We start from the raw sequence: 72089 nt of genomic DNA, 5'->3' as shown, positions 1-72089 counted from the left end.
AATTGACAACCGGGGGGGAGTTGGTCACTTGTGCAAAGACCTCTCCCTTCATTGGACGGTCCACATCTTCTCGTAGTCCTGTCTTTGTGCAGCACTCTGATGCCTGAGGCACAAAATTAAAGAAATCCTGCCACCTTTTTATCCCTTATCAAGCGTTCCCGTGTATAGGTGGGATGTTGGTGATTTAGATAAGAGACTATTGCACTCTGTAGGTTTCTTTTCATCTTAAAATGTTTTTTTTTTTTTGGTAAATGTGACTGTAACTGTGTGGAAAAACAAGGTACCGGTAAGTGTTAGACATACCGGTACTTCATTACATGCTAGCTGCGTCCTTTGAGACACAGTTTGAGTCACAATCATCTCCGAGGCTCGGCGACAGGGAGCCACAGATTAATGCTTCTCCAGCGGTGTCGAGAGGGGGAATATTGTTTTGAATCTATTTTTCTAATCCATTGTTGGTAGATGGAAAGGATTCTGGCGTAGCAGGTCGATGATGTGATGTCGTTTCAGAAGCAGAGGGGAAGCCTTCGCTGATCTCTTGAAGCAGGTGGAACGATGGTTTTGCTACCCCTAATACATCAATGAGCTCAAAGAAACCCTCGTCTCAGCTCACACCGGAGCCTTTTACTAGTAGAGTTTGATGCTTTCAATTTTCAAGACAAGGTTTTATTTGGATTTGAGGTCATTTGAGCGCACAGGTGTGATGGAATAAATAGCCGGCACGGTTAATGAAACTACGCAGGAGAGAAGACGTGTTTGAAACATCTGGCAGGGGGATAAAGTGCATGGCGTGTCTTTCACTGGTGAAGACAGATGACGGGAACTGTGGGAGAAACGTGCTGGCTGGGCCGAATGAAGCTCGTCTTTGCGTTGAATAAGAGTGGTTTGGTGTCAAGATACTTGATTCGAGTTGGGTTTTGGTATGTGTGTTTTAGGTCTCTTAATATGGTGTTTAATGGCCCATGTCTTTGACTTGTTAATATAGGTTCGCTAGAATGTAGAGAAGCACAGATATAGTTATCAGTTACAGCTTAAAAAGCAAAGTTAAAATGGTTTATACTGCATATTAGTACATTGGCTAGAGGAAGCCTTGGTTTAGACAGCTTTATACCGTTTCATCATCTTACACTGTTTTATTTTACGGCTTGATTTGTATCTAATCTGCTGTAACAATTTATAGCGTAATATCTGTCGATGTTCAAAGATGAATCTAATCCCAGATTTGTGCATTCTTTATAAACTCTGTGGTGGGATTTGGTGGGCGCTTGTAGTTTTTCGGTTATTTATCTCCCTCATTGTCAATCAAACGTCTGTTGAGATTCCACGTTGAAACCTGAAAAGTGCCATTCAGCTGTCTTTTTGTTTCTGCTTTTTCTCTCCCCTCGCTCCTTTTTCAATTGCAATTTCAATCCACTTCACGAACTGGAGAACATTTCATTCTGAAAGTGCGATGAGATGCAAATACTTTGGGTGACCTCAGACACTTTAGCCGCACTCAGCCAATCACACTGTCATCTCAGCTCTGATAAGCTTTTAAAGGTGATGATACAGATGCATTTTTACAGTGTGTTGTATGATTTGCGGAAATAAAAGTTATATTGACCAACGTTTGCTTGACTGCACAGTCGTGAGTGTTATATATGACTGCACATGCCAACCCCCCCCCCCCCCCCCCCCCTCCATGTGCTCATGTAGAGATAAAGGTGGAAGCTGAGCGCTTGTTCGGCTGATGGTGGTCGGGAATGACACGCTACCTGTTTCAAGGCAATGTTCTCAATGTAGGAAAGTTGCTGCATTATGCAGGTGAATATTATATCAACCCACACTGTGCATGCATGTATGCACATGCAAACGCACACACACACACACACACACAATATAAAATAGCACAGGATAAAGGCATGTTCATTGACCTGAAAAAGTCTTACTTCCCTTTTCTTTAGACATCCAGCCAGAATAAGCAATGTGATAGGAAATGAAACAATATCCAAATCTTGATCTGTGTGTGTGTGTCAGCTTCTTCAGACAGGGAAGTGAATCTTGTTTTTATTTTCACACACCACTTCCCTCCATGTGCTGACCATAGAAATGTGCAGATGTACCAGCTCATTTCCACACAGCTCTCTCCGTTTGAAAGTGTCCCACCATAAAAGGTGATCTGCCAGCGCTTAGGGAGACGCTATGGCTTCACACTAATGGGAAATGCCTCGGCTTGCAGGAAGCACTTATGATGTGCAGAAAGCAGGTTTCCTGGATAAGAAACATTCTGTGACGTGGGTTTACTTTATCGCTTCCCCTGTTCTGCTGTGCAATGAGCAGTCGTGCAAGTCAGACATCACCTGCTACATTTGTGTGATTGTTTCTGGCATTTTCAATTTCAGTCCAGTCCAGTACTCAATAAAAAGATGCCCACACTGATTTAATTCTCCTGTATTTAATATATATATATATATATATAAAACTCTTTGAGTTTGCAACACTATGCATTTAGTAAAAATTCTTAAAGGGGCCATAACTGCATTAAAATTAGATTTTTGGTAGTTACTTTCTTATTCAGTTAGTATAAGCTCTTCACAAAATGTTTACCACAGGGATTTTAAGAAATCTTCTTCAGTGTCTCTCCCTCACACACACACACAGATCAATGGAACTGATTGCTGTATCCCAACCCACTATTTGTCAGCAGGGCTTGATATTGATATTCAATACCTTGAAGGCATCTCTAGAAAGTAGGATTAAAACTCCTTCAGCCGCCCTGGAAGGGTTTGCTTCCAATTAGTCGCCTTAAACATTCATCAATTGATTCTGACTTGTCTGTGTTTCAAGCTCAAGAAATGAAGAGGATTTTATGTATATTTGCCAGCATACTGCATTTCCACCAAACCACCAGCCTGACAACAAAACACATAAGGCAGGTGTGATAATTGCCGGCATCAGGCTCATGAACCTGAAGGCGTGTGTTCCTCTCCTTCATTATTATTATCCGTCATCCCCATCAAACATTTTCATTTCTGCTTACATGTCTGTGTCTCTTTGTGCTCTAAATGAAAGCAGCATTGTAAAAGGCCTGAGCTGAGCTCTTGGGGCAAGATGCTGAGGAAGCAGAATGGTTGACCTTAATGGTTCAGTCACTGGTGGTCAATACTCTGACACACACACACACACACACAGTTAGTGGGCTCATGGAACTGCATCTGAGTCAGCTCAAACACTCGACATCAGGTTGTGAAATCTCAGTTGAAGCAGAGCTTCTAAAACGAGGCGGGTGATTGTTTCATACAGTTGAACACTAATAAAATGTACAGATATTTCACACAGAGGTTTTAAAATGTAAATTGTAAAAAAAAAAAAAAATACACATGGTATTTGTTTAAAATTCATTCTAAGAAACTTCAATAAATGCACCAGCAGTTATTTTGCAGTATGTGTGTTAAATCCGCTCCGTTTCCAAACAGAGCAGAATTAAAGGCGTCTGTGTGCCGTGGTACTTTTTTCCACTGTCTTTGTTAAGAGTAAAAAGTGATTGGCAACACACTGCAGCCGTCGACCCGCAAACAAGCGCTCACTGCAATAACCAATATTAACGTTTCCTTCCGGGCTCAACACTTGCTGCTTCCGGCCGAGGCAGCCTCCAGCACAACGTGTTTTCCTCTCTTTCTATCCTGAACAAAAAGCCTTCCAGGAATGGTCAGTATTCCATCAGAACTCTGTGCCAGACAGGAAGCTGTCGTCGTCCCCCCCCCTCCTGGATTCCAGTGTTTTATGGAGGCAGCCAGCAGTGCACAGAGGTTTCTCATCAATAAGCCCAAACTGTTCAGAGGCTTGATTGCTGTCAGGTCAATGCTGGATTGGAAAGACACTGGTGGGGATGAGGCAGCGGTCATACGTCAGTAGATTGATTGCAGTCTGACTGGGCCATCCACCTCTGACGAAAACACACACCCTGTTCTCAGTTTGATAGAACATTCCGCGGTTCATGGAGATAGCATTTATCTAAAATGTGTGGTGAGAAATTCATCATCTGCAAATGAAATCAGTGTTTGACATGTCATACAAGTTCTCCACAGATGCTTCTAACCAAATGTAAATCAGGCTTTGAAATGTGGATAAGAAATATTGGTGCAACGATTCATCCCCCGTGCGCATGTCGCGGGAGCAGGCTTGGCAGGCCTCAGAATTGGATTTTGTCGGGTAAACGGTAAGCGGGGGAAGCAGAGTCGTCATTGCTTTTGCAGCAGCTGCTGCCCTCAGGTGGTTAAAGTTACACTCAGCTGAACACTTTTTGTTCACTCCAGGGCTTCGGGTTAAGGACAGAGATACGATCTGATAGGAATGGAATGCACGTTGTACATTCCTTAACCGACAAGCACACCCAATTCTTCTTCTTTCGGAGGCCAGACGCAGGCAGACATCGCTGAAAATGCTTTTCGTGACAGTGTGTTACTGGAATTGATAAATATAATTTCTGTCACCTAATGAAAATCGGTACATTTGTTTTGGAGAACATCCTTAACAAATATTTCATGTGTGTTAATTCGTTTCCTATTGCAAGGCATAAATTATTTGTTCTGATCCTAAGACTTTCATTGCTGACATTTCACTTTATTTGCTGCCATCTACTGACTAGAAGGGGAGTGGAAGTTCACAATCTGACGCACGCAGACCCGTCGGCCATGTGACAAAGACAGAAGGAAGTCATGTGACCATGAAACAAACTGTTTTAATTCATTTAATTATAAAACAACTGTAACAACGCAGACAAACCACAGTTAGCTATCCATTTCCTACAGTGAACAAGGGAAAATAAAAAACATTTTAAACCATTCATATTACAGACTTGAACACAAAAATGGTTATAAAGACAAAAACAGAACGAGTTCTTTTTTTTGACATGTCACATCTATTAAGTGTTAAATCTTATCTTTCAAAACTACAGAACCAAATCCAGTGTATTTTAAGTGGAAGACATAAATAGCCCCTGGATGGATGCAGTTGTCTTACTGACTTCTTTGGAGAGAACTGCTGGTAAAGGCCGAGTTAAGTCCGTGTATTCTTTAGTGGTTTTAACAGTTTTTATGAACTTTGTTCAAGAATTTGCCTGCAATGGAAAATAAAAATAGAAATTAGTAACTTCTGGACACAGTAATAGAATTCAACACAATTGATTCACTGATTTACACAACGGAACAGTCAGGATCCAGTTTGAAGAAGAATGCAAAGATTTTCCAGCTCACCATGGACCTCAACTCTCCTCCATCTCCATCACCTGGCTTGTAACGATCCATTTTCCTACTGTTCTCGACGTATTCCTGGGAACAGAAAGAGATGAGTCGGTCACATTGGCACAGTGTTGGTTCTTTTATTGGGGTAATACATTTTCAAGAAACGAAGAGTATGGCAATATTGATGGAACGTTTGGACAACAAATACTGAACGGAACGCAAAATCCGGTCCAGACATGTACACTAACCGCACCAGAGACTCCGTTTCAAATATTTTTAATCTCCAAAACACAAAATGTGCACTTTAAATGCTCTATTCTCTTTTAATCGCTCACCATTAAAGCCTTGTCCATGTAGTACTCTCGTCCAGGACTGCCATCGTTATACTTTGAGTCCACAGCAAAACAGAGGAAGAGAACGTCGACCACAATCTCAAAGACCGAAAGGAAGCAGTGAGCCACCAGGAAGGCAAAGACACTGACGATGAGGATGGGCAAGACCCAAACGGTGTAGTCCCTCTGGTAGTTTAGAGCCAGGACACCAGCGAAAGCCGTGCAGGAGACGATAATGATCTGAGACAATCGCGTAAAGAAAAAAAAAACGCATTAGAATAGTATCACACATAAGCAAAAACCAGAATATGTCTATGCGTGGTACCTTCCCCAAGAAGAGGACAAAGTCCCCGACGGTGTTAATGGCGGCGACTCGGAGGGCATTCTCCACCAGGATGAGGAAAGCGTCTCGGGCTGAGGTGCAGAAGCTCGTACTGTTGATGGCTGTCGCAGTATAAGCATTCTGACAACATAAGAAGTGGGCACAAGTACTGTAAACACTTGGGACCTGGTTTCCACGGTGTACTACCATGTACTTCATCAGCCTCAAATGACTTACTTGATTTAAATATGCGAGACACTTCTCAAGACACCACAAACAGCAGACACAAGCCTTCAACATGCAACGAGCGCAGGCGTTCTCCTGTTTAAAAAAAGAAAGAAGACGACATTCAGTTAGAAAGCCTGTATTTTAAAGTGCAGATAATTGACACTTGCAGGGTAAATATTTGTAGCAAAATAACGGAGACGTGACTTTGCAGCTCACCTTTCCTTTGAGCTGGCTGTGGATGTAGGTGAGGATGAGGCGAGGGATTTTAACCAGGGTGATGATGAAGGAGCCTTTGGCCAGAGTGCCCAGATGGTAGCGGACGGTACGCACCATGGAGGACAGGATGGGGGTAGTCGGCAGCTGAGACTTATTCCTAACACACACAAAAAACAGAAGGCAGAAGTAAAAACGTGTAACCTAAAACTGAAACGATCCTATAAATTAACAGCGAGGGGGAACTTCAGCCATTTGTGCGATGAAAAACAAACGATTGTCCCCGACCTTGTGAAGTAATAGGTCACCACGGCTCCAGCAATGGTCATCTGCTGGAAGGCGAGTATGAACTCCGTGATCCAGATGAGACCCACAGCGTGATACCAGACCAGGTACTGAAGAGGCCCCTGCATTTCATACTCAACAATGCCTGTGGAGTTGTTTTTCATTGGCGCTCCTGTGAAAGCAAACGATAACTAGGAACGACTAAAAGCAAGAGACGTTGATGCTTCTAACTTTAAAAATACTCATTTACAGAATAAATAAAAAGCTGTAGGAAAGCACTGTGGGAGCTGAAAAGAGACGCTGTTCTTTTGACTCCACGCTCTCATGTCATGTGATTGGCACAAGATTCCCTGTGTGGGCGCCCAGTCATTTCACGAAACAGTGAGAAACTGTCCGCAAGGAACAAACTCAATACTCCACTTGTTTGCACTGATAATAGAAAATATTATGAATCGTGTACAGCACATAGCAACACGTCTAAAATTCAACGCATCAGACAAACATCCGCTGCCACTGCAAGTCCCGTCCTTACCTGAAGTCCCGAGGAAGAGAAGTACCATGATCCAGTACATCCAGAAGAGCATGAGGGAGATGAAGGTCCAGAGGGGCTGCAGGACCAGCAGGGGAAGGTGGATGAAGACTTTACCAGCAACGTGGAACAGGGAGATGGTGAGAGCCACGCGCTTCCTCATGAAGAACATCACAATCAGGAGGACTACCTGGTTGGGTCAGACAGAGAGATGTGAACCAAGACATCAGCGAATTGAACTTTAGAGATGGAATTACGACCAGGAATAAAAAGCTCGACTCTCAGAAGAAAAGACTGGCGGTGTCTCGTCTATTTCCCGAGCTTTTAAAGCTCTAAAAACGTGCTCCAATCCCTAAAGATATAAGAAATGATCCATACATGCAAACATACCGTGAAAATTGTGGCACCAATTGCATAGATAAGCAAGGCTTTGACATTGTCTGAGGCTACTTCCTTCCCAAACACCGATAAGGTGTTATTAGCAACAGCGTTCCTGTGGTCCGCGTAGAGCCACCAGAGGACGCCTGTCCCTCCTGCAAAAGGACAGAGTTCAGCATCATCCCTCGCACAGTCGCCAACGCGAGTAATCGTGCGCTGCCTTTAAACGCTACCTATGGAGCCAACGATGACCAGGATGGTTAGAATCCACACCAGCACTTTAGAGATGTAGCGAATTACAACCATCATGATCAGGGACAGAACTGAGGGAGACGGCAGAGCGACACATGAGAACAGGAAACACTCAGGAGAATGTATGTCTAATTACTGTGAGAGAGGTGTGACCCTGTGCTATACCTAAAGCCAGCAAACAAAGGCCCATAATAATCTCCTTGCTGGCCATCACCCCGGCGATGACCCGCCGCAGCACGTTGTTGTCGCTAACAAACGTGACAAACGCCTGTGCAAATTCAGCATAGCAACTGATATCCACAGGAATACAGCGGTGGAACACTGGGACGGGCTCACTGGAGACGATGGAGAAAATACATTATACATTATAGTTGTTCCTCTTTAAACCTGGAATATCTACAAGTAGATGAGTCCGAACTGCATATTTGTGCAAAAAGTTCATTCGTTGAAATTTCAATGAAACCTATGACGATATTCTAGATTACCTTGGTGGGACGGGGAGTTTAGGACATTTGGTGGCTCTCTCTGAATGGCTTACGTATCGGGTAGGAGAGACATCATAGGAGCAGAGATGAGATCCTGCCGACAACAAACAATGGTTTACTTTCAAATATCTGACGTTTGCATGCAATTCTAAAGATTTCCAGTGCATATAAATTTGTGTTATACATTTATCATAGATAGATCCATAGCAATACTATAAATAATATGAAATAGGTCAACTGGGTCCACTCCAAAGACATTCTCTCACCATTATTCAGGGCAAACTGCTTTAGATCACTGTACGTCTTCAGTTCATCGGCGGGACATTTGGAGACGCACAGTGCGATGGATTTGACCCTCCTATTGATAATGTCGAGGTTGCAAGGATCTAGAAAGAAAACATACCTGGCAGAACGAAAAATGGGAATTTCGGTTTAGCTGTTAAATAAAAAAGTCAGTCGTAAACAAAGATCAGTATTTGGGTGCTACGAGACCAGCTGGAACTTTTTTGTTCGGGCAGAAATGAAAGACGGTGACATTTGCTTTTCTGTCGCACAGATCCTCCTTTGTAGCAGAAACGCCTTTTATTCAAAGCCTCCATGGGCAATTGGCCCATCAATAAAGCATGAGCCATTGTTTCAGGATAACTGGGCCTACAGGCTGCATGCTGATGCAAGGCTTCAGCCCAAGAGGAGGAATATCATCACAAACGTCTCCTACGAATTAGAACAGGAGGACAATCTGTGGCAATTATTACTATTATTATTACAGACTTTTAGAGAAATATAAAAACTAACAATCTCTATTTACCCTCTGATTTATTCTCTTAATATACAAATCGGCACATTAAACATCAGACCATCCTGATTGGAGAAAAGTCTACCGGCGCCTCGTGAATCTATTGTTGCATCAGGGGAAAGAAGAGAAAATACATCCCGTACAGCCGGGCTGTAACGTATTTAAGGAAATAAAAACATGGATTTGAGGGAGAGGAGCCACAGTGTGTAACCAACTTGTTTTCTCTCATGTCCCGGCCACTGAGAGCCACGCCCTCGATCTTGGTGTTATTATGCCCACAGGTGTTGCCATAACTGTCGTATCCTGAGATGAGCCTGGAGGCGGCTCCTGTGGCGATGGGATAGCCACAGATACAGACCTGCAGGTGACACAGAGTAGAGTCGATCAGATAGCTGAAGGACAAGACAAGTGGTGAATATATATTACTCAGCATACAGCTCCATTTGCTCATCTGTAATGGATGCTGCACGAGATGAAGGACATGATTTACAAACACGTCTTTACTTTACTGTAATTTCTACTACATGCAGAAGATCTACAAACAAACGTTCTCATGGTTAGGGGCGTTGAATTGTACATGTCGGTAACAAATCTGATCTGCAGTCTGGTGGGGCGGACTCGCAGGCTCCGTTGTCTTTTCCTAGACAGAAACTAATGGGAGTACAGACTGCAGACATTAATTTATTGCATTGCAAATTATCCCGCAATCGGCACTTTTGGAAATCTTAGATCTGTCTTGTTTTAAAAGTTATTTGCTCACTCGGTTTTAATCAAGCCTTCTTGTACTTTTGGACTGAAACCATCTTATTTTAATATTTTGTGACATGCAAAGTACTTTTTAAAAAAAAAACTTTACTCTACTGGTTATTTTTTCCCCCTTAGAAACATCCCGAACTTATATTAACGCTGACCTTTTATTACACATTTAAGACAGCTTGAACAGAAACTCACCATCCCGACGCAGAACACGCCGAAGACGACGAGCCACGGGACGTCCGTGCAGCTGCGCTGCTCCAGCGGCTTCCAGTCGCGTTTGCTCTGCCGAGGCATAAATAAGAGCTTTAAAAGCAGGTGGAACGCAGATATCTGCGAACTACAAGGCTGCTCCGAGAACTACAAATAACTGCGTGGTTGTCTACTCTACGCAGCAGCAGCCGCGTCTCACGCGTAAAGCAGCCAGACCCCCCCCCCACCATGTTTCTTTTTGCTGAGCTTACCTCTGCGCTGCTACAACAACCCATTGCGGACCAGAGCGCATTCAAACTTTACGCGCCTTTCTCTTTGGTGAAATGTTTTTCACCTCATTTTCTCTCCCCCTCCTCCGTCTTTTCTCTTCTCTCTCCAACTAGAACCCGGACAAAAACACGAGCCCGCACAACTTTGCGCAACGACGGCCACTTTTTTCCCGTGACACGCCCCTGTCTGCGCCGAGGTGAGCCAAACGCGGAAGAAGTCAAGTTTCATATGCTGCCTTCGTGGGCTGTCGGACATGTCACTACCTGTGGAACGCATCCATTCATCTTCTTGTAGACTTTCCGAGAAGGTAGGCGTTCAAAACGTTAGATGGAGGGCCTCTAATAAATTATTAGAGTTCAAGGGTGGGCAAAAAATATCAGAATCGAGAATTAAGATTAATTTACTAAACTTAATGTTCAATTTGCCAACATCACTGAAATAAGTAAGTGGGCATCTTGCTGAAAATATAAACAAAACAAAACGTTTGCATTCTACGCGATTACGTTTCTATTGCACACACGGTTCCCCTTATAATAACCGTAATATGAGGTTTTGTCGCCCCCCGCAGTTTGCATGGTGTTATTGCATGGCAACGTGCCGGGGCGCTGCAGGACCTGACTGGTTCATCAAATCTTCAGCAGAGACGACTGTGGAAGATGAGACCGCTGCAGCTCCTCCTCCTCCAGCATGATCAGCATCTTTAAGGATGACCGTTCCTTCTGGTGAAGGCTGCTTTATGCTCCCCAAGTAGGATGGAATTCCAGAAAGCCTTCTGAAGAAGTGATTTTATTCTGCTTTTGCTTTTATTGTGCTGCCTCTTGTAGAGTAGAGAAGCAAGCCAATGTTGATATTTAAATGTGCCAATCTCTTGATTTGTTCTGAGCGAGTGAAAACTCCCTGCAGCCTTAGATTAATGGTCATCAGATTCAACCGTCAAGAATTGCCATGACCTGGATGAATGAGAATCACCATTAACATATTTCAAGTAATTGCTTTGTAATTGGTGAGCATGTAATAAAAGCAAAAAGAAGGAGGAATGCAAGTGATATCTCTGAACCAAACGCAGCAATCCGATGTGAATATTTGTGAGAGAACGTGGTCAAATACTGGGATTTTATATTTGGAGCCAAAATTCAAACTAACATGGAGAAGCAACAACTGTTCAAATGATGAAACGGCTCCTGGACTATTGTCTCCTGGCTCTCCGTCTCAACTATTTCCTGCTGATGATGATGCTGTGGCAACAGTGTCTAAGGATAACACTTTTTCTTGGATCTCTACCGGAGGAGTCGATGCCAGCACAGCATATGTTTCGCAGAATCTGGGGTGGGGGGGTGCAGTACGTCACTATTTTGGCCTTCACTGGGACGAGTCCAAGTTCAACAATTGTTATTCATAAACAACCAGTCAGGAGGTTAAACACATCTCAGCAGTCGGATAGTTTCAACATTCAAGCTGTTGTAAAATGGCAAACCGGCAAAGCAATACTGAGCATCTGGTTAGAAAACCAATTTAAATGTGTCAGATGGCCCCATGTTTACGATACCAACCTATGAAATATTCAGGCTATTTAACGCTCATGCACGTCTGAGTGTTATTTGAATCTTACGGTATGGCGCTGCACATTCCTTCACACATTTTAAGGCTATAGGCGTGTGAGAACGTTCTCAGGTGCATGTGTTTATAGTATTCTGGGGAATTGGTTGGGGTCACAGATTAAATCCAGCTGGTGTTGTCAGAGTCTCGTTCCATATGGAGCAGTCTGAGCAGAAGAGAAACTACATCTGCTTGAAAAGTGTGTGCCTGATTTTTTATTAATTACAGGCAACATATTTTTGCTCTTTTGTGGATGTCAAGCAGCTGTCATATCCTGTGAAGATGGTTTAGAGACAAGGCATAATTTAAAGATTTGCAAAGAGGACACTTTTATCATATTATTCATAAATGCACAGAAAGACAAGGATGAATATCCAGGATTTCTGCACAAACAGCCAAAGGAGAGAGAGCTGCCTTCCTTCATGGTTTATATCTGTAATATATTAATTGGACATTCCAGGATATTGATATCAGTGATATGGAAAAACTAACGATTGCCTTAACAATGCTGTTCGTCTCCACATAATAGTGGCAATGGGTTTGCATTTGAAAAAAAAATGCTTTCATCCCTAATAGGTTTGATTGAATCTCAATCAATCAGGAGGGAATAAAACATAATTGTTTATTACAGCAGAAAGTACGTGATTATTAAATTTGTTGTAAAATATTTTATAGTTTGTCTCTTTAAAAACATTAAAACAGAAGGTCATCTGCCCTGAGCAGGATTAAATTAAGTTAAGAGTCCAGACACTGGGGATGATGGTGGTGGTGGCTGATGACTCTACGGAGATTGGCTGAGGCTGATGAAATAAAGAGATTGGTGGTTATGTGGCTCGGCCTGTATAATGGCAGTAGCAAGATGTCACTGGACTTTTGACAGATGCGACCAGTTTGTGGGAAAAGCTCATGGCTCAAAATGACAGCAGCTTGTAAAGAAAACTGAACTAAGGTCTTTGTTCATCACATATTGACTGTGATGCCGGATGTTTCTTTTCTAGAAAGAGCAGTGATGCTCTAAAAGGGCAATGACCCCATCACTGGGAGACTGCTGGTCCTCAAGGCCTGTTAACTGCACCAGAGAACGTAATAAACAAAGAACAGATGGCACAAAGTAAACACTAATGGGACTTTCTCAGTGCGCAGAGCAATATTTTCCATTGTCGTCATGAAAATGACGACGCGGTTTGACCTGACGCACCAAATAACTTGCTACAGAGTACAAGCACACATACATAAACACAGCCACCCACACAATGATGCTATATATCTGCCTTTCTTGCTCTTGCATATACACAAACACACAAGAAGATTAGATTGATTATTTTAGCCTCCAGAATGTTATGGTCTGTATCCTCAATAACTTGTACTTCCTGTTCTCACGGTGAACAGTCACATTATAACCCGTGATCAGCAGCCAAGGCGCCCTCGGTCTCTCTCACGATAACTTCTTCTTGCATTTAGATCCGCACAAGCGAGGCGAGTTAAATCCAGATATGATTAAAGTTTTCTTTTTATACACGACAGCGATGGATCCCTCAGTGGGTTTAAGCTGCATCTTCTGCATTTGGATCTTGTTGCATTCAGCAATTTTGCAAATGCGCAAGAATTCCCACCCGGGCCTGAAGCTGACATGACTGTAGGCTTTTGAAAATGAGTTGTTAACCGCAGGGCACAGCAATTGACAGGAAAGAATTGCAAATATCCTGGCATCGGTTTAGTTTTCTTTTTTTAGTGTAAATCAATCCAAACAGCCACCCCAGAACTCCACATAACTTTCAGACAAGGACAGTAGAATATGGCAATTTTAAAGAATCCTTATAAAGGGTGTAAGAAAACATCTCAAAGCAGGCTGTATGTGGGCCAGAACTCAAAATGACTCATTTATAGCAGGGCCAGGGTTTTTTTTTCCTTCACAAACGTCACCTCCATTTTCCTACATGGGCAAATGCTGTGTTCTTCAATGCCCATGAGTTAGACTGGCTTATTTTTTCAATAATAAACTATATCAGAGAGGAATGTGAGGCTATTTCCTTTGGGCCCTCACTGCTCCACTTAAGCAGTTCAGGGTTTGAACAGTGGAGGAAGATAGGGTGAAACATGAATAGGTCTTTCTTAACAATAAATGCAACCGATGATGCTGCAATCCTAAAGGGCAAATGCATATTCTCAAAATTAAATACAAGATTGATCCCAATACCAACTGCACACACACACACACACACATTCACATGAATTACCACAAAACAGAGAACATTTCAGTTCACATTATCTCGGCCTTTTTCATGAGGTCATCGTCAATGAGTGGAAACTTATTCTGAGAGTGACTCATTTTTAGCCAGACCAGTGTTATGACTCGATTGGAACTCTGTCTGTTGGTCTGTCTGCTGCTTGGTTGGTTGATCCACCGCTTTGGTTAAGACTAAAAAAACCCCATAAAGATGAACTGTAAGATGTGTGACCGCTTTGCCTCTTATGTGCTGCCATCGTCACACATTTCTCTTCTCCAGTATCGTGATTTGTAACTGAATATTTGCTAAATTATAATATAATCTCAAATATCACCACCTATAACAGATGGCATTTACTTTCTAAAGTACTTTGGTGCCATTTGCTGATAGAAGAACAATTGTCCTCTAAACTTGCAATTGCAATGCGTCCGTATAATACAGCTGACACACAAACAGGCATTGCACACACACACACACACACACACCTGTCTAGTATTGCGCAAGTTGTTGATTTCCTGTGTATTTGCACAGTTTAACTGATGGATCACATTGTGATGAAGGCCAGTCGCCCCGCGGCTGTGGAGGATGCTTGGATTGGCAGGGGGGGGGACTGCCTGGCCTTTTAAATTATAGGTCCATGTTGTATATCCACAGAGGGTAATGAGTGGATAGCCTAAGTCATGCTCTCTGTCAGCCTTTGCACTTCAATCGCCAGCCGTGTCCACGTGGAGGCTACTGCGACCGAAAATATCTGCATTTTGTTGCAGTGCACTCGGGGCATAACCACAGGGTGCATCATGTGACAAGCTGGAAGGGAGTCTTGTTGAACTTGGCCGCCTCCCCTTGAGTGCAAACATCTGTGTCCCTTGAGAGCCAACCTTGACGGCAGTATACTGTTTCCCAGCGAGGCCCCTAAGAAAAGACTCATCCACGAGCTCGCCTCACATCTGGATGACCCAGAGGTTAGAGGCCACCATTCCACGGGCAGTAGCAGGGGGATTCATTCCAATTCTCCCTTGTCCTTGCGTTGTCCCCAGCGCTTTGACACACTGCTCCTTTCATGCAAACTGACCAAACTGAGAATGTAAACTTGATAAATGAATCGCAAGGTGAGACTGTAATATAAGGACCGCTGGAAACGAGGCTCGTTTGTTAGATGTTTCTTGTGCTACTGTAAATCCTAATGTTTTGGGGGCCTTGATGTTTTTGACTGAGGATAGAATCTACAAAGCGAAGCCTGTGAAATATTCTAATTTGTTTTACGACCTCTGCCTCAATCAAAATTCAAAGACAGATGAGCTTTTCTCTTAAATGGCAGTGACATCAAGTGTAAACATCGCTGTGCTTTGCCTTTCTTCTTGGTCCCTCTGACAAATGACTATATTAGGAAATGAATTACCAGCATTTTGGTGCTTGGATATTTTTTTTCCATTAGATCTGCTATAAAACAAACATATCTGTTTAACAGAGCTTTTAACATTGTCGCCATGCATGCCCTCCAGATATTCTTACATTTTGGAAAATGTTTTTTCAAATGACATCTGTAAAGATATCCGATTTCACTTTTTGAATGTTTGTTTTAAGAATGCTTGTAGGATTACAAGGCAACAGATTTTTTTTGTATACGCTTCAGAAATAACTGCCAAAACATCTCTCTGCAATCTCTCGTGGACCACAGCCGGAGTTCTTAGGAGGCAGCCTTGTCTGTTAATAATCAAAACCAACCTGTGGAAGCCTCGCTCAGGTTTGTAAAAAAATTAAAAAAAGCAGAATTAAAATAAGAGAAAATAATTTTAAGAGAAGAAGCGGAGGGGATGTTTCTCTGCGCACAAAGTACATTCAAGGAGGGTGGAGTGAATAAATAAATGTGTGTAGTGTGCTGGATGATCTGTGAGACGGGGGATGGGGCTCCTAGGATGTGACTGTCAAAACCAGTGGGGAGGGAACCAGATGAGAAAAGGGATAGACTGGAGGAGAGCATGGGTGGAGTGGGGGAAAGAAAATCCAGCCCCTCTTACAACACCCCGACTCCTCTGCATTCAGCGTCAGCAGAAACTAATGTGATCAAGATGTCAACTGTCTTTGGACTTATCGCTGCCGCCCGGCTTTTTGCCCGCTTTTGGGGGCTTCGGTGTCTTTCTGACAGTTTAACTTTGGAGATACTGACCGCTATCCGGGACATGGCTCGCTGAAACCGAGATCCTTACAAAACAAAAACACATGTCAAGTCACATGGAAGGGGATGGATTCACATTTTCCAAGTGTGGAAAGCGTTGCCTTTGCGGATGAATGAAAAGGAAACTTGCGAGACATTTGCCCTCAAAGCAGTTAATGGATATATTTAACGCATTTGTTGGATTGTGGCATGATGTTTCATTAGAATATATCTGCAGCTGCTGGATTATATTTTTTAAATTACTGTTTGATCCTTGGAGAATTTACAGCAAGGAAACGTTGTTACTCAATCCTGAGAAACGATGAGGCATCAGTTTCACCGCTGGTCCGACAACAAGCAGAGAAGCAACAGCTTTGGGACATTTTCTGTAACTTCCTGTGCTTAAATAATAATCAGGCACAGGTTCCCACCAGAGGTTGCAGATGGCAGTTGGCACCATCCAGCTCGACTTGTGAGGAAATCAAAGGTGAAAAAGTTGGGGCATACTTCTTAAAAGTTGTTTGATGTGTTGGGCAACAAGCATCTCCGGTTTTTAGTCACTTACTGCACAATACAGTGAGCATATCCAGGATTCTCTATTGGCTGTATGTCTTTGTTCTTAATCTTCTGTTTATTGGGATATCTTTGTATATACTGTATAACAGCTTGAATAGAGGTTGCCCTGCTTGTGGAATCTTTCTGTTCCTTTCCTCCTGTTAATTGTAACCTGGAACCGCAGAAGAAAAGCAGATTGCTGTACGGCTCGGTTTGATTTGTGTGATGGGACTGACGATATGAAATATAGCAGCTTGTTTTAGTGCTTGTACAGGCACTATAAAATGTCCAGAGCAATTTTAGAGTCAGGGTTATTGCCTATTGTATTGTGTTGATAGCTTTGCAGTGTAAATCCGGAATGCTGGTTCTACAGTTCGCTGTGTAAAGATGTTATATTTATTCCTATTGATTAACATCTCGATGTTGTAATTGTTCCTCCTGGAAGCCTCTCTTCATGCATAAAACCGACATTCCTGATGACATATATTCCTGTGGGATAAAATTCACGACTTCAGAATTGACCATTTCCCCGTATTTGATTGATATAACTGGGAATCCTTTCGTCTTTTACAGATCCGGTAAAGTTAATGCTTCCCTGGAAACTGTAATATTACGTCCCCTGACTGCCTTAGCCGATCAATTTAAAAGTGAAATCCTTCTCGACTTGTTTCTTAACCATATTTATTATCATATTTGCAGCAACGTTTGTCGTCTCAAAAAGCAGCTCTGCCTGGGATAGGACTCGCATTTCGCCATGCCAGTGGCCATGCGGAAAAGGAGTTGGGAGGAGCATGTGACTCATGCTTCAGGGTTACAGTACAGCTACGACGATCTGGATTTAATCTGCTGTCACGGCGTGGACAGCGAGGGGCCTTGGATTGGGGCAGGTGCTTCCAAACAAGGTCGACGAACACGATGCTCCTCTATGCCCGAGGGCCGTCGCCAACTGTCCACAGAGGAACTCGCTCGGACATGTGAGACGCCCGCTTCGATTGTGAATTATGTCCCTGATTCCGAAGCATTGGGGTTAAAAGAACGCAACGCAAGTGTCCCTCTGGATTTGCAGGAGGAGTCAGTTGACGGCCGTCGTGACTTGGCGGATGTTGACATTCCCCAGAGGGCCTCTGAATCTGAGCATCTCCAAATCGCAAACATTGTAAATTCTGGCGAGTCTCACTGTACCTCAATTAGTGGGACATCTGCTTCTAATATTTCTTGTGGAATGGATAATGCCGGTCACAGTGAGAAAGCCATCAACGATGAAGGTGAAGTTGGCGCCGAGCTTATCCAGAGTTACAACATCTGCAGTGACAATAATGTCTTTAAAAGTCCACATATCTTTGGCGAAGAGACACAATGCATCTTTATCTCCTCAAACAATGGGCCTTCACTGTTGGAATCTGCTGGTGAACAGCATGGCAAACTTCCAAATCAGCAGGAGACAAAGGAGAGCCGTATAGAGGGTTACAGCAGACCTCTAGAATTCCCTGAGGCAGCACAAATCCAGCGCTCTGCTGCTGAACGGGAACCTCAAACTGACCGCCCAGATGTAGAGGGAAAGAAGGTTTCCATCTCTGGGTGTCGTGATGCAATTGGTACGTTACCTGCTGGTGAGCTTTGCAGTTCAGTTCGTGTGATGCAGAGTGACTTGGTCTCGCAGACCAGTAAAGCCACGGAACCAGCTGTGCCTTTACTGGCAGAAGCATGTGACCGAGGATTAACTGAAAGATGGAGCAAGGATTCTTCTACCAAGATGCGTGGATTAAATGGCCCAGGGACTCGGAAAGGAAATGCAAGTCTTACACGTCACTCAAGTGACAGTCACGGAGGAGAGCAAGAGCAAAATGACTGGACGGAATTACTGGATGAGGCTCGTGTTGGTGAACTGTCCCACCAGACTTTGGAACGGCACAATACTGAGACAACAGCACTGAGCATGCCTCAGGCATCAGATTGTGCACAAGCAGGAAGCAACGAGGAGTCAGCAGATGTCACGGGACGAATAACATCATCTGATATTTGTTTGAAAGGTCAGTGCCACTCTTTGACAGCGATTATTCAGCATGCAGACCAGAGGCTCTCCAAAGAGCCGTCTCTCTGCGAAGGTCCAACCATTGCTCAGCAGTTGGAAAACAGCTGTTCAAAACTGGAAAGCATCCCAGAAGTCAGCCACGTAGAGCTGGATGACACCCCTTTCTTGGATCTCCAGCAGAACTCCGATTTCACCCGAGGTCCAGAAGTTCAGCATGCCCACGCAGGCGATGGGCATGTAGCCACTGAGCAGCCCATCGACACCCTGTCACCATCGTCTGCAGAGGACCACACTGAGCTCCAGCCAGAAGGACTCCATGGTAACCGAGAGGTCTCGGGATATTGCTTCAGTGAGTCACCAGCCTCTAAGGTAGCAGATGGTCAGACGCAGGACCACAGAGCAGCTGCCACAGTATCTAGAATGGAGGAGACAGATGAGGATGTGCACACAGTCACTGACAGAGAAACACAACCAGCCACTCTGCTTTCAGACAAAGAGGACGAACCTGAAGACAGGAAGGACAGCGTGGTCAAAGTGCGCATGAGAAAGGTGAGACTTTTTATTATTATTATTATTTTATTATAGATATGAATGCAGTAGATCACCAGTGCTTTAAATGTATGTTGTCTTCAGCACCTTGAAACTAACTTAGCTGACGTAACTTCCTTGAAATATATGGCTTACAAATCATTTCTGTCCCACGCTCTGGCAACCATCCCGGCAAACAATGACTTAACTCAGAAAGACTTAGCAGATCTGTGACTTGGGGGGGGCAGATCTGTGAAATGTTTTACCCGTTCTCAACTGCTCATTGCAAAACAAGGTCCTATAAGGGCATGGAGACTGGAGGGGACTGGAGGTTGAAATAATCTCTGTGGTGGAGGGCTTAAACTGCTTTTACAGCCAATACTGTGTTTTGTACTATTTATACTGCGCCTGCCACTGGGCTCGTTAGGTACAGTCGAGTGATAAAAATGTGAGATAAAAATGTCGGTGATAAAAATGTTGAAATAAAGCAATGGCCCTAGAACTGACAACATTCTGGTTCACTCTTTCTATTTGTGCAAGAGTGAGCCAAACGCTGTACAAGAACCCCAGGAAGACTAGCTGATGCCACGGTATCAACTAATGGGGATCCTTTTTAAATAAATAAATCCATTAATTGTGTTCCAGTGTACGTGAAGCACACATGCAGACAAGTACCATGTTGTCAAAAGTAAAATTATTCAATCACTAGGTTGACTTTCAGAATGTTATCACTGTGCAGTGTTAGTGTGTTTGTTGCATATATAAGTAACACATGTGTATTGTTTAATTTATGACACAGTTTAATGTCACTGCATATGGACTGTTAAGCTACATGCATCTGCCAACATCTGTAATTCTTTTACAAAGACATAACCGATACACTTCTATTCTTTTCTCCATTGTGTAGCCGCATAAGATAAACAAGATAATTTGTTTTTCTCCCGGATCATGTGCGCCTTGTGATGTGACACAGTATTTATCAGTCGGAGCACCTCGTGTTGGGTGACGTGGCTGACACTGTTACTCTTATGTCTGTAAGCCGTGCCTTTAACTTGCTGGAATAGAAACTCAGCCGTCAGTTTAGTAGGTACTCCTCGATAAATCTTCATCTAACATCATCTAATTCAGATGACCTGAAACAAAACTGAAATGTGAAAGTGTTTATTTGCAAACAATCAGAATAATGGTGATTAGCAGAAGGCTGCAGGTTGTGGACCTGTTGAATTGTACTGTTATATTGCTATATTTTTCTTTTGCGTGACTGTTTTATGTTACAGTATTAATGATGGAAACCCGGCGCAGTCATTGCATCGGCAGTGAAAATTTAAAAAATACAATAATTAAGAGATAGAATGACTACAACTATAAATAATAAAATAAAAGCTTTATTAACCAAAATTAATATGAGATACACATCTTTGAAACATCTGCAAAGCCTTGGTGAAAATGCATTATATGTAGTTATTGGTTTTAAGGAGGCATATAAGTGCAATCCTCCCCATGGCAATCATTTCCAGAGTTTACCGACAACAGTTTAATGAGATCTTCCTGAGACCGAGTAGTAATGAGACACACCTGTTACAAATTAACCCATTTAGCAACTTAAACATGCTTCTTTTGGGGCATTCCACAGCTCTGCCAAGGTTTGGCATCAAATCCAGGGAAAGCACATATTTATAGAAATCCTTTCAAAAGCTGAGGGAAAATACTAAATGTGCTGTATTGGTCTTTCTGTCTGTCAAATTGAGTTTATAAAAGAAAAAAGAAAAAAAATCATTGTATTTATACAGCATCACAATTTTATTGGATTTGGATTTACTTTATGTTTGCATTAATATAGCATTAAGTCTGTGTTGGCGCAGAAGCCTTGGAGGCCCTCTTAGTCATGACCAATGATGAGGTCATCGCATCATCTGCCAGAAATGAGTGAAGGGACATGGAAAACCAGTGTCACTCTCATAGCCACGAGCTCCAATTTCACGTTCAAGGAGCGCTTTGGAACTTTATATTAAACCTTTTTGAAATAAGCCTGGTCACTGGTGCTCGAAAAGAAATGCTCAGCCGTAAAGGCGCCAATGGCGATCCATCCGCCATATGGTGATGACTTGCTTCCTCTCCGCACCAAAGGTTTTCCATCATGGGATGTATTTACATGCTGTATGAAATGAGTTTACTGCATGCGCTTTGGGGAAGGTTATGAAGACAGAAAGGAAATCAAGTGGATCCATTAGCATCCCTGTGGGAGGTAACATACTCAAGATAAAGGGCATAAAATCCCTAAAATGATGCTTGGATCTCCTGCTGGATTACAGTAATCATTAGGTCCTCATTGAACCATGTTGTTCTGCTTGTTGTTGTGGATTCAGTTAATACAATAAACCCATCTGGTTTGAATAACATCTGGAGATTAACCTGATATTGGGCTTTGTTGCAGTATTTGCTTTAGCAACAAGACTTCAGCCTAAACTCAGGGCCAACATGGCTCAACTGTTGTTCATTAGACAACAGAAGATCTAATTTAGCCAAATCTGTCTCTTTTTACCTCTCTGACCATTTTTTACTAATCCGATTGGATCGGTCTCAAATCAAAAGATGAGGGAGCATCTAAAGACCACCCAAACAATGAGAATACCTTCCTTAAAATTTGGTCTATCTAAGGTGGCTGACATCGCTCCGCCCTTTATTTTGCTGTGCCACTTTGTGATTATTTCTACCATCTCGAGCCAGATGCTTTTGTTCATTCAGCGAGGCTCTGTAAAGATATCTTTGTTTTTCCTGCAACACAATGGATCATTGTGAAACTTTGCCAAGTAGAAAAAAAACGTAAATGAGATGTGCACAGCCGAGAGGAATACCAATGAACACATCGATGCATGGCACTTTTCTATGAGACACATGGCCCTTGATGTCTGTTTGCTTCCTCAGTGAACTCAATAGGATTTCAACAATAATGGGACACTAAATGTGATCATAAGTCATAAGATGTTTCTCGGGATGGGAGCCAGCAGAGCTGCAGCTTGTTTATGATGATGTAGATTGGATCTGGATCCCAAAGACTGTGGGCCTGACACACATTAATGAATGTAGTCATCACGACACACCCATAGCAAACTTGAGCAAAACAAAATCAAAGCCTCATTAGCTACTTCACAGCATATGAAAGGTTTTTATCCCTTACTTTATCCTGCAAAGTCTTACTTTATCCTGCGAAGTCAAACAGGGCATGTTAGAGATTGTGACAAGATAATTGTTTGGGACAAATGAGCCAGCCATGTGATGCAATTTATTGAGGCTCTCGACAGTTTATTCAGACAACCACAACCAAAAGGCCTGGATAAAACACAGAGGGAGAGGAAAACTGAAAAATATACCGTGTTAAGAACTGCAGATTTTTTTTTTCTAATTTTAGAAAAGGCTCGCATTGTATCAAACAAAAGCCGACAGAGGTAGCAGCAACAAAAGACAGCGTGTTATAGGCGAGTATTTAGCTTGACTTACTGGAGACACGCCACCTGGGGTCAGTGTGAGATCCTTTATCACGGTGTGAGACTGAAATAATGAACAGAGAAGATTCCAACGCAAACACATTGACATCTTGATCATCCTATGTCAATGATTACATAGCGGATGAAAGGTTGCAATTGTGGGAAAAGCAAAACAAACCGACTGAGACTATTTTGCAGTGCAGGAAAGAGAAAGTGCACAAGGTAAAAGTTAGAAAGTCAATAAGGCCTAGAAAGGAGAAGCAGCAAGCAGGGAAACAGCTCACCTATTAGGATGCCACTCTGCAATCCATTTCTTATGATGGATCAAAAGCCAAAATTTACACCCGGTGTTGTCAAACATGAAATCAGTCTGATAGTAATTATTTGGTGGTTGTAAAAAAGAAAAAAGAAACACAGATGTTTTGGTCTTTTCAATTTGAAAAGGTAAAGTTTTATAGTGGAGGCTGGAATGTGTCTGTAAAGATACTCTGTAAAGATACTCTGTCATCAGGGCCGCTGTACATCTCCTCGTAGAATAAATTCAGAGGGGCTTGTACGAAAATGTCTTTGTGGGCTGGAAGAAATTCTTCCACACCAACTTCTCCATAGTCCAGAACTGGCACTTAAAAAAAAAACAACAACTGGAGCAGCACATATGATTCTTTGTCCTTATTACTGGCTGCATGGCTGGTCCACTAGGAGAAGGGTTCAGCTTTTTAGCGCATCAGCTGGTTGCCAAAGAAGTACTGGTACTACATGAATTCACTTCTGCATCACTTTGTTCAGTGTGAACATGCCCGTCTGGACTCAATGGTGCTGCTGCTGATCAAGTTGGACCAGCTGGACCAGGAAATTGAGAATGCCCTCGGTGCCACCTCTTCGACTGACAGCACGCCGACCCTTCATCGCCGGACACTTCTGGTACTTCTGTTGATGAAATACTGAAATAATGGAGAACGTTTGTTTTTAACACAACAATGCCATACCTATGATGTCATCGCTGTTTTTTTTTACCTGTGCAGGAGCTTGATGTAGGAGTTGTGCCAGCAGCAACACAAAATCCTCCTCATATGCCCATTCCTGCTGTCTCCAGCGCAGGACCAACGCAAGCCTTTGGAGCAAAACCCAAGAATGGGGTAAGTCGGTTGCTCTGTATCGTATCATTATACGTCAAAACACCACAGTCAGCCAGCAGGAGGTGACCATCTGGAAAGAAAGCATTTTAGTACAGAAATATCAACAGAGCATTTTATTCCCATTCATTCGCTCTTGTTTTGTTTCTAAAATTCATCAGCAGGTTTTTGAGGATCATTTTTTATTCTTACAGTTTTCACATTACCAAATAAAATCCAGAGGAAATATAAGAAATGTAATCCTCAGTGATTTCTTCAAGGTCTCAAAACCGTTGCAGCTGTCTTACAGGGATCTGGCTTCTCTCGTGTTTGTGTGATTAAACAGGATTAAATGGAGGTACATTGTTTTTAGTTCAGAACATTGGACATAGCTGTCCAAAGGTTTTAATAGAAAAACCCCAAAACCAAACAGAAAACACACACACGCACGCACACACACACACACACACACACTTAGGAGGAATGCACTCCAGCACTGTGGGCTTAGTCAAGCAGACGTTAAGACTCTATAATTAGCTGGTTCCATAGATCGAGGCCGCTTCACCCCAACAATGGGGTCAGAATGGGGGGTCTAGAGGTGAAAAAGCAGGTCAAGGGTTTGGGGGGGACACCCTTCAAGTGAGACGTACATCCACAAACCCCTTGCTTGCTCACTTAATGACTTTGTCAGCCTTGCTATGCTATTGTCTTCAGAAAGAGGTCAAATTGAACGAGGCCAGTCGCCGGGGGGTTGAGCAGTCAAGCAGGCATTTAGAAGTCGGTGCTAGAATGGAACTGATATAAAAAGGGATTTTAATGACAAGAATCGGTGTTTGGTGAGCTGCTGTTGTAGCCGCAGCTAGCCTGGGGCGAGGGCGCCAAATCGGCCCTCCTGACTACCACCGACGTTCACTCAATCACATTCACACAGGCAATGTGGGTGAAGTGTCTTGCCCAAGGACACAACAACAGTGTGCACGTGCGTGTGCCGGAGCCGGGAATCGAACCCCCAACCTCCCGCTCAACCACCTGCGATACAAAATGGGATATTGCTCAATGCAGATAAAGATGTTTCTGTTGCAAAATATAAAAGCCAGAACAAAACAAAGTTCGGAATGTTCTCACATTCCTGACTTATGTCTCATAATTCCTGCTTGATATTTGCATTGGGCTCGGCTTTTTTTTGTTTGGTTTTTTACTTCACTAGAGCAGAGCTTTATTCGTGTCGTGCGTCACAGTTGATTTAAAGGACAGAGAGCGAGCTACTCTATGATGTGTGACATGTTCTGTCTGTGGGCAACTTCCATCCCTGCAGTAACCCACGGTAACCCACTAAGCTTAGGTAAACAGTGCTTTCACTACACCTAATAGGAGCTCTTTACGGGGGGAGGCCCCATGGGCTGATTGACTGAGCTGAAGCAATGATGCCTTCATGAAGGAGCTTCTCAGTGGTTAATAGTACTAGGGGACTATTGAGTCCTTTCAGACTCAAGGTGTTGTGATGCCCACTTACCGGTAATCTTTTTGTTTTGTTTTGCTACACAACACAAGCCCTTTAAATGACAAGGCAGATGTGTCGCACAATCACGGTTGAGGTGACCAGTAATGGATTTTTATGAAAAAACAACCAAATAAATGATGTATACAGTGAATAAACATGTACAAATAATCAAATCATACTCTGAAAAAAAACCTTGTATTGTATATAGTTTGATCAGTGAATACCAACTCAAAGCTAAAACAACAACAACAACTGGAAACATACCAAATATTGAATCACTAGATATGTGCTGTGCCTTTTCATTATTATTTGCATATATTGCCTTTCAACATGTCTTAACAGCATTTTCCAACAAGCAGTTATTTTCAAGTTTACACAAGACAGCAAGAACATTGTGTCAGAAAGCCAGTGGTGAGTGCATCCCGTTTTAAAGGCAACAGAGACATTCCTACAGATTCCTATGATTTATGAGAGGAGTAACATAAAAGTATGCGGGCCTTTTGCAATACAGTCTTAAAGTTGCAAATGAAATAACAGCATAGATCTCTCAATGTGGGTTCAATTCTGAATTCTGAAGATGGGAAATTGATTTTTGACTTAGAAATACTTTTTTTTTAAAAATAAAACATAATTAATTCACTCACATAAACTTAACTATATACTTTGTTTTAACTTCTGAGTAAACTCTTGAAACATTTTCTTTTCTTTTTTTTTATGTATAAGAAATTGGAAAGAGGGTGTACAATTACTGTTGTATTTATCTGGCCCTGCCTCATTGAGCCAAGCTTACACAGGTACTGAGACCATTACCGAAGCTTTCATTGTCAGATGGGAAAGAACGACGTCTGAATTTATATGAATGAAAAACAAAGATAACAACCACTACTTGCCAGTATTTACAAATCTGTGTACTGTGGATGTGTATCTCTAGACGCATTAAAGCGCTGCAAACCTTTGTTGGCGTTGAGAGTCAGTGCCAAAAAAGATTTGAGTGTCTCATCTAATATCTTCTGGATGCTCGCAGAGGAGCGCTCACCATTTTTTTTTTTTGGTAAATATTTATGGACTTCATGTTTATAAAGGCTCTGAATAACGATTTGTTTATCTTTTGTACATTTGCATTCCTTCCATCTCATGATGGATTATGGAAGAGGTAACTAATACTTGTGCTTGTACCGTCCTCCTGACACCTCCTCGCACTCACTATAACACTTTAGTGTTATTGTACCAAGTGCATGCTTGCCTTTCTTTCTTTTATGCAACAATAATAAATGTGAGGTGGCAGCATGTGGCTGCTGTTGATGAGTGAATACTTACAGCACTTTGTATGTACAGTATATACTGGCTGTTGTATGTATAAGGTATTTTTGGTTTTTGTGAATAGATTCTTGGCTCCTCCCTAGATTAGCTGGTGGCTATTGTTAGCCTGCAGCAGGTGGTTGTTATTCTTGCATTGAATTTGGGGCGAACGTCTCGCGGATGTTGGGCCACAGCAGGTGGGTTTTTTTTTCTCATGGTGGATTTGTTATTCTTTGCCCACTCTGTTTGTCTGGGCAAGTTTCCATTACTTGCTTGGTGTGGCAGGTGTCGTACAGTGTTATTTCCTTGTGTAGCTTCCTATTCTGCAACAGGTGGCTTTTTCATCACTGGAAGACTTATTAAAAGGGTGACTTTATTTGTACCCGAAGGTAGAGTTGGTTTACAGCAGCTACACTCCAACTGTAGTCTGCTGCTGGTACGCCCGGGCAATGTGGGTGAAGCGTCTTGCCTAAGGACACAACGACAGTATGCACACGTGCCTGAGCCGGGGATCGAACCACCAACCTCTCAATCATACGACAACCCTCTCAACCACTGCACCACCGTCGCCCCATTGAATAACCCAATTCAGGGATGGAGAAACACTAAGAAACATTTCAATCACCATCATCTTTGTAAACGTGCCAGAGTTCTCTGACTGGTTCATTTTCGTCTGAGTTTCTGGGTTGGTACGACTATTGAGTGCTAATTTAGTTATACAGTATATTATATTTTGTGCTAATATTAGTTTTCAAGATGAACTTTATTTGTCATATATACTGTATGTTAGTACACAAGGCACACTTACAATCAACACACGCATGCATATGCGGGGGCCAAGACATCTTTTTTTGTCTGGGTTGGGATTTGAACCATGCCCCTCCGGTTCCCAAACCAAGTCCCATCCCACTGTAAGTACTGAGGTACTTCGCAGGGCGAAAAAAGTACTGAATTGTACTTTGCAGTACTGATTATTCCGGTGGTTGTGTTCTACAAATCTAGTTATTAATCACACTTACATATTACTTTTACAATTTCAATAATAAGTCAGATGATTCATTGTTTCAGCTCTGAAGTTTTGCCAACACGTTAGTTGGTAATTGTTTAAAAACCTTTTACTGATTTATTTATTGAGGAAATTGATTGATTGGCATGCTTTTGTCTTGGTGCCTAATCTGGAGCATCAAACCTAAGTCATGTGCGATGCGTGAGCCATTTGTTCAGTGACTATTTTTGGCGCTTTGTGACTGCAGAGGATGTGCCAAGTCAAAGAGGTGGGCGGAGGCTGCCGACCCCCGGCCACCTTCCTTGGAATGTTACAGTCGGAAACAACATATCATTCACCCTGAGTGCAGCGCGTTCAGACCGCAGCTACTGACCAAGGCTCAGACCTTTGCTGCCTGTACATTTAGCACACAGGAGGGTTTCTCATGTCATGTATATTGTAACAGGGGAGGCCCTGTACCCTCCCTCATCCTCAAAGTTGCAAAAATTCTTCAACAGGGCAACCTTTGGCCCCGTGTTTGGACCTTTAAGTCTGTCACCATGGCAGCAGCGCTCCAAACATGTCTTCTGTCATCGCCTTTGGTGGATTTGCAGTTTTGACAGGAGTGCTGAGTAATGTGCAGCTTTAACAAAAGAAACCCATAAACTATAACTTACATTGACACTGCTTTAGGGGAATTGCCTTTTCAATTAATCACCAAGTGATTTTTCTTTTTTGAAGCCTGATCTAAACAAGCATGTTCCCTCATACCTGAAGATTACATCTGGCAGGCAGCGGTATCTCTGCAGCATCGCAATACTTTATAATCACAAACAATGATGATGATCAATTGTGCACCCTGCAATTTGCACTTTGTCTTCTTGCCATTTTGATCAAGCGTTCAGCCCTACTAGTGTATTCTGTAAGCAGTGATATTGGTAGCTGAATTTCCATGTCTGAATTCAACTGAAATTCTTTTTTTTTTTAAATAATTTATTGAGAAATATTTAAATATAGGCTGACAGAAAGACTTAATTGCCTGTCAGTTGCTTTTGTATGTACGGTATATAGTTCTTTGTCTGTCTGTGGTCTGGTGGAAAATAGAAGTGCAGCGGTTTGCATGTTAAGGTCACTGGCAGATCTCTGCCCTCTTCTTCCTCCATCTTCCGTTTTGGCAGCCTCACTGTCCCAAAACATCCTTTATTCAAACTTTGCCTTCTGTCCCTTTCAGAACAAAAGACACAATTATTTGTTTTTCAGACTTTTATTTATCTCTACATTTGTTCCTGCTCTCTCTTCAATGAGACATCGTCAATTTCATGCGTTGGCAGCAGGGATGATTATGTATTCATCTTAGAGACTGTAGCATGAGTCACCGAGCTATGAAACAACCAGCATTCATTCTGATGAGGGGCGCCAGAGACTCTGGTCACGGCCACGTTGGCCACTTTGTGCGACTGTCATTGTCCCCAAGGTTCGTCCTCTGCTGAGAACAGATGGTACAAGGAGACAAACACAGCCCTGCTGTGGTTTAAAAGAAACATGGTAAGAAAAAAAGAAATCAAAAAAACAAAAGGCTGGTGTTTGGAACAGGATGTGGAAAATGAACTTCTCCTCAACCCCCAAGAGGAAGTCGTGTTTTTCCTGTGGATTCAAGGCTATACCCGTCGCATGAAGCACTTAGAGAAGAGGAGAGAGGTGCATAACCTTCAAAAGGTTTTTTTTTATGATATGATGATCATCAGCAGAGCAATAGCCCAAACTATACCATTTATGAATTGAAAGTCTCCACATGAATCAGACCTATTAATCGTAAACATAACATTTTGTCAGGTCAAGATTTCCTGAATTGATACACATAATTGTTTTGTTTTAGTACCTTTGCCAATGTCAAATGTCACATAAAGCTTCAGGATGATGGCGCTTTGTTGACAGTAAATCTTAGGGATGACTGGAAAATGCAGGCTTCTGGAAACATGCTTGCAGCCCACTGATAAATCACAGAGCGAACAAACACACTGAAGGCACGCTCACACGCATAAATAGATGCAGAAACATATACATTGGGATTCATCACAAACCCAGACGCAGTTCAGGCGACACCATCCACCATTTATGTGACTTTTATTAAAAAGCAGCGCTTCAGAAAAGCACATTTCTGTTTATTTATCTCTATTTGTATTACTGTTAGCCTGAAGTTACCTTACTTGACCTGGTACACCCTTGAGTGCCTTCAGTTTTAAAGGCTTATGATGGCATGCGATCTGTCCGCCCTTTTAAAGGCATTTGTTTTTCCATCGAAAGTGAAATACATTATTGCAGTATTTGAAACTATATCTGTGCAAAACATGTGTTTACAGTCAGATTACCCAGCAGTCGGTGTTCTATTGTAGTGGTGAATGCAGAATCGTTGGATTTCTTTCTTGAAAGTAAAAATAAAGAAATAAAAGAAATTTGAAAATCCTCCACTGGTCCTGCTGGTAGTGGCTAAACTGTGTGTCTGCTGCAGGACTGCAATGGGGCCACTAGAGCCTTCCACTGAGGACAGTCTAATCCCTCTGTGTTGTTAGCCAGTCTCCGATCTCTCCCAAAAATGTGAGCTGCTAATCCACAGGCTAGGACCGTTGGTGCAGTTGGGATCACATGGCTTATCCCTATTAATGGTAGTCCATAAGCCACAAGTTCAACCTGGTGGAGAGTGGGAACAGGTGGCACTTTTTGTTTCTGTTAATTAATGTAAAAATACAGGGATAGAATAACTTGATGTGTTTTTATTCTTACCATCGTAGTTTGCCTTTTGGGAAGAAGTAAAAATGATCTAATCTCATTGAGGTAAAAGCTAGTTTCATAAACTTCGCCAGATGTTTCCTGAAACCAGAAAGCCGAGGCTTTGGCTTCCTCTTGTAAATAAAGACAAAAGAGTATGACTGTATGAACGTTTGCAAAGCCACTTTTCTATTTTAGTCAATGTCACATCATGCAGATCAGATCTTAGCTTGTGTCTATGTACGTGCACAGATGGCACGGTAACCTCCAAGCACAGCTTAAGGCTAAAACAGCACTTAGCCATGCTATAGGCTTTGCCTGGGGTTTTAGCTTCACAAATAATACCAATTAATGCTAGTGAGAGATTTTAAAGCGTCGTCATATTGAGTACGGAGTTGTTGTTTTTTCAAATAGCTGTTCAATCCAACATCTGGACAATAATACACACCTGATGCAGGAAATGTCCCGATGCATCATTACACCTTTATATATTATCGCATCACCTCCTGTTGTCACTCTGCAAGCAAGACATATGGAAGCTATTAAATTGTCTAAGGAATGGGGATGCAGGGGAGAACGGCAGAGGGTGGGGGGGGGGGGGGGGGGCAGTGGACTTTTCCGAAATGAGAAGCTCTAAAATTAAATTGTTTCCCACGGTTTTCTCAGGGTCGACAGAGCATGGGGAATAAATTCTTCAACAAGTGCAGGGCAGACCTTATTCATACCATAGCATTAAAAAACGCTGTGTATTGTTGATACACTCACACACACGCACACACACACACACACACACACAGATGCACAATATCTTTCTTCCCTGTGTCAGAGTTACCTTAGACATTAAATGCTGGAGCCACCAGCTTACTTGACCGTAATCCATCTGAACCAATTTAGCTATTTGGTTTAAGTGCTGGAGAAAAAGGTCTGGGTTAGCCTGAGCCCCCTAATCCTTGGTCAGTACAGACCATGGGTGGTCAAACACACCACTGTCTCTTACACACACACGCACACACACACACTGCAGCTGCACTGCAGGAGGGGCTGAGGCTGAGATTGGTGGAGTGGAGAGAGGCACGGCGGATTGCTCAGATTTGCTGTGAAAGAGCTTGAACATCTTGCCCTCAAGCACACGTTGTTGGAAAAATATTGGTGATCAAAAAACTGGCTGAATATCAAACAGCCTAAATACAGGTCCCCCCCCCATCCGTTAAAATGTGTCTGTAGAGTTTAGTATTCCTTGGTCAGCTTCATACTTGTGGAAAAACGCAGACCAAACCTTCACATTCTTATTTTAAATGTAAACCTGATGGCTTCACAGACAGATGCTGACTGCACTGTTACCACCGCTTTGTCTTCACTGCATATAATATCACAAATTCTCCTGCAGTTGTAACAAGTTTGACTATAAAGATGTAATGAGGCATGTATGTACGGGTTGATAGACGATGTGACGGATGTACAACAGGAGCATAAAAGTGTTTCATAATGAAAGTAGATACAACTGCTTCTGTACAAAGGTAACTCAAAATCAAGGGATTAGTTGCACCATAGCTTCTTGTATCAGTGATGGCACTAATGGCCCTGAAGTGCTTCACCACACAGACACATGCTTGCTGGTCACTGCACACGTACAGTACATGCATGTGTAAGACGAACACGCCTGCGCCTCCACACATCCCACTTGCAGTAAATTAGTGGTAATAAACGAGGCAGCTGATGTGTGTGCTTCACAGCTCGCTGGAGGACACCTGACACACATGCTGAGGTGGTGGGGGTGTGGTGCTGCGGGGGTGGGGTGGGGGGGTCTGACCGTGGTGCTGTGAAAACACTCGCGAGTGGGACTCAGTATTTTCTCTGTGGTGTCTTTTTTTTTTTAGGTCATTAATCAACAGTAAATCCTGAAGCTATTTGTCCACAGGGAGAATTTTAATCACATTGTCCTGAAACGTGACCCTAAAAGTGATTAAATGCTCTTTTTGTCCGCCCGTTTTGTGCAAAAATGTGATCACACACTTAGATACGCTCACACATGCACCTCAGCAGATGGACTTTAAGATAAAGTGGGTTACAGAGCAAATCAGAGAACTCTCCTACTGGCATCTTAAAAATTTGAGAGACAGATTAGATTGGGACTAAAGCAATTGATCCAGTGTTAATCTGCCACATAGATTAAGGCATTGTGTCACACTCACCACACTGTCTGCAGCTTTTGGTTTGCTTTATCATAAAATTGAAGGGGCCGCTTGATATTTGAGACGTAAATGCAAAGAGCCTGTAGTGAAATTTCTGCTTTTTGATTATTCATTCTGTTTTCAACACAGAACATACTATACAATCCATAATAAATTAAATAGCAAATTGAAGTCGGATTTGTTCATCTCATTGGATCAAATGGTACAGAAAGTACCATTACAGATACAGAAAGTTTAGCATGGATTATTATTCATGGCTTGCATATTTTCTCCCAGCAGCATCCAAATTCCACTCTTTCATCTGGCAAATATTTCATTTCTGGAGTGATAACATTTTTTTTTATAACATTCTTCTGTCAAGCCTCTCTCGTTGGCTAGGAGTGGAGATGGTGGTGGACTGTAATCGCATATGTTCAATTAATCCTCCTCTGCCGTGGTTATCTATTACCCACTTATCTTTAGGAAAAGTGGAATGAATTGGAGTCATTCTGGAATTCTGGAAATGTATAAGATCATTTAGAAGTTTCTACTGGGTGACTTTTCTCATTCATTTGAAGATCTAATGCGATTGTGGAAACCTTTGTTTCATTACCATCCAAATACACATAAACAAAAATTAACAGTGTTAAAAACCAAACATGGAGGAGGAGGAGGCATTTATCCCATGTAGAAATGCATTGCATTAAGCGATTAAATTATTGAGAATGCGCCATATCCTCCTTTCCCTGCCTGCTCTGTTCCATGGAAGCGATTAAAACAGATCAGGGTGTGGACGTCTGCCAGGGAACCTGAGGTCGAAAGTCAGAAGCAAAAAGAGACCTCCGCATTCCAACTAACTGCCTCCACGCCCACCACTCCCACCCTCACACAGACACACCACCAACATAGACACACACACACATACACACACACACACCAAAGAAATAGCTGCTCGATTTCTCTCACAAATCCTGTATTGATTGTTTTTTTATTACATTTTGTTAATGCTGAGAAACTGTGGCATGAGGTATGTGCTGTGATTTGCTCTTCACAGAGGTTGTGTCATTATGCTGTTTGTTCTCACTTTAAATCATTCAATATTAGTTCAGGTTGTCTCTGTGGGTTCATGTGCTGAACAGAGTTGCTTTTATTCAATTCAATACTAAAAGGACTAGTTAATGTAATTTTCTGAAAGGATGATTTTATTCACACTAATGGATGACACAGACCAAGCCTACGTGATCTCTGCAAATTATTTGTCTTTTCTTTTTCTTTTCCAGGACAAGTCAAAAATTCCTGAGAAACAAAAAGCTGGTGAGTCCTTGCTGTGGTTTTTTTTCTTCTACATTTTGACTCACTGTTTGTCTGCAGTTCATCTGGTGTCTGTCTAGTCTGGTGTCAGGTGAAGAGGTGATTAATAGCATTGTCCACTGTAGACAACATGGGGGTGGGGGGGGGGGGGGGTGGAGGAGAGGCTCTGGTTCTATCAGATTCTGGATGCTTGAATAGATAAGATCCTAGACTCGTCTACAAACCGGCAAGCCAGTCGCCTTTCAAAGATAAGGGCCCGGCGGGCTGCCACATCCGACGCCCAAAATGTCTGACGTATATTTTCCAAGTTTTACCCTCAATGTCTGCTAAAATCAAAAAGTCATACATACATGTAGTTTTGTGATTAGCCTTCAATGATGATTCTTCATAATTTCACAGTCTTGATATTTTATGTCATCGCTTTTCAACGCTTGCCGTCGCCGTCATTATTCATGGCTCTTAAAGACAAATTAAGTCTGTGGCGACTCCCCCATGACTGTGGCTCCGACCTCCCTGTCAGCAATCTGCTGGTAATGCACGGGGTCATCGACAAACGATGGATGGACAAGCTTACTGTCAGACAGCTGGCAGGGGAGCGGTGTTCATTAACTCCCCCCCCCCTGTGTTGTCAGTCCACAAGCGTAGAATACCAGGAGGTGGCTCGACGTAGGGACGAGGTTTTCCCTCTGCCCCCTGCCCTCTCAACGCCTGGAGTCCTCACTCACTGTCTGTCGGTCTGTCTCTCTATTTACTGGCACTTGTTGAAAACCGCTGATGGGAAATGCTCAGAAGCTGTTGGTATGTTTTTTTCTTTCTTGTGTATGCACAAGCTCAGCGATCACTACATGCTCAGCACCAACTTCCAAGAGGTGAAATATTCTATGTGATTTTTTTTTTTTATTCAATTAATTCAGCATGACTTCCTGTCAGCACATTATGTAATCTCCATCTATGGACCCTGTGTGATGGCACCCTGGCTCCTGGAGGGGGCTGCTGGTTTGATGGGAGGTGGTGATGTTTTGGGGGTGGGCACAAAGCCCAGTGTTCATTGTGTCACATCAAAGACCCCTCTGTATCGCTACCATTTAAGCCCATGGGAATGACACATTTGTGACTATGTTACATCACACACCACGGCCCTAAAAGGCTCCTGCTGCTGCCCCATCATGAAAGGCAGCTCATTGACGGCTCATTTTACTGTCTTGGCCACAAGGGACGCGCACCGTCGATCAAGAAGATGCTTCCACAGCCTCCTGTAAGAGCAGAGTTGATGACTCTGGTTGCACTTTTAGTTAGCAACCAGTGTCAAAACTTTCCATGTACATAAAGAGAAAATATTGACATGCTACAAAATTAAATAAAAAGTGACAGCTTTTTGTTTAATAGTGTTTTATTTATGGAGCTCTTATAGCCAGAAGCATCACAAGAGCTGCAGAGAGCTTGTGCATGGGAATGAAAAGAATGGCATTACTCATATTATCCTGCATGATGATAAGGACTCTCATGCAGTCTGCATGGCTCTCCTTATAATCAGTTAGGCACCATCTGCTAAATCATCAAAGTGAAGCATAAAGAAAGGGCAACCGAAATCATTGTCTTGTTATCTGTGCATTGACCATTTTCAAGCACAATTAAATGCATGTCAGGGAAAAAGTATTATATTAATCATTGATTACATATTACTGGATTTATGTTTATTTCTAGTGTTTCGCTTCAGAAGATTATCAGCCTTTCACCAAACATGAATGTAATAGTTTAAAATTAGATTCATTAACCATGAAAACATACCTTTAGCCTTTGACGGAGGTGCTAATATAACACAACACATTCATTCAGTTTTGTATCCTTGTTGTTCTTTTTGTACCAGAGCACCTCAAGTCAGATTTATATTGTCAGACAGATTGGCCGGTGTTTATCATTCGGAACAGCTTGTTTGGTGCTGTGACCTCGCATCCTCCAGGAAGGTCACCGGATTACTCAATGTCAGTGAAGGACAGTCTAAAGGCTAAGAGGTTAACAGAAGACAGGGATTGATAACGTATCAATACATGGCATTCAAATATTTCACGTGTGATATTTTCTTAGTGATTGAGTGGCAGTACATTTCTATTTTTGTGTTTGTTTTTTATTGTGTGGCCTTCTTTACAGTCATCCCATGTACCTTCACTCTTTAGGACGCCATGGTTGATTGTTGGGAAGATGTATTATTCAGTAATAGCTGCTGGAGGACTGGGGAATGGGATAAATGCAGGCACAATGAAGTGAGTCTTTCATTAATACCTAAATGCTGTTTAGATACTAAATGATATAAACTTGAAGAGCAAAAAAGAAACAACCATTGACATGCTATATTGACCTAGCGGATCATTTTGAAAATGTCTTTTGCAATCAGAAGGCTGCAGAAGAAGGCCACAGTGAACGTGTGGCCGTCCTCGCTCCCAGTTCTTGTCAACACCACACAACCAGAGATTTCAGGTTCTAAGAATGGACTATCATTTTTTTCTTTTTCTTTTTTTGCCTTGATTGTAGCTGAAGTTCGAGGCACCATGCCGTGCCTTCCTGATCTAAATATAAACCAGTGGGAATATATAAACAGAACACAATGACAGGCAAGCCAACCAATGAAGAGCAGGGTTAGGGTAGGACCCTTTTGTCTGGACTCGTAGACTTTAATAGAGTTTAAAGTGCTGGCCTCCGTTGAAGGTGGAGCCGAGAAAAAGTGAACAGGAAGTAGTTTTATGGCCTCACTGGAGTCCTGTATGGGAGGGGTTCTCTAACGTCTGGGGGGGTTCCTGTGAATCATCGTTTGACTGGTTTCCTTTTGTCTCCTGCTTCATGTTTTCTTTACGGTCATTCATCTCTTCTTGAAAATCCGTGTTTCAGTTCATTGAGATTTGCTAACAGTTATTTCATCACAGATGGATTCTGGGAATTGGCCATTCACTCATCCCATGATTCAAACTTTTCTGTATGAAAGACACATTTTGAAACTGGAAAATGAGCACATTTTCCCAATTTCCTGTTAATTCAGAGAAGGTCGCCGTGGAATTGGTTAGCTTTCATACTTTTGCCCTTTATACTGTGTAACAGCATGTGCTTTGAAGACACTGCACTCATCAGAGAAGGCGCTTTCACAGATGTAATAAAGCTCCCATGCCCTGGATCCAAAGTCAATGACAGCTCAGGACTGATGTTTCTGTTTTTGTTGCTTGTCCCAGCTCTTTGAATATGTCTGATCCCGCTTTTCTTTGCCATCTGTTCCTACACCGTACCTACAGGAGAACTGTCTCTGTACAAGGTCACATTCCTCGCATCCCCCTCGTCAGCCTCCAGCAGCCTTGACACCTCCCCTCCTAATTTGACTTTCTCCCTGGCTTCCTGTGTGGGGACTGGCACTGTAACATGTTGTAGCTCATTCCATTTACATTTCACACTTAGAACCTCTCAGTGAATACATTTACAGATGCAATATGTTTGCCTTGGGTAAAAATAAATAAATAATCTGCATGGATGTAATTGATGTTTTGCTATTTCAAAAAGTCCACAAACGTTGTATGTTTCAAACACTTTGGATGTGGGCATCTGTTTGTTTTACAGACTTCTTGTCGAATCATTGCGATTATCAGCAAGTGTCCCTTTTGTTTAACAATAAGATCATTAAGAGTAGAAAATAGTCATTTAGAGCAAACCAACATTTTTCAAACCTACTTTGTTTCACCAATTTATTTAAAGAACATGACCAAAAACCACTTTGCTTCCTGAAGCGATTTGGGAGTTCTTTCTTGGGGAATTTATCTCCCTATAGCTGTAGGACTCTGAACAGGAAACCACTACACGAGGGGGAATTTTACAACAGGATGCTGAACTTACAGAGTTGCAGCAACAAAAGTCTGAAAGAAAAAAATGTTAATTTGAGCTTTATTTTTCATCCCCGGATGTGCATGAAAATCAAGAAGTGCTCTTATTAGAAAATGGGCCAATATCGTATTTATTTATTTGTTTTTCAAGGATCAACCTCATTATGTAGGTTTTACTATACTCTGTTTTCTCACTAATGCCTTGAGGAGCACCTGTACAGGTCCCTCCTTACTCTTGTGATTATCACTTTCACTGGGATTTATTATTGACCAGGACTCATGCCTAATCTGAATCCAGCAGGCACTTTCATCCACAAACAGGCAGTTGTAAATCTCCCAGTGTTGACAGGATGAGGTCTGCATGCTGTCCCCAGGCTAATGAATCAGCCCTGGCTCAGCAAGACTCTCCTGGATGGTTCATTCCATTCTTGTCTGCGTTTAGGGGTTTGTCTCAAACTCATTGTTTGAATAAGGTATGTATGGGAAATGTTGTGTTTTGATAGCTCAGGGTGTCTGATAGCTTATTGTATATTTAGTTCTTCAGTTAAGTCACACACACACACACACGCAGACGGTGTGATGGGACCAGTCAGAATGGAGAGTTATATGAAAGAAGGGCAGTGGTGTTGAGCGAGCTTGCCTGATAGCAGATTAAGACATCAAGCAGATGGTCAGATCAAAGGGATTCACACACAATTACAGTCACATTTGTGGCACACCCACTCATACATACTTCAACATCCCGACACATTTTTGGCCATACTGTAAAGAATAGAGTATAGGGCATTGTTTTCACAGACGTTGTGAGGATCGACTCTCATATACTGTTTACATACAGCTTTTGAAGTCCTTCCATGGTCCACCCCTTCACCTATTTTTCACCCTTGGTCTCTATTTCTAGGTTAGTATTTTGGCAGGTAACTCTCTCTTGCCCACCTTTCTGTGGAAGTCAGATGTATCTCCTGATATTTCATTGTTTTCACTCCTCTTGGGGCATTTTGCCTCTTCATCTTGGGTCTAGATGTGGACAAGTTACAGTAATATGTTGTCAGGATATCAACACCGGCCTCGATTTGTATTTTGAGTGACTCGGATCACTTTGTTTTCCTGCATCCCATCGTAATGCTCATTTATGACGCTGTGAAAGGGGCCATTGCGTTACAGAAACATTGTTTGCAGGATTGTGAAAAGCAAAGGCGCGGGAAGCTGGTCTTATCAGTTTCAGCCAACCTCAGGCGACCATAAAGTCAATGGGCCACATCGAGCACAATGCTATCAGCCGGCTGCAACAAGTCAATGTTGGGTACATTACCTTCACTTGCTGAAGCAATTAGTATGACTGGCTTTCTCAAGTGTGAGCTCAGTGTGGAATGTAATGATGGGCAATCTCAACAGCACATGCTGCTCACAGTTACACACATATACACTCGTCACGCTCAGATAAATCGCTGCCACTTTTTGTATGTTGAGTATATTTAGTCGACAGGACATTTTTTAAAGTTATTTTACTGTGCAGTACATTTCCCTAGGCTTTCTGGCTTAAAACAGAAATTAGCACATCATGACACAGCGAATATGCAAGTAGTTTTTTGTTTACTCATTAGCTCCTGAACTAATATGAATTCACTTTGGTTTTAGCTCTGATTTGGACTCTACCAACTAACAAGAAGCAAATTTGACTCTTTAGATTCTACATGTTCACCAGCTAGTCCTTGGCTTTCTCCAGCTGCAGTTGGAGTTGAACAGGTGGGGTTAACAGAGCTATTTTGTACTGCTGTGTCTGGAAATGGCAATAATTGCCATGGTTCCCGGGCAACTTTATGTGATAAATGGACCAACGCAGCAAAATAAGTGATAATCATGCAGGTTTTCTGATCTTTTCACACTGCAATAATATCTGCACTCTTGCATGGAAAACGAATATAGTAATTATATGGATCGTATAGGATCAAGTGAGTGAGTGCATGAGGGGAAGTGAGTATGAACAACTGGAAAAAGGAGGATGGAGAGATGGTGTTTGTGACTTTAAAGCACTCAGATATTCACAGAGGGTGCTGGAGCTTGTGTCAGAAAACACTCACACACGCACGCACACACACACACTGGCAGAATAGAATATGAGAGCAGTGCAGCATCGGCTGGATGTATCCCAGCCGTTGCTGCACTAATGCTTGCTGCAGCAGACAGGAGACTACAGTCCAGGGTGGAGCAGAACAGAGTGATAAAGTAAAGGGAGGCGAAGCCAGACCAGTGAATAGTATAGCACAGAGAGAGAGAGAGGTTATCATTGTTTACTTTAAGATTGATATTTTGCAAGTTATATATTTAAAAAACAAAAAACATGCAGGTTTTTGAGGCTAAAAATCATACAAACTCTATCTGATCTAATCGATACGAAGAACGTTCCAGTCGACCCTGACCATCATGTCTCGATCAATGAGGCTGCTGTTGCTGCAGAGGTCTTTCAGCGACCACATCAGGACCTCAACCTCTAAAGCCATAGATTTACTCAGCAAGACAACCCGAGAGAGTCGACAGGCAGGTGAGTGACGAAAGCAGAAACCTGCATCCTGCATGCATGCAGGTGCTTGCGTGCTGAATGTACAGCTGGGATCTCCATTAAGAATTATTTAACATGGTGCATAGCATATGGGTGGGGAAACGGCATTGTCATTGTTTTAGCAACAGTAAGTGATGCTCCATCGAGGTAGATCAATAGACAGCATTCAGCGGATGCTTAGGGGATGCTGTACTTCAGATCAATGCGAACAGAATGACTCAATCACTTCTTGACCCATTGTTTAAGATAATTGACTTGTTTGTGTTCTATTTAGCTTTATTTTGTGCTCTATGCCACATCAGGGTGTTTTGTTGGTTGGTTGTGTTGCTGGAAGCGTTTGCACATTCTCTCTAACATTCTACCACAGTTGCTTGAGAACCGGTTTTACCCATGCATAACTAATGAACACACACACACACATTGGGCTGAGTGCTTCAGAATAGGCTTCCAGCTCCCCGGCTACCTCGCTCTTAAATAATACAGATTGCCATCTCTTAAATAAGAGCAGCAGTATAGAAAATGGATTAATAGAACTGCTCTCAAGCAACTTCATCCACGAAGACAGGCCACATATGGTACGGTGGGCTTGATTTGTTTATCTTGAAAGGAGTCGACATAACTTTCCCTCCTAAACAAAAGGTCCTGGTCAGTGCTGAAGTAGAGAGCATGATGTAATAAATGACTTCTAACAAATACTGTTCAGGTCAGGTTGTTGGGACTTAGCTCGCTGTTAAATACAGCGACGTGCGGAGAGGGAGGTTCATGGCTGGTGAGATGCTTACGTTTAAACAATCAGATTTGCAAACGTATGACCCTAGAGAGTCGCTAATTCCCCATTCGTTTAGCAGAAGTTAATGGGTTATATAAAAAAATTCAGCAGTCTTTACACTTTTAATGAAACTGTTAAAAGGGCAAAGCTGGAATATTATTTGCATCTCTCCCTTTTAAGCCAAAGGTGTGGAATTCCAACAAGACACTAACAGATACTTTAGTATTTAGGTTCCGCACAAATGTGGATTTCACCTACTTCATCCGTTCATTAGTAATAGTTGTTAGAATTTTAGAAAATTGAATCACAACACATGAAGTGTTCAATCGGATCTGCTTGTGATGACTTGGACACCCCAGCAGCTTTATGTGAGCTCTTTACCCGTTTGGTGGGCCAGATTTAGCCCGTTGCTTCTCAGTATGCCTTCACATTGAGGCCAAGCTGTTTAATTTGTGTGTCTATAAATAGCACCTTCCTTATTATTTTATCAAGGCAGATGAATAACTCCACAGTCTACTTTTGTACCTGCATCCCATCCAAGTCGGGAGGATTTGAAAAAGTAGGCCAAGAGCAGTACGTGTTTCCTGTCATCTGGTTTTAAATATTTTATGAAAGCCAATGTGCGCCTCCTGAGGAAAGCGTGCCATACTTAAACTACTGCAACAATCATAAAGTGTGTGTGCGTGCGTGTGCGTGTGTGTGTGAGACTGATTCATAGCATACCTAACAGCGTGCACAGACTTTTACTGTGTTATCATGGGTAAGAGTCTACTATAAGATTTCTACTATAAGATTACACCCGAGCTCGACGAGACATGACTGTGGGATACGTGCCAGGGACATACCGTATTTTCTCTCTCTGGCCTCATCTGTTGATTTTTATTATTGTGTGTGTGTGTGTGTGTGTGTTTGTGTTCAAAAGCATCTGTGTGTGTGTGTGCGTCTCGCGGTTTTCTTTGAAATTTAAAATGTTGAAATTAATTCTAGAACCTAAATGAGGATTTATTATCATAGTATTGTGACTGGACAGTAACCCACTCGGGTCAGTTTGCTGAGGTGTCATGCAGCCAGATCTTTTTTATCTGTTGTTTGACAAAGCAATCCACTTACAAGCCTTAACTCCCAAAGGAGATGAGCAGCAGGTGTCCAGAGCGGCACAGGTGATGCGGATGAGCTGATGACGCGGGCGTGGCGAGAGGAGAGCAGGAGGGTGGAGCTATGTGGAGCAGGAAGCTCTGGCTGGGTTCCTGACAGTAAGGATTATGTCGTATTGCTCTGGTAATGAACAGTTTATTAGTTTTCTTCCGGTCACTCTGACTGATTTTCCAGTTTATGGGTGACTGGTAGTCGTCTTTCACAAGTGCACTGAAGATGGTGAAAGCTTTTGCCTTATCTATGATTGAATTACCTGGGACCCTTCAGCACTGTTCCTGCTCACCGATTTTATAAGTCTCCTTGTTTCTGCCCCTGTACACTCACACGGCCGCTTGTTTCGGAGACTCTGGAATGTTTTCCTAAACCCAGCGACTCCAGCGAGTTCCAGCCAAACTTGTTTACTTTGCTCGTTCCACCATGCTGCACTCTCCTTCGGTGTGTTCTCACTTTCTCCTCTCCTCTCAACTCGTGAACTCTCTCAATGAGTCTTTTGACACTTAATATAAGACACCCCCTCTCTGTTTTATTGATCCAGCGATATTAGTATGAGTCTGTAGCATTACACTAAAGAATGGTAAATAATTTTGCATGGCAAGTTGGTTTGTCTCTATTTTGTGTAGAGAACACAATGTCAAGACACAAAAGTAAAGGTAAAAGCACATACGGCTAAGCTAAACATGAGCTTTCAACACCGTGAGCTGTCTGCTGATTCGTCAGTGGAACCCTAAATCAACAGACACTTTAATTATTTCGGTTTCCCTTCAGCCTCATCATCACTTGAGCAGGATGTCTAGCACTTTTCACCAAGACTCAGAGTAGCCCACTTGATGCACGCTCTTGACTTCCTAATGTCCCGTTTACTGCCAGGGCTTTAAAGCTGCACCTGGAAGGTAAACGCGATTGTTCAGCACAGAACTTGAACAAACACTCATCTCCTTCATAGCCTTAAACATCCCAGCTGGAACAATGAGTCTGCACTCTCAAGTGCCCATTGACATTGTGCAGCGACGAGGAGCAGATCCCTGTAGAGCTGTCGCTCACAGAACTCCGGATTTGGCAAAACTTGGGATTCCCAAAGTGGCGAGCACAAATATTTGCACACATTGTGGGATTCACTCCTGCATCAATGCTGGGCAGTGTCTGATTTCACACTGCAGACTTTCAGGCCGGTTTGCTACTCCTCCTTTTCTCCCTACACGGGGGGCAAACAATCTGCTTTTGATTGTGATCAGTGTTTCTTTGTTGGTTGTGACGCAGCTGTCTTTATTAATTTGAGTGCCTTGAGTCATTTTCGTATGGAGACGGAGTAAAAATGAGCTTTAAGCAGACCAGAAGTTGCATTTAAAAAACACATTCCGGATGAATCTTTTCCAGATGAGGACTTAAATTATGTTCTAGTGCCCCTTAAAATTGGTCTCATCTCTGGTGGCTTAACTTCCTCTTGGGGTGCCTGAACTTATGGTATGTTGTTTGTTTATTCTCTGGTGGGCCTTCATTTCCTGTGAGTCTGCTTCTTTTTGTGGCTCTAACATGTCTCAGTGGGTTAGCCATTTTTAATTAAACTCAGTCAATCCACGGGGGATTTTGAGCAACAATCCTGATGCTCTTCGTGGCATTTTTGGGGGGTATTTTCTGTTCGTGCATTCACCAAGAGCCGATGCAAATGACACTGATCTAAAATTCGCATGCCAAATCAGAAATATCTGTGAGTCCGGAGAAAACTAACTCAATTGTCAAAACATGAGAAATTAACTTGCAAATAATCAGAGGTCGGTATGCCGTCCCGGCATTTTCAAAAATGCAAACCCACTGACATGTTTCTGATGTCTTCACACAAGGCACCCTGTGTTTATCATCCTGAAAGTGGCCTTTCATCTTAAGCAAGTCTGTATCTAATGAATTGCACATGTAATTTTCCACAAGCAGACAAATTAAATGCGAGACAGCAGGTTCCCCTTAAGGAGGCGTATCCATCTTTACGTCTGATTTCAGATATTTATGGGGATTTTATCTCTTGTTGAGAATTCAACTTTTGGCATTAGGCTCCAGATCATAAAACAGCATAAGCTACAACTAAAAAACAAAAAAGGGCACACAATGGAGCACATTCCGCTGCAGACGGCGCTTTCAATTACATTAAACTGATAAAAAAAGAGTTTTTTTCCTCGGGTACATAAATTCATATTATTCCCTCTAGTATTTTATATGTTCTACATTCTCTGGATCCACTCCAAAAAATTAATGGGTTCCTGCTTGTAACATGCTCGTCCCTTCTTCCAAATTTCATCAAATTCCATCTGTTAGCATGTACCGTATGTAAAAACCTACTATGTTCGCCAGGCATTTATCGAATAAATAGAGTTGTAAATGGTTATGTTTTCCGATCTCCAAATGTAGTCGTGGCGTTTTGGCTAAGATGTTGCTTATTTGTTATTTACAGATCATCACTCATTCTGATTTAACGTTGAAAACCTTCTGGAATGTGTCTGCTGTTCTAGGGCGCATCTTTCATGCCCCTGCTGGCCCTGTTCTTTAGGAATCTCAAAGAAATGTCTGGGTCAAAGCTCCAATGTGACATATCACGAGATGTGCTCCAGACGACCGCAAAAACGGCATGAAATGAATTCGGGGCTGGTCGCACGCACACACAGATCTGTCTGTGGCAACTTTACAAATGGTTCACTGTTTCAAAGAGTCATAAGACAAGAGTTGGTCCCGTGTTAACATAGCTGAATTTTGATTTGTGCTCCTTCCAGCTCATCCCAACAGAGACCTCCGAAGAGCCTTAGCATAATCTCCCTTTAGACTGAGGTGCCTGCTAAATGTCCATTCCGTCTTGTGATCGATAAGTGTTGCTGGTGACCTTTCACCTTGTAATCATTCAGGGATCGTAACCTCTTTGCTACCATGAATAGGTGAACACAAGGCTCCTGCCTGAGCGTCGTCTCCCTCCATGTCCAGGCCAGCCTTCACTTTAACTCTTTAGAGCCCACAATAATACCAGTGCAGGAGTGCTTAGAATGGGGATGCTGGGTAAGTGACACGTTGACAGCTTAATGTCTTTTGTGTGAGAGTGGCTACGGTCGGGGTCTGTGGCAGGATGTGTGCCCAAACTTTCTGGACTTAATACCTTGACAGGTAACACATTTCTCTTCTACTCCCTGAAACATTTTTTTTTCTTAATTAGGTATTTTTTAAAAACTAAGTAGAACTAAGTATTGTTATAAACTAGACTCCGTTCTGTTTGATTTTGCTTGAGATGATTTAAAAGTTACTCCTTTTTTTTCCCTAACCAAGATTCTCCTGCGTGCATCTGCCCCTTTCTGGGGTAGCTCTCATTTGAGTGATAATGACTGGCAAACAGGCATTTGTCTCTCTTTGCCTGTCTTTCTACAGCTTCAATAAAGCTGTCATGTGAACCACTTGAGTGGCTCTTACAAATATGTATGCACAGAAACCTGAGCTGGAAAAGCAAGGCCATCTGAAGCCTCGTGAGCACGACGGCTTTTAGGATCGAGTTTAAAACCTGTGTGTGAATAAAGACAGAACACAGTAACCCAGCAGTCTCTTGTCTTTGTTTGCTTGCCTTGTGTTTGCCTCATTGCCTTAAAGCCATTAGTACTAAAAGCAAATAAGAAAAGTAGTTTTTTTTTTTTCCTTGTTTTTTTAATGCTGGAACATTTGTATCTCCCCAGACAGGATGCAGTCATTGGAACATATTTGTTAAATATATTCAAAGTTCACTAACCTTTCCAGATCCATATAAATTTATAATAATAATTTGTTCCTTTTAATGCTTTAACTTTTCTACAAATTTTATTTTTTGTCTTTTCCTAATACAAGATACCCGACTGATTCATTTGTTACTTTCACCAGATGATGCTATATTTCACCTGTTTCCATTGGCTGGCTGACTGACAGGTTGGTTAGTTGGCTGGTTGACTGGTCGGTTGGTTAGGGTTACTTTAAAGTAGGTGTCTTAAATTATCACATCATCTCTGAGCACATTTAAATCAGCTGGCATCATCATTTTACAGCTAATATAATATATTTTTTCCCATGCATCTGTTTTGGAAAGAGGATCTGGATAGACAGAGAAGAGTCATATGAGCACCAGAGCCCAATCTGTTGGGCATATGGAGGATCTGTCACTGCTGCCAGTCTCCAGCTGGACAGAATTAGTCCCCCCTGCTACTCAGGAGTTGAGCTGTCATTCCCCAGGGACCGATGATTAGGGGAGTCACGGATCTGACTGAGGCTCCTGCTGTTCATGCTACCTTCCAACCCTCAAACACATTGGTGCCATCTATGGACTTCTAAAATTAATATCCAACTGTCTAGTGAAAATAGTAGGAGGATGACAGTTCAACTCTTATTATCACACTTCTAGAGTGACTTGTGATCAAATCTCAATAAATAAACCCAAAACAGATATATGTTTTTCAAAAAATGAAAGAAAAAGCCACAATTTAATTTAAAAGTGCACGATCTTCCTGCATCACCCACTGACTGATCCTGCACAAGGAGAGAATGGACATAAGGGACTTTGGAATTTCGTCTCAGTGTGACTTGCCTTAGCACGCCGTGAAAAAGTCAAAAAACAGGAAAGAAGATAGAAAAGGGAAAATAATTCTACACTTTCTATTGTCGGAGATGTTACTGGACACCGCTTATGGGCCTCTGAATGCAGGACACACAGAAAGATAGTCATATCAGTCACGTAGACAGAGCAAAACAGGCAACAGATCCATATATGCACAAAGGTTTTCAGCTTGATGCTGAAAATACCCGGCCTCCTTGGCCTGTCTGACTCCTCCTTTGTTCCTCATTACTCACTTAATCCATCACAATATCGCAGCAGGAATCCTCACTTTTTTGCACCCAAGGCTCTGATTTGTAGGAAGCTGGCTCACGTTTTACACCCTTGCTAAGCCTGGCGGCTGTCTGGCAAGCCGGCCTTCATCCAGAGCGATTCGTCATGACCTCAGACGCTTTTACATTCTTATGGGCCACTGTCACAAGCTTTTTAACCAAAGAGAGCTATTTTAAATGAGCTCATTTGGATACACGTGCAAGAAGCATGGAAAGGCACGGCGTTGTTGAAGAAACAAACCCACCTCAAGGGCCATTTACTAACCTTTGAGGTTTAATCTTCATCATCACAGTCATACATGAGATCAAAGATTTGAATCATCCTCCCCAAAGTAAATAAGCTCAGTTATTTGAGTATTTGCAGAGTTTTTCTGAGTAAAGAGAGAGAAATAAGGCCCAATCATTTTTTGAGGGGAAGAGACGGTGATTTGTTGGTATTTTTTGTTAACATTAAATTCATAAAGGAACTACAGGATAATACTTTTTTATTCCCTTAAATAATCAACATGTTAATTTGGAAAACCAGATACTGTAGAGCACAAAACCTTTCCAGTAAGTTTTAAATCTCACTTGATCTGGAATAGGAATTCTGGACATTTCCGGGCTTTCGAGCACCGCTGGAAATATTGCAAAGTGTTCCTTTCACAGCCATATGTTTGGCATCATTAACCACTCCTCAAGTATTTACTTGCTTTCCCAAGCAGACCTCCACCTCTTGTAATTCTTAGAAAATGTGGTCCCACACACACAGTCCCACGTTGTGCTGAAATGAGATTTCTCCGGTATTTAAGCCTGTAGAAATGTATCAAACCAGCTTGTTGGAGTCCCTTTAAGCTGAAAACCTCCGAGCTGAGCTATAAAATGTTGGTTTTGAGTCTAAGCAGTGAGTTTAATGACAATAATCAACCGATTTTAACAGCTTTGCTTTAGAGGTTTTCACTCACTTGGCATGTTACCTGTGACGTTTGCAGGGAATAACACTGAATGCTAAATGCCAGCTTCCATTATTTGGAGTGTTTCCTCAGAACTGCTGATTTCTCCAACACTAAATGTGTTGAAATTCTTATTTATTTATCTTTATCTTATTTCTCAAATTATTTTATGGTATGTTTTTTTTTTTTAACTTTCAACATCAGATTTTTCTAATCGTGTGTTTAGTTGCTGATCGGTGCAAATCTTCTGTCTTTAAGATACTTAATTAAATGGTCAGCTTGTATGTCAGTGTCAGTATAGTAAACTACATGATGTTTGCCACCAGAAGGTTTATGTATACAGATGTTGGCAAGAGAGCTTTCCCACGCCGCTATTATGAAATGCATACATCTGGTAGATAATCAGCACGGAGGATATAAAGTTTGCTGTACATGTGTGCATTTAACTGTGTTTCTGTGGTAAAATGTACACGTGTGTTTATACTTGCACCCTGTTTGCTTTTGCCTTTACTCATTAGTGTTGGCCAATAATTCTCCGGGCCATTATCCGAACTCCAAGGTTGAGTGCAGTCACATATGGTAGTACTTTACAGGGATACAAATATTCTACTGCTTAAAGATGCAGCATATGCTCAAAGATTTACAGTGAACTGAGCAAAACAAATGTATCTGCAGATTCTGGCCACTGCTAGGTTTAGATGTTTGCTAGAGTTTCTAAAACCGCAGAGGAGTTCAGGATATAGTTGGATGTGAGTCTAAAGTCGTCCGTGGAACAACGTTCACTACATGAGAATCTGATCTGAAAAGCGATGGAAGTCGTGCTTGATCCGAGATCACTCTCCACGCTTCAGCAAACTCAAAGCCGTTCCGTCACAGACGGAAACAACTAGCGGGATCGATCCCCTGGATAACTATACCCACAGTCCAAAATACAGGCGACCCAGTCAGACCCCACACAGGCAGCGCAGCATGTCGTCCCAATTCATAAGCAGCCAAAAGGAAAGTGTTCAGCAGCCAGTCGTGTAATTTTGTCATAGCTGCAGAGGTAAACAATTAAAATTCCTCATCGGGATAGTAAAACAACTCATTTTCCCAACCGGGAAAGTGGTAAAGATTAATTAAACACTTTTCTTTCCTGGAGCGAGTAATGGGAGTTCCTTCAGAACTCCCAGGCACTCAAGAGAATATGGCGGTGGGTGAAGTTATTTATGAGGTGGGGCGTCAGCCAAAGTTTCAGTTACCCTACATTAAGTAGGGTCAGAGATTGCTGGCAGACTCCAGGTCTGTATTGTAAAGTTTGCTCCACGTCTGAAAGCAGCTCTTTATTGTTGTTTGATCACAAGAAAGACCGACGTAGATTTGGAGTGAGTAGATTTCTCAGCGCTGCGCTCGGCGAGGCGAGCGAGGACAACAACACCTGGAGCGTTTTGAACTCTGCACAACGCCTGAAAGCCCGTTGCTCCTTGACAACAGTTTGTTTACCCTGTTTGTACTTTACCCATCATTTGAAGCCTTAATCGCTGGAGCCGATGAGTAAAACCAAACCCAGTAACAACCGTAAGATTTTGTTTTTTTGAACCCCATCAACTGGTTGAAAAACACGCCGACCCATTGTTTCAGTGCGTGTCGGCCTCCTGCCTCTATTGTGATTACGGTCAGTCCATCAAAGCCCGGAGAGGGTGGCGGCGAGGCATTTCGTCCGCTTGTCTGCTTCACACATCCTTTGTTTGTGTGTTTGTGTGTGTGTGTGCTGGTCCAAGCCTCTGTCTCAACACACTTCCGCTTCACCATTGTGTGTGTTTTTTCCCCCCTCTCGCTGCCTCTCTTTCTCTATCTGTGTCGCTCTCTCTAATTGGGCCGATCCACTCGTCCATAGATGAGCTATTTCTGGAGATTCCTGTTATGAAAAGATTATTCCCCCTCCCTCCTCCGTCTCACTCTCGCTCGCTCGTTCACGTGCACACACTCACTTACACACGCACACGCACACACATTATTATAGTAATAAATGCACGGAATACTCCTTTCTTCTCTCCTTTAGATTACTTTATGATGCCTCTTGACTAACATCTTTATGACTTTGCTATCTGACCTTCTTGTCCACCAAAAAAAAAAACAGTTCGGAAGCACGCATTAACGTGTTAATTTGTATTTTAGGCTGGCCACCATGACCTTTGCTGACCTATACTTTGATTATCTCTTTTGTGAGCTCTTGTTGACATGGCCTTGGGTGTTGGACTGACGTATCCGTCCGCTGACCCTCACCTGGCCTCGGTGTTTGGGGTTAGAAATAGAAGAGGAGGGTAGTAGTGTGAACCCCAAGGCAAGGATCTTTTATCTCTCATCTATTTTTTCCGGCGCCCGACTCAATTATTTTTTTTGTCCACTTATCCAGTTTCTGAAGAGTTGACCCTCCTGGATCGACCGCATTATTCTCCTCCTCTCCTCTCTTGCTGCACATCCGTCTATTTAAAAAAAAACGCAAGTAAGATTAGCATATTATCACAATGTAGAACTATCAGTGTGTCAATGCGACTTGCCGTAAATGTGCCGAATGTGTTGAGAATGCAGCCAATCAGCGGTGTTTGTGGCGCGTCTGGAGCAGAGCAAGAGCGCACGAGCAGTTCTCTTTCCACTGCGCCACCTGCAGCTTCTCCAACTAATCCAGCGTTATAAAGGAGCGTCTCTGTGGCTTCACTATTTTCTAGTGATATGCAAAGTGAGTCTCAATCTCCAAATCAGCTGCGCTTCTTTTCCGACAGGGACATCTTTGCCATGCGTATTGCCGATATGACAGATTTGGAGCTTTGGGCGTTTTCCCTTCGGCATGGCGATCTGATGGAACTGGCCTGAGTCGTTCCGTCCTTTTCCAGCTCCTGCTCCTCTTCCATCAGGTGGGAGCACCGGAACGGGCGGAGGAGGAGCCACAGTGGAGTTCCCCATTCCTAAAGCTTGAATCACACCACTCTCTTCCCATTCACATTCCTGCCAGGGACCGCTCCATTCAGGCGCTCGCAACGTAACGTTACGCGCTGAGAAGATAAAGGGATTCCGTTAATCGCAGCCGTGTTAGATTAAAAGCCATGGATGTACTGTCCTGCGTAACAGTCAGGGGATCTTCGCAGACCATTCTGTAATTTAGAGTTTTCCCTTTCCCTCTGGATTTAACATGCGCGCTTCGCCTTAACATTGGAGGCGACCTGGCTGCACAGTAACCTGCCGAGGAGCAGATGTGAGTCTGGTTTTACGCGGAGGCTGGTCGCGACAGAGACGATACAAAAATGATATTAACACGTAAGTAAAGTATGTAAGCCTCTTTTAAAGTCATCAGTTTTATAGAATTCTGTTTGAAGTTATGTCTCCCGACGTTGGTGCGGTTTCCTGTTTCTCCTGGAGAAATAAGACCTTTTTTTTCGGGTGTTATTATTTATCACCATGTGTAGATTTTTATTTTATTTTTTGTTGCTTTTGGTTTGTGAGACTCGAGGGGGGGGGGGGGGGGGGTTGCTTGAAATTTGCCTCAAAGTTAAACACTTCAGTTCGTTTTAGGAGCGAAACGCTGCGGGCTGTCAGATAAGATATCTCCCCTGCTTTGCGCGTAACTCCGCGTCTCCGGCGTCTCCAGTGTCTCCAGCGTCCCCGCTCCTGGTCCACAACCCACCTTAGTTTCCATCATTTTTTTTTTTTTTAAGTTTTACGCACGACCATTTACAGCCAGCTGTTCTGCTTATCGGGAGCCGCCTGCACATCTGGTCACTGGGAGGCGGCTGAAGTGGAAACCTTGACCCATGAAGCCGAAGCAACGTCTTGAGCTGGAGTCGGGACTTTCTCACGTTGTCTTAGGCTTTCCTTAATATTCTCCAAATGCCTGCCATATTTGCGCTTCCGTTTTATTTAAATGACTAATCATTCTGCCCTAACCGCTGACCTAATTGGATCACTTTGATGGGCTGGGTTCTGTCAGTATCTAGAATGAAATGTTCAGTCCTGAGCTGGCGGGCTCAGCTTGATTTGTGGGATTTGGCTCTGTCTCTGCTGTTCTAACAGTTTGTTCCAACTCACGTCTCCTTATCAACTTTACCCCAGGCCTTGAATAGATATGAGCGCAGAGGGAGGTTGACCATATAACCGTTAAGGATGAGCTTTAAAGCCCCTGTAGACCTGGGTGAACATTACATGATACAGTACACAGAATTTGAGATTTTGACACTTCACACACTTGATGAGTGACTGTACAAGAGTTTACAGTAATATGGAAGTCATCTTTGTTGTACACACTCTGAACATATATATTTATACAATGTATGTCAGTCACTGATGGCACTAAACGGTTTAGCGGTTGGTGCGTGTGTCCTGAAGAGAGCCACGATCTCTGCTTAACAGGAAGTGAGGTAAGGCTTTATCTGGATGATTTATGTCCAGTTTTTGCTCTGTCTCCCGTGAGAAGGCACATATGGTCATTTTTTTCTGATTACCCCCCCCCCCCCCCAACCAAAGGATATCTGGCTGTCCTGGGATCTGCTTATGAATGGGGATTGTAAAGAGCTGTCATCTGGTTGTGGAAATCATATCACAGGCTTTGAACACACCATGGTCACCTGATCCATGGCAAAATCCCACCTTGTGTGCATAAATCTTTCACCAGGGAACATGGGGCGGGCCCTTTGGGGTTAGGTCTGTGATGATCCATCAAAGCCAACTGGATTTTTCCGTGCGTATGTGTCCACGTATTCATTCTTGTCCCAGCTGGTTGTAGGAAGTTGGAATAGATGATGCAGTAACCTTATTCTCCATGGGTGAGTGTGTCAACGGGGCATAGCTTGGGGCCAAACAAACGGTGATATTCTTGGCATCATCTGGCTTAGCTGATGGCCATCCCCTCTTAAGGAAGACCAGCTGTCTCCGTAGAAACACAATACCCAATTCCAATCTTCTACAATATCTGTTGTGCTCTTTGCACTCCCGCTAGAGTACTGGAGGGACTTTACGTGAGTGACAGGAATGCGGTTTGGGATCATGGAATAGCTCAATCAATGGTAAATCATTTAGAAACATGTTCTCCAAGTTCATGAACACATCAAGAGTTTGTCCCTTGTCACCGCAGAAGTGAAGGGCAAACACTGGCAGCATCCAAGCTCCCAGATTTGCTTGTTCTAGATTGCGGCTGAGCCGCGGAGTCTGGCCAGGTTTATCACATCGACTGTCTAGACCCACTTTGCAGCTCTTTCAGAATGACCCACAAAGACCTGGAGTTGATAAAGACCCTTTGCCTGGCTCTTGGGTTGTTTTACAGGCGGCACTTTGAGACCTGGCGAAGATCAGGTATATGCTAGATAAGCTACCTCAATTCACAACCACTTTTAGTGAAGCATTCTTCTCTATCCACCAACTTCAAAGGGACAGTCCCAGTGATAACTGAATTCAGACTCTTGACCTCCAGGCTGCCACGTATGTAGCCGGGCCTTTTGAGGTGGGAAGCAGCATCCTTTGTTTGCGAGCCGTTGACAAACTCCCACCGGAGCTGAGCATTCAGACTCGGCCAAGCCAGACTCCGCTTTACCTCCCATGATGGAGAGTGGCAATTGTGAGAATTTCCTGCCACAGGAAAGGAGAGGGGAGAAGGGCTGTGTAACGTTTGAGCAAGCAAGGAGAGCAGAGCGTTGAGGGTGAGAGAACAGAAATGTGGAAGGCAAAGGTAAAGTTGTGGGTGCTTAAAGAAGTTGATGCACCTGGTTGTTGGCAAAGCCATATCCTGACCAACGTCAGGCACATTCCAGGGGAAAAGCCCCTTGTGATTCGTATGAAAATTTCTATTAGCAAAGTCTTTACTGATGATATATGGAGATAATCACTGTGTTGTTTTCACTCATTCAACCCAGCTAGAACTCAGTGAGTGAGACTAATGTTCATACAGAATGAGAATTTTTTAGTTTGAAGCATGTCCAAAGCGTAACAGACTATAATATCTGTCTATCTCTATGTCCTGCCTGACTTGGATCAGGAATCCCGTCTGCCCCCCCCCCCCCCCCACACACACACACCACACACACACCCTCCTCAGCTAGACAGCGTGTTCTTTTCCATTCATTTTTTATGATTTACATATCTTCCCATTCAGCTGTTTGTTTGTCTGTCGCCAAGATAACCAGCTGGGACCAGTGATGGTAACACATTGCCAAGCAGGGGATGGGCTTGATTTAACACAAAATTACCTTTTGCTCCACAAAATACTGGCCTCTGAACACTTTGTTTTGTTCCTGCAATATGTGCAATATGTAGTCTTCATTGAATTGGGTCAAAATGACAAAGGACTGACAAAGCTGTGGCTTGCTGGTGTAATACTGGAATAATTACACTTACCTGCACTGGCTTTCCTTTCTTTGATTTTATTATCGGATGGATGGATGTAAACACACAAAGATGGTATTTTAAGTACAGTGATTGGCTTTAAATATTTGGGCCTGGCCTTACTCCTTTCACATTTACAGCCTTTTGTATTTCAACCAATTTAGCACAAGTAGACTAAATTTCCCCATCAATAGGTCTTTAACCACATTTTTTTCTCAGCAATCCAACATATTGAAGTGCTAATTGCTTGCTGTGGCTGTACACATAATTACCGGAGCCAGTGTTTGTCTTGGCTGCATCTTCACCTATTATCTGACCAGGAATAAACGAAGGCCGGGGCTTGCGGCCGGGTGGCCCGTAGCCACTGCAGCGCCACTCGGCTCTCTTCCTGCAAGGGAAGCAGGAAGAGGAAGTGAGTTAGTTCCTTTAGCGAGGGCTGAGCAGGACAAGTCAGTGAATACAAAAAGTCAAATGTACCAACTGATCACAGCAAGTAGAAATGTAAAAGAGTGGAAGGGATGTTTGCTGATTACATTTTTACATTCAGACTGCTTGAGATATTTTGTAATAAACAGCTTTAATCACTTTTTTTTTTTGCATACAGTATAATGATATGTTTATGTAGCAGATTGTTTATGCTAAATGAAGCATTTCCCAAGCCAAGCAAAACAAGATTATATTCTTGCTTCACCCTGTGACTGAATGGAGACAAATTATAGCGTAAATAATGTGATAATCTTTGTTTCCGAGACACACCATCGCTATATTTTGTCACTGTGAAGTCAGTTTGACACACGTTCTCGTCCACCGGGGTGTGTCCCTGGATATCCCCCACCTCCAAAGGGGCTTTATGCATCCTGCAGCCTTCTTTTTTTTGGAGTTTGGGGGGTGGAAAGCGAACAGTGTGTTTGTATATATCTGACTTAAATTTCAATAGCCTTACTGTCTTTTGCGTGGTTTGCCTTTAAGCACGAGGTTGTTTTTTTTAAAACGCACGTGGGCTTGCATGTGACCACACACAGATACACAAGCAAAACGCAAGAAACTCTGGCTTTACACAGCGTGCATTCAAAAATGTCGGTATAATTACCCTTTGGTTTCGATGTTTCTCTGGGTTCACTATTCTCCAAAAATACTCCACTCAGCATACCCACCAAACACACAGCTTCACTCTGTTTCACGCCCGCAAGAAAGCCTGGCGCTCCTCTGTGAATGGCTGCTCATGTGTCGGGGTGCCTCCAGTGATTGAGGGAAACCTTGTCGTGGTCTTGTCGCACCTTGTTGTTGATGGGTTTGTCTGCCGTCTCAGCTCGTTGTTGCTATGTAAACGCTCATGAGGCCCGATGCAGCGGTCCTCTTCCTCTGCTCGCTCTGACAGTTCTTTTTTTGGTTACCTTTAACTTGTCCTTATCAAGTCAACCCCCCCCCAGTTGTTGGTGTCTCACCGTGTTCCACACGACTTATTATCTCTATTATCCCGGTAGCTCTGTCCCAAAATGCCGAAGAGTCATCAGTCATAGGAGTAAGAACTATTCCTTTGAGCAGTTTTATCCTTCATTTGAGGCAAAACAGCCTGTGGAGGTGATGGGGCAGTTCAGAAGGACTGGGGCATTAGCAACCATTTGGCATATGTCAACTGAAGGACTTCAGCAGATAATTCACATCACTGTGGCTCCTCTGACACAGTCGACCAAAGCATTCAGCCGCCACTTAGCATAGCAAGCCTAAACGTCACACCCCTGTGCTGAAAGAGGTCGACTGAAGAGCTTGTCTGGTAGCGCCGGAAGGGCGGACAATGTCCAACTGCAGCAATGGCATCGATGCACACTTGACAAACAGACATCAAATATGTGTAAAATATATGTCCAATATTCGTCCATCTTAAACCAGAGGTGGCATTTTTTGTGATCATATTTCCATCATTTGGTGATAAAAGCTGGAGGTTCAGCAGTTCACATACAGGAAATCAAAAAATAATTAAATCTCGGTAGGAAATAAAAGTAATTTTTACCAATAGAATTCTACCTATTCAGATGAAAGAAAAGAAAAATGTATCTGCACAATTTTTATGTGAAGGTAGAAAACACTGCCTTGCCTGGATAAAGAGATTAAGTGGTGCGCACTTTGGTTTGGGGATGGATGTTAACACAATTTGCAAGATTGATGCCTTGAACTCGAGCTTTAGATGCATGTGAGAAGAGAGAGAGATACTATTAGTGAGAGATAGCTAAAAAATATCAAGGGGTTTACTTTTCAAAGGATGCTGAAAATGCATTTGATTCACATAGAGGAAATATTTTTGGGTTTTGTGTGATATTTTATGTGCTGTGCTCAAAATAATTCCATTTGGATTGGCTACATATTCCAGGTTATTTGGGATTGTTAATGTATCTGAACTTTAATTATATTTTCTGTTCAGGTGGAATGAACATTTTCCTCCAATTCTTTCACTTTGTTTCCTCTGCAGAGATTGAAGCCAAAGAGGCCTGTACCTGGCTCCGAGCAGCAGGGTTCCCACAGTACGCCCAGCTTTATGAAGGTAACCACCCTATGAGACACCTCGCCCACTTCCCACTCTCCCACCTTTAATAGCAATAATTATGACAGAAAGAGCAAAGGAGGCTACATTAACAGAGGTGTTGGTCTAACAAAGCCAGCATTTGAATGGGAATTATAGTGTAGCCAGACGTCTTTCTTTGTTGTTGTTGCAACATCTGCAGGCTGGTTAAGTCTGAAATGAAATTACTTTAGGTAAATTGGAACTACTAATCTTGGATAGCTCAAAAACTCATATCACAATCCTGCCAAAGGGATAGTAGTAGCCATACTACTGAAATGTGAGCACACACCCTGCTCTTTTTTATTATGAATGCTAGAAAGCTTATTTAAGACCACTATGTCCTTCATCAAGCACAAAGTGCCGACATTCATGCTTTGTATGTACACGTGACACAAATAGCACAGTGTTCCTCAGCAAGAGAGGGCGTGTTTTTTGTAGTTCAAACAAACCTTAGCTACTGTGTTACATAAGTTAACAATGATTGAACTTTAAGAAAGAAAGAAAGCTTTTTTTGTTAGTCATTGAAATGTTGGCCGCAAACAAAAATTCAAGGGGCCCCTTGAAACAATCACACACATGCATATATGTATAGGGGCCCAATAGCATGCGGAGAAGGCATAGGGTGAAGGGGCCGCCATGATCGGTGCACATGCAGCAGCAGTTGGGGGGGGGGGGGGGGTCTGTGCCTTGCTCAAGGGCACCTCGGCAGTGCTCTGAGGGTAGACTGACCCCTCTCCAGCCACCAGCACACACTCCATGTTTCACTCCAAGCAACTGAGCCAGCTTAGTTGATGCACACTAATGCTTTATTTACACTTCTTCTCTGGATTGTTTGCTCACAACCCCCCCCCCCCCCCCCCCCCCCCTGAAGATTAGAAAGATAAGCTCACGGTTTACAGGAGCTGCCCTAGGTGGACGATGTGTCCAGAAACTGATGGATAGAGCAGTTAAGGTTGTGTAATGGGTACCATGTGAACTCCTGCAACTAACATTAGAATGAATATAAAACAGTTTATTTATTTTTGCTTTATTTCCAGTCTAATTGGAAAATGTACATTTTTGAGCATGTTCCTCCGGGGACATTTCAGCAAGCATAAATCTAGCTGTAGTAGCTCCAGGTAGCAGCTTTAACTATCCTGCTATATGAGTTACCATGGGCGTGCCAATTGCCCTTATGTAACTCCAGGATGATGTCAACAGGTCATTGCTTGTCGCCACTTTGCTGTAAATGGTTTCCTCTTTGAGCGGAAGGCTCATTGTGTTTCCGCGAGGCAGATGACGCCGTTTCTCAACGCACGGTAAATAAACTGCAGCAAGAAAGTCAGAACCACAATCTAACAACATGCAGATTTAACGCCCACGCTCGTGCGTTATTCGTCTCCACACAAGTAGGAATTTGTACGAGACATTTTTTTTTTTCCGGCATCCACAGGACAATCCCCATTGTCTCTGCTTCCTATGCGATTGCCTCACTAAAGAGAAGTAGACTGATAGGCCTGTTTCAGTACAGTAGGCTAAAGTTGCCTCCCTTATATGGCATTTTCTCATCATCATCATCATCATCATCATCATCATCACCCCTGGGTATTTAGATTCAGGATTCTAACATTTCGGTTCTACTGATAAATCTCTATACCAGACTTTGTTGCTTAAAATGACCTTTAATTTTAATTTACCTCTGCCACAACCAGTGGTGTGGATTTGCCAATGGGTCGTCCTTTTAATGAGGTAGACTAGGGGGGGAAAGAAGGAGGAAAGGAAGTTGAACTTCCAAGCGGCGGTGCAGTACCTATTGTCATTCTTCAATCAATCCCCTGTTTTCTCTCACCGCGTTCCACATCCCCCCTGCCTACCAGGTCTGAAAGCTGCAGCTGTGTTTGTTTGGTCAGCTAAGACGCTACTTCCTCTTTTAGCTTTTTATCAAGCCTGTATGTAAGGAGTCGGGGGGAGGGCGTTTCAGTGGGTGGCCATCGTTTTTTAAGGTTAGGTTGTATCTTTACATTCCCAACACCTTGTACTTATGAGCAAGTTTAAAGTTGATTCTGATTCAAATGCTTTACATTAATCAGGACACTTTGATTCAATCAACAATACTCACACTCGCACTAATCTGACTTTCCCTGTTCAGATTCCCAGTTTCCCATTGAGATCTCCTTAGTCACCGGGGACCATGACTTCCTTGATCGTGACGCTATTGAGGCTCTCTGCAGGTGAGATTACAAGTCAAACTGAACCTTTTGTGCTGATTTTCTTTTCAAGCTACATTCCCGTTAGTTTTCCTTCTTCCCTTTTCATTACTATCTCCACAACCCCCCCCCCCCCCAAATGAAGCCATGAGGGTATGACTTCAAAAGGAGGCATGTTTGGAAAGCTGCCATGGAGATGAAAGATTGAGATAAGCACCCTGGAGTTATGTACTGTACTTTTCCCTCTCTCTACTAATCTATACATGAACCCTCATACAATTTCTTAAACATTGCTCAATAGAGGGTTGGATCAGACAAATTAAGAGACTTTTAGAACTATTTGACTTTGGCTTGTTGCTATATATTTTTGGTTATGGCAACCAAGAGAAATCTATAATAAAAAAATATATAATTAAATAGTGGTCACCAGAATTTGTGTAGAAAAATTCACAATAGTACTACAGCAGATACTTTAGTTACACGGAACAAACTAATGTCAATTTTGTGTGACTTTGTTCATTTGCATAGAGTGGCCATTTGCAAAAACAAACATTTGCCTTGTGTAAGATAATTTTCTCTGTTTTTTTTTTACCTGCACTGTCACCAAATGCTTCCAACATTGCACACCTGTCCTATCTTACCGACTTGTCAGTTCACTTCTCTTATGCAATTATTGGTTCAGGGCTGGGATTACTTCATGCCTTCTAGTCAGAAGTCGGAAAAAAAAAACACACACAAGTTCCACCTTACTTTTTTTTGCAAAGAACAAAGTGCAATAAAGGTGCAACAGCCCCACCTTGAAAGACTGTGTAACATAAGAATCTACCTCAGTAGCAATCACAAGCAAGACATAAATGACTTCACAAAGTTAGTTTAAAGGACAAAGGGCGCAATGGGCAGAAAGGACTTGGATTTAAACCAGCCGATGCCCCTTCCATAGTAGTTTGCGAATAAGGAGGAGGTCAATGGCACAAAGGGCAATAATGCAGTCACCTCTTTGACCAAATTCAGAATAGCACAAATAAACCCCAGCAGGTGTCCCTCCATACATCTGTACATCTGGAATCTATCATCTTAATGCCTCCTGTCTTGGCAGCCTTTCACCCCCCCCCCCCCCCTCCCCAAAGCCCCAACTATCCCTCCGTTCCCATCCCCTCATCGCTCTCCATTGTTATATGATCTACTCTAAAATCTCTCCAGAGGGCGGACCCCAGCACCCTCACTCTCCTTGCCAGGTGGCTGCAGGGATAAACTTACTGCCCCCCCCCCTCGGTCTCATGTGGGGATTATCCTTTAGCAGCTCATTACCCTGAGTTGTTCCCCCTCTGCCTTTCTATTCCCCTACATTTTGTTTCATCCCAACCCATCCTGTCTTCCATCATACATCCTCTTGGAGGTGAGATGTTTGTGTTTATGCAGCTCTTCCTGTGTTCACAGGAGACTGAACACCCTCAACAAGTGTGCTCTAATGAGGTTGGAGATATCACCCCAAAGAAAACGGGTAAGTGCGCATGAATAATGTCTAAATCTATCCGTCCCATGTCCCTCCTCCTTCTTATCCCCTCCTTCTTATGCCCTCCAGAGTGAGGACTCTGATGAAGATGAGCCCTGTGCCATCAGCGGCCGCTGGACCTTCCAGAGGGACAGCAAGCGCTGGTCCCGCATGGAGGAGCTGGAGGTTTTTCCCACACTGCCCACAGATGCTGCTTTGAGCCCATTCCTCAAGGACCAGGTTTCCCAGAAGGTCAACTGTGCCTTGCGTGAAGGAAATAGTTCAGAGAGTGTTCTGACTGACCTCAGTGAACAGCCTGAAGTGGGCTCTATCCACAGCAGTGGGAGTGGAGGAAGAGGAGAAGAGAAGAACCCTGGTGCTACCCTGACAAATGAAGCTGTTCCGACAGGAGCCACTCGTGCCAGCTCCGTAGCGAGCATGTGTTCATCGTCAGGCACGGGTGGCTCAGGATGTGCAAATGAAGATTCCCTGTCTGATGGGATGCCTCCATCTCCTCTGGAGACACTTAGACAGTTCACCTTTGATGTGAACACGGGGATGGGGGCACCAGGAGGAGTTCTGGATAGAGGAGGTGGCAAAAGCACACGGTCAAGAGCCAAGAGTTTTCTCAAGCGGATGGAGAGTCTGCGGCTCCGCAGTGGGACCACGCCCAAGAGAAAGAAGAAGGGGAGCACCGGCGGAGGGAGGATCGAAATCAGCGGCCCCGTCGTCAAAGAGGGCCTGGACGATGACAAGTTGCGGAGACTCAACTGCGTGGACATCTCCAGCATCAACCTCAATCAGAACTTCAGTCACCACCACCATCCCACCCAGACTATGACACTTAACAGGAATCGCTCAGTATCCTACTCCACTCAGACCAGCAATGGTAGCACTGGAAGCACCGGGAGCAGTCAGTCTGAAGCCAGCAGTGGGAGCGCAGTGAGCACGCCGAGCCCGGTGACTCGCGCTCGCAGCCACAGTGTAGCGGCCGGCTCCAGTAAGAGAGGAGGAATGTATCTGGAGGGGTTTGATCCTTTCAGCGTTCCACAGCAAGCTCCAGAGCGACAGCAGACACCCCCACCCAAATCTGCCCCACCCATCCCCTGCCAAAGCGCTAGTGGAATGACAGTTGATGAGCAGAACCACAGGAACAACTTCAGAGACAATGGCAGGCGAGCAGAAGAGGAAGAAGAGGAGGGCCTGATATTCTTCTACTTGCCAGAGGGTCACAAACCTGGAACCTTCCCAAAAGCCCTGCAGGATGGGAGTTCACGTTTTAACAATGGGAACGATAACGGGAACTCTGTGATCTTGAGGGCACGGCAAACTCGACGCCAGCGCCGTGGCTCTTCCGGCTCCATTGACAGCCGGCTTAGTTTTTATGACAATGTCCCTTACGCCGAGAGAGAAGAGGAGGACGAGGGGGACGAACAGAAACTAGAGCAAGTCCTGAGGCACGTCAGTGGCCTGCAACGATATGTCAACGCGTGGTCAGAGGCCGTGGCTGGTGAAGAGGAGGACGAAGATGAAGACTCTGATTCAGCGCTGGACTCGGCCTCGCCATGCCCATCCTCCCCTCTGCAGAACCCGCTCGAGGAAACGGAAAACGGGAGTGACCAAGACAGTACAGGAAACCCTTTGGGCGAGACGGAGGAAGGGGGGAGAGAGAGGAGAGATTCTGGCGTTGGGGCATCTTTAACCAGATCCAGCAGGTCAGTGAAGGTTAGAAGGTCAGATCACCAAATGATTGGTTTACACACTCACACACACAAAAAAAGGAATCTGATCTGTCATGGTTTGCAGAAAGGCAAATGTTGAGGTGTAACAAGGAAAAGTGTTTTCCTAGAGAGCAGCAGCAAAGGCTAAACAGAGGAACATGCTGGGACTTTGCTCCTTACGTAATGCTGTCGACTGCGCTGGAATGCAGCTTCGTCTCCATAGGACTGCTGCTGTTCCCTCAGGAATCTGCACGCCACAGTACAATTGGGGGGTGCAGGGTTTTCTTTTTTTTTTGGTCTTTTAGGCAATCTCTCAATTGGTGTGTACACAAATCCCTGTAATCGCTAAAGCAATCATTTGCCACTCAAAACTGCGTATTCCGCGCCTGGCTGTAGCGTTTGTGTAAACTTATCCTTTATTTAATTACTGTTTTTGTTCTCACATCTCGGTTTATGCTCTCTCTCTCTCTCTCTCTCTCTCTCTCTCTCTCTTTCCACACACTCCAGGCCACAGAAACTCCGCTGGCCAAGCTTCCAGAACTCTCATCAGCCCAGCTCGGCCTTGGCCCAGCTCCAGATAAGCTCCCAGTCTGTGCTTCAGATGAATCTGCTCCAGAAGTTCTCTCTGCTGCAGCTCACTGCTCTGCTGGAGAAGCACACTCCTACGAACAAGCATGGCTTCAGCTGGTGAGTGGACTGCTGGGTTACATGTGTTGAGGAGAAGGCGACTTTTGTCACAGGGGGCAGTTTTTGTTTTGTTTCTTTTTTTTTTACCTTTGTAAGTGATGCCTTTGAATATAATCATTCAGCCTTCCATCCATCCGACCATGACTCCTCCCAGTCCCCTCCGTCTGCAGGTTGTTGTCTAGTGTGGTGACGGCTGTCCACAGAGGTTGGGTTTCGCATTCTTTTCCCATGCCCATAATTGCTGGGAAGGGGCGTGCATTGTCTTTTTCTCAACGGGGCAATCGTGGCAGCTCACACACTTGGCGTGTCAAGCGCTGGGGGGCTGGAATGATCGGTCCTCAACAATTATCCTCCCTCCTCTGTCTTCTTTATCGCTTCTAGAATACTGGTTTGACCTCGCTTTACATGCTGAGCATGATTACCCGATGGCACCTAATATCCTCCTCAGGACTCCACTCCCATACTTAACGTCTCCTTCACCTTTTCATTGGTATTCATGCATTTTCTCCCTTTTTTCCCCCCTTCAGGTGAATTACTGTGGACAATTTGTTTGAAAGGAAAGCATTGGAATAAAAGCAACGGCAAAAAAAAATCAATAAGACAGACAACACAATGCACGACATTCTTCTCACTTAAACTTTATAATACAGAGAACACATTTGCATAATTGCTATGATTCAAAGTTTAACAACTAAGCAGAATGATTTTTCTTAAATCATCTAAAAAAAATAGGGACTTTCCAAGTTGAAAAAAAGTAGAAATGGAATATCATGTTTTCTGTTCTGTTTTTTGCCTTCTACACTTTCTGGAATACAAAATGTTATGTCACCAGCCCGTCTTAAAACCCATTTTCAGTTCAGAGAAGAGCTTCCGAGTCTTGCAATTGCAAAAGACATGTCCTGAGTCATGAATGGTCTCTCCCCACTAAGACAAACTCACACCCCATGCAGATAGACAGTCATAAATCTGTGGGCCCTTGTGAAACGGTCAGAGTTGTGTGTTTCAACTTCGGAGTTTGTGGCTGTAAACTTTCTGTTCACTTGCACCTGACTTTGCACATACGCAAACACACAGAGGAAGAAATAGTGTGACAGATACTGTGTGCATGTGTAAAACGGCGGTCCTCCCCTTCGAGCACACTGGTTTGTGTTATAATCCCACTGCTGTTTTCTATCCCTATCATTAACCTGGAGGCAGGCACTCGGTTCCCTCCCTGCACACACATAAAACATCGGAGTCTGTATTCATTTGAATTAGTCTTTCAGCTTGGCTTAAGTTCTGAATGGAAAACTGGAATGGAAAGAAATTTGAACCATCTCTCCGTTTAAATCCATCCTGGGAACACACTGATTTAGAATAGTAGTTTGCGTGCTTTTTGTTCATACTCGGGTTGTATGTTACTGCTGAAGTGCTAAATATCCAGAGAACGATGTAGCAGCATGGATAAATTTGCTTTCCTTCTGTGTGTGTGTGCGTTGAAGGGCTGTGCCGAAGTTTATGAAGCGGATCAAGGTGCGCGACTACAAAGACAGGAATGTGTTTGGTGTACCACTGCAAGTCATCGTCCAGAGGACAGGCCAGCCTCTGCCCCAGGGAATTCAGCAGGCCATGCGCTATTTACGCAATCAGTGCCTTGACCAGGTGAGACAAAGAACACAGACAAAGACATCATAGATACTATATCTACATAACACATTGTAATCACAGCGTACCGTTAGTGTCAAAATACCTGTCAGACTGTCATATTGATTTAACCACTTTTTTCGTTTTGTTTCCAGAATAAATAAAACCTTTTTTTTAAGTTCCTAAAGTTACATAATATACAGTTTTAAGACATCTGCAATCAGTCCAATACTCAAGCATGATTCAATCAGTGAATGTTACGTAAGATGGAATCGGAAAACGACTGCTGCCACTTATGGAGCAATAGTTCCTCGTGGAGGGCAAGACGTAAAGCAGAGTGATGGGGTTCTTTGTGTAGCAGGACAAGGCGCCTCTGTTTTGGAAGTGACGAAAGCTCATGGAAAATAATCAAGCTGGACATGCCAGGCGCTTTTTTCTCTTTTCCAACTCAACATTTGCCATTTCATTCAGCATCAAAAAGCCACTGACGGTCCAAAACAACATTCACTACTCAGATTCTCTTTGCTTCTTGTAAATAAGTACACAATAGGCTCTATTGTGATGTATCCATGTATAGTCAGTGTAACCCCTGGGTATATGCAGTAAAGCATATTTTCAATGACAGCAGCCAGCACTAACTCAAAGATGTTTTAGGATCCAACTTAGTACTTTTATTTTTCAGGTGGGTCTTTTCAGGAAATCAGGAGTCAAATCCCGTATTCAAGCGCTCCGTCAGATGAACGAGGCGAGTGGCACCGATGGGGGAGGAGTCACCTACGAGGGCCAGTCAGCGTATGATGTTGCTGACATGCTGAAACAGTACTTCAGAGATTTGCCAGAACCCCTGCTCACCAGCAAACTCTCTGAGACCTTCATCCAGATATATCAGTGTAAGAATACACATGTACATTCAAATCCTCTTGAGACATGGCTCCACGTATCACACACACACACACACAGACAGGCACACATCCATAAAAGAATTCTATTCTGTTGTGGTAGATCTGTGGATGCATGCCCGCCACAGAACCAAAAATTGTGTAACCGTAAAAATAAATAAGGTGATGTATTTGATGCTTCTTGGACTCACTGTTAACAAGAAGTTGTAGTTCAGTTTCTTAGGGACTGATTATATAGTGAAAATAACCAGTCCTGTGCACAAAGTATGCAGTATATAGTGTACTTACACACTCAAGGGGGCTTATGTAATACGCTCAACTCGGCACAGATCCCTTCATAGCTCATTACTCTCTGGCGAAGGAAAGCCCTTCTCAGCCCCATGCTAAGCACCAGATGCCGTATTAAAGATTGCATAACGAAGTATTGCCAGCGGTTAGTCGTCATTTTCTGCATGCAACTTTCACCATCGCCCTTCTCTCTCTCTCCAGACATGCCTAAAGACCTCCGCCTGCAGGCCGTCCGCGCCGCGGTGCTGCTGCTGCCTGACGAGAACCGCGAGGCCCTGCGGACGCTGCTGTGTCTGTTGAGCGACGTCACGGCCAGCGTGGTGGAGAACCAAATGACTCCTACCAACCTGGCCGTGTGTCTGGCGCCGTCGCTGTTTCACCTCAACACCCTGCGGCGCAAGGAGAGCTCCTCACCAAGGTGTGTGTGTGTGTGTGTGTTTTGCATGCACACTTGTGAGCTGTTGTCACTGCGTTCGCCACTTGCGTAACGCGTCACGCGCTGAACACTCTCAAAACAGGAAAAGGTCACTGTGAAGAAACAATAGAGCAGGAATACTGATGAGGAGGAGAAGAAACAAAGCCTTCTGGATGAGGAAGGGACTGAGACGGAGAAATACAAGTTTATTAAAAACATCTTTACCGAATTAAGGAATGTGCTTTGTTCCACATTTGATAGAAGATGGTTCAGATATTCATGGTGAAACTCGACTCGTCTCCGTTGTTGATGATAATGCATCCAACTGTTCCTTTTTTTTTTTTACCTTCCATAGGGTGATGAACAGAAAGCAGACGCTGGGAAAGCCGGACCAGAGAGACCTGAATGAGAACCTGGCTGCTACTCATGGCCTGGCACACATGATCCAAGAGTGCAGGAAACTCTTCCGGGTTAGTAGTTAACCACGCCAGCAATGGATGTGGACTCAAACTGAACAAATTCCTCTTTTTAAGTTAAAGGTATAGCGGGAAAATGAAAAGCTGACAAGGTCATGCAGGTTTATTGGCTGACCTCTAGTAGATGGAAGAAGCGGACGCTAACTACGCCACTCCTAATCCCGTCTCAATCCCATGCAGAATAAAGTGTTGCTCTTCCAGTGCAGTCTTCTCCATGAGGTTGCAGCAGATTGTAAAATATTCTATGCTGTGGGTCATTACTGCTCAGTTTAATGAGATTATAGGAGAGCTTCCTGTCCTGTTGACGTCGCACAAACAGCAAACTCAATTTCGTTTAATTAGTTTGATCTCTTTTCGCTTGTGGGTATTCACAATCGAAAAGAGATTGAATTAAAAGACCTATGAAATATCCAACTGTTCAGTATGGGCTCTGTTTCAATGCGCCTCGTGCTGTCTGATCAGAATCCTGTTTCCCAGTGATTTTGTTAGTCTGCAATTAAACCCGAGATATGGCAGGAAAAGACAGAGAGAGAAAAGACAAACAGATGGAAATGGGCCGTTATTAAGTTTTGTATTGCTTTGTGTCCTTTTGCAGAGTTTATTGATATGGTTTCCTGTCAATTGATTAAGATTAATCTAATCAGGCAGGAGGAATAATTAACGTAATGTTATCATAGCATATTTACAGATTGATTTACAACATGTCAAAGTGTAGCTGTTATTACTCCAGATTTTTAGTTTGGCAACATGAAGAATTCTTAAATTCTGCTCCCATTTCATAAAATAAATCCCGACTCAAATATGAAATCAATCACAAATTAACCATCATACACCCGAGCTCCTCATGGCCGAGGGAGCAGCATGATGGAAAGCCAAAGCAGTGCTCTCACTGTACTCCTCGTTCTTTCCCACAGATCCCAGAGGAGATGAACCGCTGCAGGAATTCGTACATGGAGCAGGCGCTCTTGCCACGGCGCTTAGAGGAACTCACGGGTGACGCCGCTGGGCGTGGATGTCACAGGGCCTACCTGCAAGACAGCCTAGACGGCCTCCTTAAAGAGGCCAAGGACAAGTTCAAAGGTTACGACAGCCGCTCGACGCCCGAGCATGCAGAGCTGGCCTGCAGAAAGGTGAAAACGCTTGTTCATTCAGTCAATCCGCTGTTTGGTCCGTATGGCTGCTTTCAGTGTGTTTGTTTGTGGTAGAGAGTCAAAGAGTGGAGGGAAAAAAATCCAGCCAATCTGTCTGTGATGAATAAACAGGCCACCATTCATCAAGTAACACATGTCTTTATCTCAGCTTCTCGTCCTCTCCTTTTCCTCTTCATGCATCTGTCCAAAGCTTCTCTGAAATAACTCGTGGAAAACCAGCAGTCGGGGTTTCCTGTATAGAAACACATCCGTGTGAAGCTGACCCCCTTGTTTCTCATTCCCACACTGCTACTGGACTCTGTCCCAGAATGACATCAGCTCGACACGTGAACTTCACCAGTATCCCAGGCCTAGATTTCCTGTCCCTGCTTCAGTTTATCTTTTCTCCAGAGTGATCACAGGAGTGCAGCGGGTGTGTTCTTTGTTGTTAAATGGCAGAATGGTGTAGCTGAGCTGAAGAAGGCTTCATGGTGGCTCTGAGTGATTTTCATGCCGAGGGACGTAACGTAGAAAGGAAAATATTTAGCAGCTCAATTTGAAGTCTCATCAATCACTCAACCATGAGAATGGTGGAAGGGAACATTTACACATAAAAACATTTCACAGTGTCCTTAAATGAAAATAAATACTCAACTTTAACAGTCATTCGGAATTCTCGGCTAACGGCAGGCGTGTCCATGAGCGCCTCGTTTCTTATCGTCGCTCTGCTTTCAGCTTTCACCTGAAGAAGAATAAAATGGCACCAAAACGCCGATGGATTGTAAAGGAGTTGTACGTGAGGTAATTAGGGCCCCTTCCATATTTGTCCAGGTGCATGATGGTTTCCCACTGCGACTGTGGAAGGTCACCGTGGATGTGCCTGCGAGTCCTGAGGAGGTTCTGACTCGAGTGCTGCGGGAGCAGAGCCACTGGGACGAGGACCTGCTCGAGAGCCGGATGGTGGAGACGCTGGACGAGAGGACAGAGGTCTACCAGTTTGTGAGGAACACCATGGCTCCACATCCCAGCAGAGACCACCTGGTGCTCAGGTACATATGCGTAATTTCCTCCTCTTCCTCCTTGTCGGTTTTTCTTATTATTTTAGATTCTACGCTTATTTCATTTTATTCTAATCCAAACTCCTCACTTTTTAAAACAAGAACTTGGCTAACAGACCTGCCAAAGGGGGCCTGTGCACTGGTGTGTACATCTGTGGACCATGAAGGCGCACCTGTTGTAGGTGTTCGGGCTAATGTGTTAACGTCACGCTACTACATTGAGCCCTCCGGAGCGAACAAGTCCAGACTCACGCATATTTCCAGGATCGACTGCAGGTGAGTGAATACTTGGCAGCGGCAAAGACAAATTGGGGATTAGAAGAAGCCTTTTGTGGCCATTGCATGTCTTTTTAGCTGAAGGCATCATGCTATCATAGTGTCTCGTTCATCTTCCACAGGGGCCGTTTCCCAGAGTGGTACAATAAACTGTACGGACACATGTGCGCCGCTGATGTTGCGCGGATACGTGACTCATTCTCAGGGACCGTGGACAAATGATGACGTGGTTTGCAATTTGGGCAACAACAGACTCGCAGCTCCTTGAATTCGGTGCCAATAGGATATTTTAGATCCTACGCAGGACTTGGAAGTGACTCATTCCATCCGGACCGACAGAGAGGAAGATGGGCTCAATGCATCTCTAAACTCACATTTAAAGGACAGTTCCTGGATTGAAGATTGCTCTGATTTTTCTGACTAATGTTGTGGTTTTAAATCAATTCTGTCTGAGACTCACGCAGACATTTATCGGGACCAAAGGACGTGACGTCGCCGATGGGAATGCGAGGTTTAAACTTCATCAAAATGGGTGCTCTTGCTTCTGAGAAGCAAAGGGGGAGGGTTAAGCGTGTGCATGTGTGCGTGCGTGCGTGCGTGAGTGCATGAATGGTCAAAGCAACAAACGGTTAATGAATATATATTCCTCTCACTGGTTTCCAGTGCTGCCATAATGTGTACATACAGTATTCTCTAATGGTTTGTGTCTGCTTTTGTGTTACCTCTGCCCCCCTTTTTCTGTTACAAGAGGAATAGGCAATATAATAGTTGTTAGATTGATAAGTCAGTGGGTGAAGAAAGATGCGATTGTTTTTGTTATATGCAGAATGAGTAGACGGGGTCTAGTGAGATGGCAGATGAATGATAGAACAGAGGGTTTTATTTTTGCGTTTTTGGCTGAGGGAATCGGTGGCTGGCTCACCAAAACGACATTGAATAATCAAGGAAAGGGCCTCTGGAATAAAAGAATATTCCACTTGCATGTTTGAACGTTCAGATTAGCGCCATGCTATTGTGGTATCTAATTTCTTCAACAACCTTTAGGAGCAACAGAAGCTCATTAAGGGAACGTCTCTGACTGAGGCGCAGCGTTAAATACAGGATCACGCCAAGGACGATAACAAGAGGTTAAAGAAATGGCTCCTCAAGGCTGAACTTTTTGTCACTATTCAGAAAACAAACAGTGTTGGTGTCGATACGAGCACAGTCGGCTCACTCTTTAGTCGTCGTCGTGGGCTGAGCACTTCACACTTATTGTGACGTATATGAGCATCACCAGAAACCTCCAGTTTAACTCTACAAGATGACAGAGGGAGAAATGGTCCTTTTATAAAGGTGGAGATTTTACAGGTTTTACTGTAAAGAAGAGTGAATATAGAATATGTGTTTAAATTTCAAAAAGAAGGAAAGCTATTCTTTGCTGAAGCTTCTTTGTGCCGTCACGTTGGCGTTTAAGAAGCAAGAGGCGAAGGCCCTCGTATACAAAGCTGACCTTCATCACTTAACGCCGTCGCTTCGGTCCGACAGATCGTGTCTGTCATGTTCAACTGTAGGATGTATTCACTAAGCCATTGTTAGTATCGCAATGCGTTTTAAAAATGTGCCTGCCAAATAATAACGCATGACAATGGCAGTTAATTTAAAACAAATATATTTATACCTCAGATATATGTTTGTTTTGTATCATGCCATTTTATTTTATTGTAAATGTTAAGCTTTGTGTTGCAGAAATGAACAAATGTTTTATCTTTTTTATTAATATTATTTCTGTACAGGTTAATCAAAGTGCACTATTAAAAGTATTAAAGTAAGCGTTGCATCTTGAGCATTTTGTATTCATGAGTGAACAGGAATTCCTTTTCAAACCCCAGACATTGTGACTTTGATTCATAATCCACTCAGATATTTGTTTCTGCTACAGTTTATCACACCTTCTCAGACTAACTGAGGATTTCTGTCTTTCCAACCCCCCCACGTTGCAGCTTCATTCATGCTGCACCAGTACATCCAGGGAGACACCTGAATGCCACCAGCTGGGTTGCTAAACGTGACCTCGGTCCTCTTGTTTCTTACATAATATGTTAGGAAGACAAAGACGTCCATTGTGCCACAGCTGGCCCGGTTCAAACTGAGCAGACTCAATGAAGAGGGGTACCAATGTACCCCTTTATTTATTTTTTGATCACATGTTCAACTATCTCACTCCAATGATGCTCGTAACCTGACCTTTTTTTGTTTTTTTTCTGTTCAGGCTTTGCCTTTATCACAACAATGGAGCGATTATCAGCTGTAAACTGTGCTGTTTCTCGAGGACGGGTACATTCCACATGCGTACAGTGTTTGACATCAGAAACAAGCGTTAACTCGGCTGTGATGGTCCACTGCCAAGAGTCACTTTTTTTTTTTTTCTAGTGGACCATGAACACATCATGCACTCTTATCTAGTACAAAACAGGGACCTATCAAGAGACTCACGCACATAAACACTGATGTGTAGACATAAAATGCACAAACAATCTAAACTTAAATGCTGCCGTGTTTTCAAATTCGTGCTAACATCTTTAGCCGGGGACTCAAACGCCGCTGGAAGATAACGTAGGACCAGATAAGGCAGGCCAAAGCACAAAGGTTGCATTCCTGCACTGTTGATTGTGAATCCTCAAAACTTTTCCCACATTGATAAAAGAATACAAACAAGTGTGTGCTTGCATGCAAAAGAACAGAATGTAACTACTGGGCCCATTGCAGGCGGGAAATTTAGATTTACATTTAAATTCTTATTC

At 43.2% G+C, this 72089-nt stretch overlaps 3 protein-coding genes across 4 annotated transcripts in view; 2 read left to right on the top strand and 1 right to left on the bottom strand.

The window, feature by feature from the left end:
• LOC137915013 (testican-3-like) overlaps positions 1-1607 on the top strand; it is a 12634-nt gene extending 11027 nt beyond the window's left edge. For both annotated transcript variants that reach the window (XM_068758492.1, XM_068758493.1), the window contains one exon: positions 1-1607. This exon is cut by the window's left edge and continues 407 nt beyond it. The gene's annotated coding sequence lies outside the window, so the exon portion shown is untranslated.
• A 3103-nt stretch (positions 1608-4710) lies between these two features.
• Positions 4711-10283, bottom strand: LOC137915012 (choline transporter-like protein 1). The gene is made up of 16 exons (XM_068758491.1): positions 10260-10283; positions 9994-10080; positions 9258-9400; positions 8513-8649; positions 8247-8340; positions 7927-8096; positions 7743-7832; positions 7522-7664; positions 7135-7321; positions 6606-6774; positions 6321-6477; positions 6114-6197; positions 5880-6017; positions 5558-5794; positions 5235-5309; positions 4711-5098 (listed from the first exon to the last, which is right to left on the bottom strand). Exons 1-16 carry the CDS (start codon positions 10281-10283, stop codon positions 5087-5089), a joined length of 1947 nt encoding a protein of 648 aa, XP_068614592.1. The 3' UTR covers positions 4711-5086.
• Positions 10284-17566: 7283 nt separating this feature from the next.
• On the top strand, positions 17567-69528 carry LOC137915010 (rho GTPase-activating protein 7-like). The gene is made up of 17 exons (XM_068758489.1): positions 17567-19393; positions 23644-23778; positions 23880-23993; positions 33972-34005; positions 56963-57034; positions 59184-59265; positions 60679-60742; positions 60824-62448; positions 62962-63141; positions 64623-64782; positions 65447-65654; positions 66153-66369; positions 66722-66836; positions 67757-67972; positions 68804-69021; positions 69133-69306; positions 69429-69528. The coding sequence occupies exons 1-17, from the start codon at positions 17567-17569 to the stop codon at positions 69526-69528; spliced, it is 5541 nt and encodes a 1846-aa protein (XP_068614590.1).
• Positions 69529-72089: the final 2561 nt, after the last annotated feature.

This window comes from Brachionichthys hirsutus, unplaced genomic scaffold (genome assembly GCF_040956055.1).
Source record: "Brachionichthys hirsutus isolate HB-005 unplaced genomic scaffold, CSIRO-AGI_Bhir_v1 contig_244, whole genome shotgun sequence".
Lineage (NCBI taxonomy): Eukaryota > Metazoa > Chordata > Actinopteri > Lophiiformes > Brachionichthyidae > Brachionichthys > Brachionichthys hirsutus.
Note: the sequence above shows the minus strand (reverse complement) of the source record. Positions and strands in the feature narration are given on the sequence as shown.

Coding starts and splice junctions, on each gene's coding strand:
- LOC137915012 (XM_068758491.1), bottom strand. CDS start 10,283: ATGGGTTGTTGTAGCAGCGCAGAG. Junction 8,341..8,512: donor GCAGTTTGCCCTGAATAATG/GTGAGAGAATGT, acceptor TGTTGTCGGCAG/GATCTCATCTCTGCTCCTAT. Junction 6,478..6,605: donor GTGACCTATTACTTCACAAG/GTCGGGGACAAT, acceptor TGTGTGTGTTAG/GAATAAGTCTCAGCTGCCGA.
- LOC137915010 (XM_068758489.1), top strand. CDS start 17,567: ATGCCAGTGGCCATGCGGAAAAGGAGTTGGGAGGAGCATGTGACTCAT. Junction 23,994..33,971: donor GAGCAAAACCCAAGAATGGG/GTAAGTCGGTTG, acceptor TTTCTTTTCCAG/GACAAGTCAAAAATTCCTGA. Junction 63,142..64,622: donor AACAAGCATGGCTTCAGCTG/GTGAGTGGACTG, acceptor TGTGCGTTGAAG/GGCTGTGCCGAAGTTTATGA.